We start from the raw sequence: 71,961 nt of genomic DNA, 5'->3' as shown, positions 1-71,961 counted from the left end.
CAGTCATAAAATCACTGTTCAAGTTACAGTCCTTTAACATTTGCATTAAATTCTGACCTGCATTTTAAAAGCAGCTTCAGCAAAATGAGGCATGAGCCACAGAGCAACCACCAATTTAACTGCAGTTTGCTTGTAGTTCCAGTAGATGGGCTCTGATTATTGAACACTCATACATCACTGAGGCAGCAAGCTCAATGCAGCAATCTAGTAAAGCTGTGATCTCTACTAGATCTATTTGATACTTTGATGCCTCTTTCCCCCAAACCCAGATCCAGAGCTACTGCTCAGAAAGTTGAAGACTGAATGAAAAGGATCAAACACTGTTCAAAGTGCTTGACAGTTTATCCTGCCATACAGTCACAAGAATATATCTATAACTAAGCAGCCATAAATAGAGCTATAAGCTATTCTAAAAAAACTGATTTTTTCAGGAAGAGAAAATGACACTTTATCTCAAGCCAGGTTCAACTCTAACCTTTTACTAAATCAATCCTACTCACATCTCACATGGTTTTCACATGTGAGGAACAGTCATCTGCTGCTTCATCAACACAAGCTTGATAATGTCAGATACAAAAAAAGGGGTGGAGCTCTGGTTCTTTCACACAACAGATCCACTTAAACCTGAGAAGAAACTTCTTCTCAGTGAGGGTGACGGAACACTGGAACAGGCTGCCCAGGGAGGTTGTGGAATCTCCTTCTTTGGAGACATTCAAAACCCGCCTGGACACGTTCCTGTGTAACCTTATCTAGGTGTTCCTGCTCCGGCAGGGGGATTGGACTAGATGATCTTTTGAGGTCCCTTCCAATCTCTAACATACTGTGATACTGTGATACTGTGATAGACAGAGAAAGCCAAGGGCAGAGGATACTGTGGATGCCAAAACCTACATGAATCTGGTCAAAGATGTTCAGTAAGCTAGAACAGCCATTAAACTGAGGATGACTTAACAGATACACCATAGAATCACAGAATAGTTATGGTCAGAAAGGACCTTAAGATCATCTAGTTCCAACCCCCCTGCCATGGGCTGGGACACCTCACACTAAACCATGTCACCTAAGGGTCTGCCCAACCTGGCCTTGAACACCACCAGGGATGGAGCATGCGCAACCTCCCTGGACAACCCATTCCAGTGCCTCACCACCCTCACAGTAAAGAGCTTCCTTCTTATATCCAATCTAAACTTCCCCTGTTTAAGTTTTAAACTGTTACCCCTTGTCCTATCGCTGCAGCACTTAATGAAGAGTCCCTCCCCAGCATCCTTGTAGGCCCCCTTCAGATACTGGAAGGCTGCTATGAGGTCTCCATGCAGCCTTCTCTTCTCCAGGCTGAACATCCCCAACTTCCCAGTAGCTGTTGCAGTGCTGTGTTTCAGCTTTAGTCTGAGAACAATGCTGGTAACACAGAGATTTTTTAGTTGTTGCTCAGTAGTACTTACCCTGTATCAAGGACTTTTTAGTCTCTCATGCCCTGCTAGTGAGAAGAGGCAGAAAAAGCTGGAAGGAAGAGAGACAGGACACCAGACCCACACTAGCCAAAGGGGTATTCCATACCACAGCACATCACGCCCAGTATACAAACTGGGGGGGAGTCACCCAGAAGGGCAAACCACTGCTCAGGTAGGGCTGTGCATCAGTCACCAGGTAGGGAGTAATGGCATTGTGCATCACTGCTGTTTATTGTTTTGGTTTTGTTTGTGGGGTTTTCCCTTTTCAGTTTTATATACTTTGCCCTTGTTATTTCTTTTATCATTATTATTAGTAGTGTTAATAGTAGTGATTTTGTATTATGCTTTAGTTATTGTACTGTTCTTTTCTCAACCCATGAGGTTTACGTTCTTTCAATTCTCCTTTCCATCCTGCCCGGGAAGGGGGGGAAGGAGGAGTGAACAAACAGCTACATGGTGCTGAGTTACCATCTGCGGGTTAAACCACAACAGCTGCCTTTTTACCCTTCAAGTTTTTAACCATTTTAGTAGTAACATATTCCATGCAGCTGAGAAGTTTAGTCTTTTGCCATTGATTTGCTCTTCTTCAGGAATACAGCCAGCAGTGTTAAATGATCTGCCCTATTGCACCACATAGTCACCTTAAATAAACAGCAGATAGATAATGCATGTTGTCTTAGTGCTGGGGCATTTTGAAGTCCACAGCAATTTGAGCATTCAAGTAAAAAACTAGCGCAATACTTGAACAAAAATGCTTTTTCCAAACTCCACATTAAGACATACTATTATTACTGGGATTTTGTTTGTTTTTTCTTTCAGACCCTATCTGCTACTTCATATCTCAGAGTTTTGAAAGACATCCTGAAATGTGGCATAATCAGAAACTTGAATGTGCCCCTTAGGCACAGTTTGCAAAAGTAAAGTTACAGTGTTGCTTTCCCTTACAGGGGTTTCTCCTTCCCCCAACCCCAGCTCAGTCTTTACTAATGACTGAAAAACAGTAACAAAATGATACTGTTGTTATAAGATAAACCCTTTCCCTAGCATAAGTTTTCACTGTTAACTGAAAAAATATGTCCTTGCTAGTACGTCAAAGGAGAATATTGTTCTTTCAAGTTTTAACTAACTCCTGCATTTACGAAACAATAATAGCTACTAATCTGCAATACTGAGTAGTAGAAAGCAAGCCATTTCTCACTTTAGTTGGTAAATACACAGGAAAAGGATACACTGAGAAAAGCTGTCATTACTTGAAACTGAAATCTGTCTCCACAAAGTAATTCTTGTAGGAATACATCAAGATTCTATAAAAAAGGTGTGTGTGTGAATAATCCATGCAACTTGCTATAGGTGTAAGACTTCGTAACCATTGTGCAGCAACATTAGGCTTCAAATGCATTTCAAGAACAGCTGAAAGCTGGGGCTTAAACCACATAAAACAGTAGGTACCAGAGTGCCCAGAAGAAAAGCAAATTTTATCTTCAATAGCTCCAGAAACTCAGAAGACAGGAAAAGGCACAGATCACAAGTCTCTGTCTTAGTCAAACATCTCCTAGCAAGCATTAGTTTCCACTAGAAGTAACATTTATTCAAACAGCTGGCCTAGAATCACTAGGACATAACAGCAATATATACCTACAAAAACATATGAAACAATAAGCAGCAATAAGACAAGCCACACAGGCAGCATCAGGACTCAAGGTGGAAGCACTGCCGTCTGCAGGAGTACTACCTCTGCTAAAGGCACACAAGATACCCCTCATCACTGGAGAGCCACTGCCAGTTTGTAAGATCCAACACTTTTACAGGCTTCTTATAAGTTACTGCAATGATTGACAAAGAGTGAGTTTTGATTTATCTGTAGAAAAGTGCAAAATGTATACTGTATTAATATCCATCAAAAAGCACAGTGCCTGCTGAAAAGCAGAGCAATTCAATGATGTTCTGATTCACTATACTGAGAGGTCCCTTATGCTTAGCCTTATGAAGAGTTCCAGTTTCAAAACGCCAAGTGCTCACATACGTTGTACATTGAGATCAGCTCATTAATTCAGGTTAATATATGGATAAACGAACTGTTTAACCATTTTAAAAATAGCTTGTTTCTACAATGTCAGTAGTAAAAACTAACTAGGCAACTTAACTGAATCACTGGAACAGACTGCAGATATAGCCAAGAACACTTTTTTCTATCTTATTTGTGAAAACAAAGCCTATGAACTTCTGAAAGGTCAAAGCAGTGTTGTGTCTGCAAGAAAGTGAAAAACAAATGGAACTGCAAAGACAATCAAATGCTATATTGAGTAACATAAGATGAGAGTTCCTTCATCTCCACCTGCCTGCATGACTCATGACCAACAGACATGCAAATTGCAATAAATTATGCCATTTTCTATGAAAAAGCACAGTAAATGCTGCTATGTTCTTCTCAGTAACATTAAACAGCAATATGTAGAACCAAAGAATAGTAACTACAGAATACAGCAGTAACAGACTTAAGACAAGTCTGTATTAATAGTACTCTGGAGCCACACAAGGCTTGTTTGAAAATGTAACTCCATCATTTCTCCTGCAGTCCAGACAACAGGACAGTACTCCAACCACCAGCCAAGTACTCCAGTACTCTGCTGTTGTATTTTTTCCAACAAGCACATAAAGTTCAAAATTACTTTATTAACTTTGTGCTACACCACACTGAGTCCTTAGGCCACATCAGAGACTGCACTGCAACAGCTGCGGAGTACCAAACATGGACTACCTTGAACATTAAAAAGCTGATGTTTAGAACAACCCTCCACCTCACACCCACCCCCAGAAAAAATCTGTGCTTAAAAGTCTTAAGCGAGGTGCTCCAGAGAAGAGATCAAACAGTGACCATGTAATAAAATATAAATTTACCTCTAATCCCATTCAGGTTTTATTCTTAATTTCATATTTTAACCAAGTTCTGCACAAGGCATCCTACTGGCAAAATACAGTTTAGGCAACACCTTTTGTCCACATCCTTGCCCAGATCATGAACTGTCACGTTGCTCATTCCCTACCTCAGCACACCACTAAGCAGCAGCTAGCAAGAGCCCCTGCCTCTCACAGACTCCACACCACAAAAGAGCTTCAGATAGATCCTCCTTTAGCTGCCGAATTACTCTACTCTCTCACACCGACAGCACTCAAAACCTTGCAGTAGCTTGTGAAGGGTAAGAGTGGAAACTAAGAAATAGGACTGCAAACATTAGGCACACTGTGAGTAAGGGCTGAGAATAAGAAAGGCATGAGGTTTCCATCAGCTCTGCTCTTGACAGACACTAACATGAGCTAGGAGTCTGTACTGGTACAACAGAAATAAGGAAAACCACAAAGGTTAATAAATTCCACATGCTCTAGATACAAGAAGCCAGTCAGACAACACATCTTCCACTGCTTCAGACACACAGTATCTTTTTCCCTTGATTACCATAAGACTGCTATAAAACAGCAAGCATATCACAGAATATGAGGTATCAGTAAAACATCAGTGTTTCACCCATACTTTGCTAAGAGAAGACCTGCTGCACAGAAAGTAAAAGGGGCTAGAGCACCTCCCATACAAAGACAGACTAAGAAAGTTGGGCTTTTCAGAAGAGAAGACTGTGTGGAGACCTCACAGCAACCTTCCAGTATCTGAAGGGGGCTTACAAGGATGCTGGAGAGAGACTCTTTATCAGCAACTGCAGCGATAAGACAACAGGTAACAGGTTCAAACTTCAACAGCGGAAGTTCAGGTTAGATATAACGAATAAGTTCTTAACTGTGAGAGTGGTGAGGCACTGGAACAGGCTGCCCAGACAAGCTGTGGCTGCCACATCCCTAAGAGGGTTCGAGGCTGGGCTGCAGGAGGCTTTGAGCAACCTGGTCTAATGTGAAGCATCCCTGCCCATAGGAGGTTGGAACTGGATGATCTTAAGGTCCTTTCCAACCCATACCTTTTTGTGATTTTATGATCCCACAGCCTCAGCTGTTTGGGCAGACTACAGTACAACATTGTCACCAGGTGTTTGCTCAAGACTCTACACTAGAGCAGAGTACTCAATAACCAAGCAACTGACATCAGAGAGTCCCTCCTAGCTTTGCACTGACCATGCATATACATTGCACACACTGAATTATGACCAGTGTTACTAGAACTATTACACATGTTAACAACAGGTTCTCTTTTAAAGAAAACTGGAGGATTTTACAAGCATATGATTATCCTAATCAGCGAAAAGTACCGGAGCTCTGAAGCCAAGAAAGCTAAGAAGTGTTCAGAAATTGTGGGGCTGAATTCCACAGTTTGTTTAGCTAAAACTCTGCAAGCACTCCTGGGTAAATGACAGAAGCAAACACCTGAAATCATGAAGATTATTCCACAAAGGAAAAAAAAAAAAAATCAAGTATTTCTCTTCCACATGTGCAACTGAATTTGCACTTAAGACTGGGCATTTAAGAACTCATGTCTTTTTGTAAGGATACCACATTCATTGCTGTTTTTACCTGTACCTATAATTGTCATTTACCTATATGGCATTTTTACCTACATTTCAGAAAATTAGGTCTAGAAAATGCATACTAAGTCATACTAAGGTACAGCTTCATTTTTAAGTAGCCTGTTGACAGCTGCTACATCCGTCTTGCATTAGTAGAAAGGCTGTGCTTTTTAAGTGCCTAAACAGGGGCAGCTTAATAGTTAGACTTCATACCATTTTACCTTCCCTTACATTTAAAAGTTAAGCTAAAATTACTTCCTAATTACACATGCTTAGTATTAACAGTAAAATGTTACCTGCTGCTTTTAAATATGCAAAAGCCCTTAAACTATACAGTTATCTAGAGCAGCCAGTAGCAATTCAGTTATGATGCACTGAGAACAGGATCTCCCACCTACTGTATGAATATAATTAGCTCATGTGGTAACTTTTTACCTTGTGTTTACATACATCTCCATTAGTCAAAAGAATTGTGAGCAGTAGCAGTCAATTTTTCTCCTTCTTGGTAGCTGGTACAGCACTGTGTTCTGACTTTCAGCCTGGGAACAGTGCTGATAACACTGATGTTTTTAGTTGTTGTTAAGTAATGTTTACCCTGACCAAGGACTTTCTGAGCCTCATGGTCTGCCAGGGAGGAAGGGAAGCTGGGAGGAAGCAGAGACAGGACACCTGACCAAACTAGCCAAAGAGGTATTCCATACCACAGCATGTCATGCCCAGGATATAACAGAGTTACCTGGAAGAGCTAGTGGACTGCAGGGTTGGAGGAGGTATCGGTCAGTGCTTGGTCAAAGCAGGGTGGGGCAAGTTATCGGTCGGCAGGTGATGAGGGGTCGTATTCTCTTCCCTTGTTATTTCCTTTATCGTTATTATCATCGGTGGCAGCAGCAGTGATCTGTGTTATACCTTAGTTACTAAACTGTTCTTATCTCAACCCATGGGAGTTGAATTCTTTTCGATTCTCCTCTCCTTCCCTCTGGGAGTAGGGGGAGGGCAAGAAGGGGGGGAGTGAGTGAACAAGCTGTCTGGCTGGGGTTAAACCATGACAAGCATACAAGACTTAACAGACTTCAGAATCTCTGAGCACAACGACTCATTCTAGAGAGATTCTTTGGTTAGGAAGCAAAGGTAAGTGACATTCATGCCCCTGCATCTCAGATGCTGCTCTCCTCAAGAGGATTCTCACATAAAGAGACTCTTGCTCAGCACCCTTTAAAATCTTCATTAGCATCAAGGTTTAATTTCTCTACCATCAGTAGAAGAATGGAACAGCAATCAGCTATTTTAAGTCTTGCTGAGAACACTTTCAGTGTTTTTCCATTAGCTGAGCAAGTTAACTTCACTTACTAATGTTACCTTAACAGCAGGTTGTGCCCATGAACTGCATACTCAGGTATGGCCAGCAGGAACCTTCTGCAGTTCAGCTCTCTACCCTAACTACTTCACAATTAAACTTAAGTAAAAATCAGTATGTGACACAAACTTCATTGACAGTACAGTACAAGGAATTACTTTAACAAATTCCACACAGTAGAAAAAAGCATTACTGAAACTACTAGAACAGCCTTTTTAGAAACAGGACTTCAGACTCCACCCATAAAATCAGTAGGTAAACTCCAGGGTGCCTCCCTTCCCTCCACTACACTTTCCACAGGCAGGGAGGTCCTCAAATTCAACTCATCTCAACCCTAAAGTACACAGACAGCTTCAACAAGCTGCAGCACTGCTATAATGAAGTCTTTCATGTACTCCAGTGTTGCAGATGTGACTGGAAATATAATATTAAACAGTAGGGTGGAAGGTAATTTCGTCCAAAAATCACAGAATGCTCTGACAAGTATTTGGGTCAAGATGGCAGTAGCCAACAAATGGCACTGGTGACCCAGTATATAGCAGGCATCTTTAAGTCTTAAAATTTCCTAGTGGATCACATCAGTGGGGTAGGGTCTGGAACTCCTGATACTACCTGCTAATATTGACAGATAGGTTAGAATTTCTTTTTCAAGGCCAGGTTGGATGGGGCTTTGGGCATTCTTTACTGCTGAGAAATGGTTCACCTATGTGTTTATTTCACTCACCAGTGAAGATACTACCAGATTTCTTAAGTGTTCCTACACTGAAGCCATCTTACCTGCCTGGCAAAGAGCTCTCAGTTCCAGCATGTCATAAATGAAGTCAAAGGCAGACCTATGCTTTCCCCCTTAACAATTTTCATTTGCAGTTTAGCCTTTATGAAAGTGCATTTCAGCTTTCACTGAAAAGTTCAGGGGAAAGTAGAGGTATTACCAGGTACCCAATACTTACGAGATTTCACTTAACCAATAATTACTGTTTTAACACAAATTAAACCAATATAATTATGCAATTTAAAAAAATCCTACTTTACAGAAACTTAGCAATGATCCCTGTTCTGATTTGTAGAAATTAAAAATTTGCTTTTCAAGAACTCCCTGTAGAAAACCTGAAAATGAGTAAGAACAAGACTGGAACTAGAGCATTCTCTCTCCAGCATCCACAAAACACTAGGTAATCTTTCTCCAAACTACCTAAATCAGGAGTAACAATGTAATTATAAGGTCAGATGCTACATTTCTCATTTATACTAAAACCTTTTGGCTAAAGGCTGAGGCAGTGTTTTGCTGACAGCTGAATATATGCCTCAAAGCTGAGGAGCTGCTCTCTAATAAAGCAGAAACACCAATTCGATCTCCACTCCAACACTGGTTGTCCTCTTCCACTAAGAGCATAATTACAAGTCAGGATTTTTCTTAGGCACCATTTTATGCTATACAGAACACATCACATCTTCAAACAAGAGTTCTTACATTGTCTTGCTTCATTTTAGTCCCAAGCAAGGAGTCTTTAGACACTAAGCAGGAGCAATGTGAGCTTCTAGCATGTAAAACATCAAAACTATCACATATATATGCAGGCAATTTCCACATCCATGATTAAGAACTTGAGGCTCACTTCTGTATATCTGCAGCAGCCTTTTAACTGGAAGAAGCACGCAATCCTTTATATAAGGAATGCTAAACATATTAACTCAGATCTGCAAGACAGATAAATGCTTTGAATATCCATCCCAGTAACTGATGAAGCACCAGTTACCTCTTAGCTGTCTCCTGACCTTCTGTTCCCAGAGTGCAAAGTAAAAGACCTTTTGTTTCAAACCGCAGAGGTCATTACCTAAAGAGAAGGCAGACTTCTTTTCTGTATCAACCAGCCTGCTGAAGACAGCAAGATGTGGCATCAGCAGAGTCTAGTTTCCCTGGTGCCCCAAAGCACATTCAGTACTGTTCTCATTCAGTGAAAGAGCACAGATTACTGAGACAATAAGTTTGGTAGAGCCCAAAGGAGCAAAATCAGTGCTTTCAGTGGCCAAGAATACCATGGTGAAACACAGTATTCACAGATTTAACCATTCCAGTACCTAACAGCTTAAAAGCAAGCCACCTGCTATAGGAAAAAGTGCTGGTCATTCAGATTGAAAGGGGAGGCAAAGCAGCCTTCCTTTGTAAGCACAGAAGTCAGCCAGAGACTATTCAATAAGGAGGCCAAAGGAACAGTGTTGGGCTTTAAGCAGCCCCTTTGCTTGACTCATTTTGTGCCCCTAAATGGTCTCTACCTCTGGGAGAGTAAGTTGTCACAATCCCTAACTGAAATGAGGAACTGCCATGAAGCATGGCCTAGTGCATTCATCAAAACAAAGGTATATATTTTGGCCACCATCTTTGGCAAGTCTTACTCTTCAGGCAGAATGCCCTTGTTTTGGGGGAATTCACTTTCAAATTGACAAATTGTGAGTACAACCGTCAGTAGAAAATATCAAGACTTTAAAGAAAAATCCCATTCTTGCAGTCTCAGAAGTACAGCATCACCTTTCTAGGTCCCAGTATGGGCATCTACCTTTCTCTTTAGTTTCTACTTTGTAAGGTATCTGAAGTCAAGCATAACTAACTGATACTATACAGGGCTGAACTGCAGGAAGAAATAGGGATGAGAATCTACCTTGTGACTGGGGACAAACAAGTGCAGCCTGACAACAAAACTGTTATAGAGGACAGTAGCCAAGACCTATCATCAGGAGTGACCAATGATAGAGGAGCAGATAAATAAATCATCAGGACTAGAGAAGAAAGCATGTGCTGCATGTCAAAGACAGGTCCTAGGGTGGGTACCAGAGCTGCCTGAAGGATTTTAGGCTTTGTCTCTCACTACTAATGTATGCAGCTGGGAAAAACACATTCCTCCAGCATACCTCAAGCTATCAACAAACACATCAAGTATAGTAGGGCTTGAAGCAACACAACCTGTGTCCTTTCCACTTCCCACTGCTGCTGTTTGGGGAACACCAAGTCACAAAGTTTATTCAGTGTAAGCAAAATGCCCATGTTCTGACACTACTTTTTGGTAATAGGAAATACTGACCCCTAAACCCTTAAACCAAAGCATAGAACATGCAGCCTCAAAGAGATGTATTCTCAACACAAAGCTAACCAGCACATTCAGGTGTTGCAATCAAGAGCACAAGTTAAAATTGTGTTCTTGAAAGCTGGATATTTGAAGACTCGGGGCAGGGGGGAAGCCAGGAAATCAAGTACTGAAGTCAGCATTTCTGAACAAACCCAATAATACATTGACACGACTGGTACATCAACGTTTTTTGAGAAGGCTTGGAGTTGAAAAATAGAGATGAGAAATTGAAATTTGCCAGTCATCCTTTTATTCTTGTTCTAAAGTGCTGGCATCCATCTGGTAGTTCTTTCAAGAGTAAAAAACTGGTCTAACACAGTCAACCTGTACACACCAGCTATTGCTGAAATAAAGTACTAACACATCATAATGCAGTTCATACTTACACTATATTGATTCAATTATTCATCCTCAAGAAAGTGGCTGAAGTGCTGCAACACAAAAGCAGCTTCACCTACGAAGTAAGGTGGTCTGCCCTCTTCACAGGGTACAAGTTTACCCACATCTGTGCAAAAGGGAGTTTTGCATCAACTAGGACTAAGGAAATCATTACTCCAAATCTTTTCTTCAAAGACTCTAAAGCTCATAAGATTTAAATACCTTGTTAGCATTTACAGTACTCAAACAAACCTGATTAACTGCAAACACTTAATTTTGGGGTGCAGAGTCTAGATAATGAGCCTAAGCTCCTTCTTACTAGCAACACAAGCATTAATTTCTTCTGCCTTTATTCCACGATTTAAGTGCAAAACACCATTTGACAGCTCACAGCTTAGAAAATGAAGATACAGAAAATTCCAAAATGAACATACCTGTTATTTTGTCCCTAACAAGCTTGCAGGATTCTATCTCACCAATGCTGCCAAAGAGGCTCTTCAGTTCTTCTTGTGTCATGTTTTGTGGAAGGTAGTTGACTATTAAATTGGTCTTGCTGTCTTCTGCATTCCCAGAATCAACTGGTGATGAGCAGTTGTTTATGGTGGTTGAACCATGGGTTGTGTTATTGCAAGTTGGTCCATTAGACAGTTGTGTTTCCATGGTAGCAATTACCTGCTGAAAAACAGAAAACAAGAACCATCAAAATTCATATTTCACCATCTATTAGGAAAGTTCAGACAAGAATCTGCAGTACCTGTCACTAGGCAAGGCCATATTCTGCCTCTATAATGCAAAAGGCTCTACTAATACAGAAAGATTTTTAACTAAGGCAAAGCAATACCTCAAAAAGCTTACAGGCAAATAAAGTTGCCACAAAAGTTTCCAGGATTTCTCTTAATGAAGTCAGGAGTCAAAGCTTAGCTTTCATCAACCTGCATTCCCTACATTTAGAGGCATCATAGCCTTTCTAGTTACCAAGCAGAACTGGTCTGTTGCAAGGGTAAACATTTCTATTAACTTACAACTAATAAATGAAGTTATATGAAATACAGCTTTTAAAGTTAGTTATTTTGGTTATTTTCTCGAAGAGGTGGGTGTTAACTGTATCCTGAGCCTATTTCTCATAAGCAATAGCAGAATGCAAAAGCAGAAAAATTAGCCATCGAAAGAGACTGAGAGATATATGGATGTGCTGGGATAGAAAAACTCCTCCTTGGCAACCTCTAGGTCAACCTTCTGTCACCAAAGATTGTAATTAGGTTTCTAAATGCTTTTGGTTAAACTGAAAGTCCCTGGTTCTCACTTCTTCCCTCCCCCTACACCCTGAAAAAAGTTAAAAATTTGATACTTTAACTTGATCTACTTTTATACATCAAAATAAGAGAGTGATCACCACTCCAGGAACTATCATGTTTCACCCCAAAATAACTGACTGTAAGATTGGCAGATACAGCAACAATCACTTGGAGAACTGTTAGGATTTGCCCACAATCTACCACTGCCATCTCAGTCAGTCACTGAATGGTAACAGTTGATAATTACATGGATTTTTAACTGCAGACTAATACCCAGGCCTTGGTCAGCCTACCTACCCTGTCTGAGACCAACCACGTAAGACAACATCCAACAGGAAATTTTATAAATTAATTTTCCGGTAATAAACACTTCAACACAGAAGCAAGACTCAGCAAGAAGTTCACTAAAAATATCCAGCAGTCACTGAAATTAAACCTCATTCTGAAAGTTCTATGAGGACTTCTCACATAAAGCCTACTGTAATATCACAGTTTAATGTCAGGGACCTCTGGAGCTTATCTATGTGTCCTGTTCAAAGCAGCACACCCTGATTAGGTCAACTGTACTCAAGGAACATAAATTTAAATTTCCTAAAAATATATGAGAAGCTAAATTGACTGTCTTTAAACTACAATTCAGACATTTATGGAAATACACTTATATGTTTTACATACAGAAGTATTTTCCAAGATGCTACTTCAGCACAAGAAAGGGAAGATGCATCTATTAAGAACACTTAATATAAAAATCTGATCTAGTTTTCCTGAGTAGCTAGGAACTGGAACAACAGTTCCTTTGTGACAAACTCCAAGGGGTAACCTGCTTCTGGCACTGATAAAACAAGTCTGCTAAGAAGATGAGAAAGTAGATGATCCTAATTAAGAAAATTACTTTTCAAAACACTAGTATATCTGGCAGAGCTAGTAGCTACAAATGCTGTGCTCTGACTGAGGCTCTCTAGAATTGCTTCTCACGCCCTCTCACTCTCACTCAAATTTGAAGTGTTTATTGATCAAAATTAGCAGGATTTAGCAAGGACAACAATCCTCACTTAACTGCACATTTGTTTTAGTGTTCAGGTGGCAAGAATGAGATCCTATGCCAATATTCAAGTGAACAGGTGCAGTAGCCTGAGTGTGCTGAAATTACAGCATTTCTCAGCTATAGAGCCATCTGCTCTGAACAAACTGACACTAATATGTTTTACAAATAATGCATATTCCATTGATAAGTTGAATACAACCATTCATAAAACACAAAGCACACAGCAGTTACTAAATATTTTCTACCCAGAAAAATAGTTTGAGATAAATTTACAGTTTTCAAACAATTTCTTAAAGCAAGATTTGTAAATATACTTTTAAAATAGTAATCACAAATAACAGTATACAGGGTTTTTTTACATTATTGCTATTTAGTATTCAGACCATACCAAAACCATTTTAGTACAATACTACTCTTAATCATCCACCGAGTGATTTGAGTTCGTACTGAAATCTAATTGACATTAGAAAAAAGGCAAGTCACTGCAGTGTAAGTTCTACAGGAGATCACTATATTATATATGAAGTTATCATGATATACCAGTGTGCTCCAGGCTCTCACAGATTAGGGACGCAACCTACAGCCTATAATGAAGCGTAGAACAAGAGTTAACATTCCAAATGGAAGATTAAGAAGTTTGGTATGGCCTCAGCACTATTAACATGTTAAAAAGTATCCTGCAGAATTTAAGAAAAGACCCACAGACCCCGGTCCAAGGCTCTGCTGCCCACGAACCACTTCTAAGCAGAGAAGCCACATCACACAGTCTGACTGCCATGTTAGTTTGGAGTTGCCGTCTGCAATATGGACACAAAAAGTACCATATGTTAGATTAGCAAGATAATGCAACAAATCAGTTTGTACAAATTTACAGTAATTGCATTTATATTCCCAGCACGTCCATGCAGTGTGGCTTAATTGGATTTGAGGCAATTCCAATCTAATCTTTCCAAATTAAGTTCTAAAGTAATTTTTCTTACATAAGGAGCTTATTTTTAAGATTAAAAAGACACTGCAGTCTAGTTACCCCTGCATCTACCCTGGAAACTACCTCCAGAACCACACCATGCCTAAAAGAAACTACACCACAAAATTTTTTAAATCTTTAAGACTGAGGGGAAACAAAAGAAATAAAACCAACCCAAAAAACCCAACACAATGAGTCCATTAGCACATAAAATGACCATGCAGCATTGAAAAACTCCCCTTACATGCCTTTCCCAGCCCACAAGAAAAATACATATACAGTGCATATACTCTGCTAAAGAATCCCACCTGTTCTTAAAATTCTAGGTTTTAAAAAATTTAAATTCTTGCACAGACAGTATTCCACAATTTCCTTGCAATAAGTGTTTAAGAGTACCATTGGACATACAAGTGACAGTAGACGATTTCTCAAAAATGGAGGAACTGAAGCAAAATATGAAAGAAATAGCTCTTAATTTGTCCCCAAGCACACTGTCTGCTTTTAAATAAAATATCATTGCAAACCCACTTGGATTTAAACTGAATAGTGCTAGGAGGATACTACAAAAGCTAATGAGACATTTACAGATAATTACAAATATTCCAGATGCTAAATATAAGCACAATGGCACAAATGGGGAGACTCCTGACTGTGGTCACAGCTTCACACCCCTGTAAATACAAGAGATGCTTCTCCCCTCTGGTTAGCAGATGAGGCAAGTCTAAACGTAATAGAAATCACAAGGACTCAGATTTTAGAAGGCTACTGCATCTAGTTTTTATAACATATGCTTCAAAACAACTTCGCCTGTTTTAAACTAGTGCAAATTAGTCTTCATTTCAGTTTGCTACCACAGTAAATACAGCCGGCTGACTTCATGTCTGGTCTTCATTTCTAACTTAGATTGATAAAGCCCCTTAACCATTTCATTAGGAAAAATACTGAGACTTCTGTATCATCTGCTAACTTGAAAGCCATTCTCTCTGGTCTCAACCCAAAAAACAATAGTAACATTTTCACTTCTAAACTATACACTCCCAACTATATACAGGCAAGTATGCGTGAACTGTTTATTCTATGAAGACAAACTGAAAGCCTCAACTGACTACATTCAAGTCCAGACAAGCTTTAATGAGACTGCATTAAAGTAGCAGTTTACAAAATTCTCTGCCCCTCAGAGATAGTAGTTACCTGTGTCAGAGAGCACCTTTTGTGGTAAAACAACCTATGAACATCGACATCCAGGAGTTGCATCTGACTACTACAGCTCTGGAGGTTTACAGTATTAGCCAATTTCCAGGCTTCCCAAGTTTCCTTTGTACCTGCTCACATGACTGGATTCAGCAGCTTGGACAGAATAAATTTCCCCAACATAATCATTCCCACAATTTGGTCACATGGCTGGTCCTTTGCTAGCCCCACCACAATCTATCCTGCCTGCCCACTGAACTCCAATGCATCAAAATTATTCTCAGAATTAAATCTTGAGCAATAGACTTCTCCTGAGAAAAGCAGCAATCAGGAAGGCAGAGAACAAGATGTTATCACCAATTCTCTTTTTACACTGAAACATAACTTCAGTTAATGTTCTAGTTCTATAAAGCCCAAGACAGAGCGCAACATTTCTAAAACACAATGGCTAGTTACTAGTAGTCCCACCTGAGCAGTTTTAGATCCACTTATCTCCTCCACTTAAGTGGAATAATTTCTTGCTCATCCTAAGAGCGATCTTTTGGGTTTGAAGATATAGCATGAGTGCAGGAGACAGACATTTTTGTTTTGATCAACACAGGCAATGCCAACTGCTAAATGGAATGAATAGCTATGAGGTGGAATGCACTAGAAGTGCAGTTTAAGATCCTTATTTTTAGATGTCTTTCCAGAGGCCACTCAAAGTACACATTACACCTGAAGGACTGCAGGAAGTAAAGAATATATCAGTATCAAGGCAAAGAACCTGAACCACAGCCACTAAGACCATTCACTCTAAAATAATCACATCTTCCAATTCTCCCTAATCCGCCAAGTATTCACCTGGTTTTCATGACCACTACTGTTTGCCACACAGAAAACACTGGGAAAGGCTGCCTAAGTATCAAGTTCTTTCCTAACTCCAAATCCTAAGAAAATTGTCCATACCATTTGGCAACTTAAATATTTTTTGCAGCAAAGCAAAAAAAATGCAGAATGAGGACAGCTAGCTAGGGTTAAAACACCTGAGCCAGACCTCAATTGCTTACAATGCTTCCCTCACACCTCTGCCACCATTACCTTCCATGCTTTTCAATATCTCTGCTTCAGAATCCTCCTAAAATCACCTACTATTAATTGACACAGTAAAATAAGTACAGTACTGTTGATATAAACGAGTTGTGACTTGGCCAAGTACTGTTAACCACAAAAGAAGCATACCTTTTACACATTATCATCTCATAACCAGAAGCAGAAGAATGTGCCAGAAGCATTATTTCAAAAGTTAGTGGTTACAAAGCTTTTACATTTGTATGTGTTATACAGAAGTCATTCTATTGCATAAAAGCACAGAAAAGCAGCTAGTCCTTCTCCTCCCCTATATATCATTTAGCTGTACAATGCCACAGCCACTTCCACAAATCAGGAAGCCAGGAAAGCAGCAAGTTACCTGCAGAACAGGGATATCCGAGTCTAATGCACCATAAAATAAACCAAGCTTACTGCTGCGTGAACAGGCTCACTCTGATTACTGCAGCCATCTTCAGTCTTCTGACTCATTAGCCACACCTTTCCATTTCTCATTTCTTATCAAGCCAAATTTCCTATATTGCTGCATGAAAGACTCTTTTAACAAAGATGGATATTGCCCACACCAAGTTACCCTGATCCACATGACACTGGATGACCTGCCTTTGAAAAAGCCTAAACCCAGCCAAAGCTCAGACACGTCCTCATAGAAGTATGCACAAACCCCTTTGCCATATGAACCAGTATTCTCAAAAAAGCCAAACCCCATATTTAAAGTGATATGCAAGCAACAATTTTGAATAGCTTCTACTCAGCACAGACTGATCAGCTCAGTGTTGGCCAGCAGCACTCTCATAGTTCACCTCTTAGCTAGAGAGAGCATCACTAACATCTCTGCACTGAACATCCCTGCTGTAGAAAGATTCTCATTTGACCCAGAACTGCTCCTAGGAATTTCCAGACTTCTGACAGCCACTGCTCTCAAGAGAGTGGTTCATGCAGAGATGCATTCTTTTAGCTCCAAGAGGGATCTGAAGACTACTCAAAATCTAAATACGGAGCCTGTCTGCCTCTAGGTTGATCCCCACCAGGAAAACAAGTTCAGACAGATCACTATTCATTCTGTGAATAGGTCAATTTACATAGAGGAAGAGAAAACTAAATTCTTTCCTCTCAAGAGAACTGATAACACATAGCCAGTCCTTCAGAATAAGTATGCATTTGGCTCTACTACTACTCAAGGAAAAAATCTGCCCATGCAGTAGGCAACAATGCTAGGCATCTTGCTGCTATCCCAAATACCTACAGCCTAAAGAGGAGGACATCGAAGTACTGCCAAAGCAGCATTATAACTGTGAAACAGTGCAAAAGACTGAAAATTCACCTTGAATTCACACTCACAATAGCAGTGAAATTATGAAAGTGTGATTAAGATATTCCAGCTTGGTTTTAAGTGATTAAGATATTCCCGCTTGGTTTTAAGTCACATGAAATAGCACATACTCCAGAGCAGTAACCTCTTAAGAGAGCAGACAACAAAGCAGAATCTGATCCTGACATCTTCCACCTACCCTACCCGGTCCTTCTGATACAATTCTAGCTTTTTAGGTCAGACATAGCGAGTCAAAGCTACCCCCCCAAACAACAATAAAAAAAAATAAAAAAAAATCTTTCAACCATGCTATGAAAACAAGGTCTTTCTTTATCAGAGTTGAGTTTGTTTCTTTGTAAGATTTGAACTATGGAACCCTACCATGTCTCAACTCTGCCCAATAAATGTATTTTATAGGTAAAAGAGGTAGATTGATCAGAGTAATCCAGGCCAACAGGCACCTCAGGAGGTCTCCAGTCTGACTGCCCAGAGCAGGCTCAGCCATATTGTCAAGCCAGGTTCCTCAGGGCTTTACCCTGTGTGGGCTGGAAACCCTCAAAGTACAGAGACAGCACCACCCCCCTTTGACCTCAGGCCCTCTGCCCAGCTGTTCTGGGGGCAGGGGGAAGCTTTCTCTTATTTCCAGCCTCTCTGACCCTGCCCAGTTTGCTGCCTGGAAGGGCCCAGGGCCTTCTGCCCTAGTCCTGCTGGCACTGCTGTCAGGTCCCTGCCTACCCACACTGCTCCTGCCTAAATTGCACTGGGTCCCTGACAGCCCTTTGTTCCACTGGTCCTGGTCCCTCTGGACAACAGCTCTGCTTTTGAGAACATCAGCTACACCCCTTGTCTACAAGCTTGATGAGGGTCAACTTCCTCCCTTTTCCCAAGTCACTTGGAATAGTGACCACAACAGGTGGCATGTAGACCTCCACTTGTAATAAGCCTCCAGGAAGAACATAAAGTTTTAACCACCAGATTTCAAGCTCCAAAATCCTACCCGTTTTCCAGCTATCTAGTTGTACACCATACTAAATCTTCATATGCCAAAGTTGTTACAAAGATTCTGTGGCAAGCCTAACACCTAAGGCATTAGGCTCAACTCAACATGAATGACACCTGTTGATCATCTGATTCACAGACTTACTAATTTCAAAGATACTCTGTTGCACTACAATTTATCACTTTTTGTTTTAATTGGCACAGAAATTCTTCAAAGATGACTCGCATAATGGTCTACTGAGAGACTACCATGAGGCTCCTTACTGCACTCACTTCCAGTAGCAGCAAAACAGGCTTTTCTGCAGTCATCAGGAACCTTCCTGATCTGCCAAAAATTAGACAGTGGCCTCATCATGACAGTATGACCTGTTGCCAGGTCAGGCACCCATACAGAAATGCATCCAGCAGCTACCCTGCCAGGAGATCTAAAATACACACAGCAACCATCTCTTTCTGCAAGCACAACTTGGAGTACATGAGAAAATACAAAGCCTTTCACTAATAACACCCTGGATGCACATTTCTGGGCCACTTTAAAGCCAGGTTATTTCTTGTCAATTAGGTGATGAGTTTGGAGAAGCCACATCTCTCAGGCACATAAGCATAAGAGCAGACACACCTTAATTCAGACACCTTTTAACACAGCACATCCATCTTCAGCACTGCATGTTGTTCTGCTTAGCCAAGGAAGTACAGCAACTAGTACACTGTTTTCCAGAGATTCCCTACCCTCTGCCACAGGCTAAGCCACTGACTGGTGAGTGGGCTTATAAGACACCTCCCCCAGCCCCCAACAGAACATCGGGAGAAAACAGTATGAGACAGTTCATGAGTGAAGACAAGGAAATCACTTCCCAGTGAGTGTCATGAGCAAAATACACCCAACTTGAGTAAAAATGATGTAATTCAATGCCAATTACAATGGATTTAGCTAGTGGGAAACAAACAAAAAAAAAAATAGAATACCTTCCCCCCACCTCTAACCTCATGTTCCCTGGCTCAACTTCTATCCTACTACTTCACTCCCAACAATCTGCCTCCCCCCACCCCCGTGGAGAAAGGAGGATGGAGGTGTACAGACATGCTTTTCCCCCTGCTCCACCAAGGGCACCCCACAGCCATCACCTCCTTCAGGAAACATCCACCTGCTATGGCATGGGGTCATCCACTGGCTCCCATGCATGTATCTTCTCCAGCACCGTTCTCTCCATGGGCGGCAGGAGAAGTCCTCCACTACTGCAGTCACCTCCCCCGGCTGCTGGGCCATGTCTGCCCCAGGCGAGAGCTGCTGCCTTCTCCGGCCTCAGTACTTGCAAGACTGCTTCATCTCTTCTTTTTCCCCACATTCTTCTCCACCTGTGTATCATGTAATCTCTTCTTAAGCTGGTCTTCATGGAGGCACCACAGACTCCACTGACAGGATAAGCTAGGCCCTGCAGCTGCTGCAGCTCTGGCTGGCACCAGCAGTGACTGGTATGGGCCTACTCCCAGACAGCTCACATCCAACAGAGCCATGCAGCAAGCTACCGCCCTGCTGGGGTAAAGCTAGGGAATTAGCTCTTGCCAAAGTCCAGACACTGATCAGAACTACCCAACTCAGAAGTTCCTATGTGGAGAAAGAAGAGGGAGCCTGCTCCAAGTCTTACTCAGAATCATAGAATGGTTAGGGTTGGAAAGGACCTTAAGATCATCCAGTTCCAACCCCCCTGCCATGGTCAGGGACACCTCACACTAAACCATATCACCCAAGGCTCTGTCCAACCTGACCCTGAACACTGCCAGGGATGGAGCATTCACAACTTCCTTGGGCAACCCATTCCACTGCCTCACTTCTTCCTTATATCTAATCTAAACATCCTCTGTTTAAATTTGAACCTGTTACCCTTGTCCTATCACTGCAGTCCCTAATAAAGAGTCCATCCCCAGCATCCCTATAGGCCCCCTTCAGGTACTGGAAGGCTGCTATGAGGTCTCCACGCAGCCTTCTCTTCTCCAGGCTGAACAGCCCCAACTTTCTCAGCCTGTCTTCATACAGGAGGCACTCCAGCCCCCTGATCATCCTCATGGCCCTCCTCTGGACTTGTTCCAACAGTTCAATGTCCTTTTTATTTTGAGGACACCAGACACATTTCATGTGCCCTTGGTTGCTGCTTTCCTGGCAAAATCCAGGGAATTCAGGAGAACCACAGCAATTCATGAGAAGTATTAAGAGTGCAGAGAGAGTTCCTATTTCTCAGCCAGCACAGATCTGTACAAGTAGTAGCAGATCTATTTTCCTAGGGTAAAGCATCTGCTCTCGATGCCTACCACCATGTGAAGTCCTCCATTAACATGCAGCAGGAGAAACTACTGAGCAAAGCTCATTTTTCCCATTCTACTTTAGTTCCAAACTTCAAACTCCTCATACAAACTTCAGACCCCTCATACAAACATGTTATTTTGCCCTCATCCCCTTCAGGAAGTGAGATTCATCACCCAGGTACAGCATTTTCTCCCCCTTGTGTCTTCAACCTAAGACAAGCCCAGCAAGCATCCTCCCATGGCCTTATTACTGCTCCTTCAGTCTCTTTCCAAAACCACCACGGCAGGTCCCTGGGGCGCCTGCATCTGCCTCTGCTCCTTTCCAGACACTGGCTTCACCAAACAATCTCTGTGGCAACTAACACCAGCTTGTTAAAAGGAATACACATCCAAGCTCATCTGACCCAAACTCACCCCTCAAGCTTCAGATGAGGGACTTGTTTTAATGGAGTGGGGAAAGAGATAGGGGAAGAGATAAACTACTTTTAAAGAAATACTTTTTAAGAGATAAATTACTTTTAAAGAAATACTTTTAAAGAGATAAACTGCTTTTGAAAGCCCCCCACAGAGCAATATGCCAAGAAACAGCCCGCTTCATAAACTATCTGTGCAGGGACCTGGACATAGACATCTTTCTGCTATGGGAACAGTGTCTCCCATCTAGCTTTGTGCGTCAACCAAAACATCCATTTTGAACAGCTAGCAACAGTTAGAAAAGTTTAGCCTCTCAGCTAAGGGTACCTGGAACACAGCAGCTACCTGTGGAAAATTACTGCTGAGGGAACACATTTCTTGACCCCATAGCCAAAAACATAGTCTGTCTCTCTTTTTGGCTCAAGAAGGTATGGAAAATAGCTTTCTGAATTAGACAGTATAGTGCATAACTTGCCTCTTCAAACTTCAGAGCTACAAAAAAAGAAAAAAGGATTAAATAAAAAACCTTCAACAACTACCCATCAATCTGTAAGTCAAAGCAGAGCAGAACCTCTGTAATGAGACTGTTAAATAACATTAAGCCTTCAAACAAATCTTTTTAAATATTTAATGTGAGAGCATGATGATGCCACCTAAACTTGGATCTGGGTACTGTCAGTGACTTAAGACTGCAGTGTTGTAAGTATGCAAGTTAAGTCCAACTTCCTCAGGTCAGGAAAGCAAAACACAGAACTGACACCAGAAGGGTAAGCACATCTGGAAACAAAGGATTCATGAACTATACCCACTGTCTACTGAGTTTTCAAACAGAATTACAAGGTATACCTTAACAGATGTCCCAAGAGCCTGATCAGCTTTACAAGTTCTCAGATTTGGGTCACAGCCACTGCTCAAACTATTCATCTTGCACTCGAACATGAAATGCATCTTCACCTCTTTACTACATTCACAGTACTTCAAATACTTGCATTTCAAGAAATTTATGCTCCTATTTCCACTTAATCCTTTTGTACAACTTCTGTATTTTTCCACTAAGGATTAAATAACACTTCGGTCTATACACTACATACAACAAACAGCTACCATCTGCATTCAAGTGTTCAAAGCTGGCCAGATAGTATTCCATGTTGTCTGCATCACAGAATCATAGAATAGTTAGGGTTGGAAAGGACTTCTTGAGTGCACCATTACATACCCATTTATGTGGGTCAGTGTATGTCCTGTATATGTGGATTGAATTTGACAGGAATTAAGTCAGTTACCTTAATTTGGACTAAATATATCATTAAAATCACATGCCTACAGCTCTTCCCAATAGCCTAACAGCCAGATTTTTCAGATAGAAGTAGCACAGGCTTCTTAGGTCAGGCTAATCACGCAAAGACATATAAATCAGCTTTTAAACAGGCAAGGCAACCCAATTTAAAAAACAGCAGAACAATTACAATTAGATGGTCATTAATTTTCAGTCCTAAAATATTTGAGCACATACTAGCAATAGCCACTAAAATCCCTGATCTTGGGCACTGACATAGAAAGATTACATGAGATTGATATGCATAAGTTAACTGTGCGGTATCAGTTTAAAAAAAAAAAGAAAACAACAACCAAACAAAAAAAACCCAAGAAAAAAAAAAAAAAAAAAAGAAAACCCTGTTCCTACAGATATTATCAACTCATTTTCTGTTCTCATGCACTGCTTCAAACAGAAAACCTGGTGCATTTGATCATTCTATGCAATTCACACAAAAAACATGCAATTTGGTTTATCATTTCACTGGGAATATTGATATCCTTTGTTTCAAGACACCTAAATATGCTTCAAAACAAGTAATCCTTACCTTTCCTGGTTACATATGTGGTATTTGTAAAGATAAAAAAATTAAAAAAAAGCCATATCTACAGGAAAAAAAGCAGTTTGTACTTTTGCCACAGCAGAAGACTGCAGTATTTAGTCCTTTTGTAGCAGCTACTTCTGGAAGACTAGATTATCAAACTGAAGAATTAATAATGAAATCTACATTTCTCCTAATGTTACCCAACTTGGACACAAGTTCCCCCTCATACACTTCACCACAGATTCACAGAATGGTTTGGGTTGGAAGTGACCTTTAAATACCAACTACTTCCAACACCTCTGCCATCAGCAGGGACAACTTCCAGATTAGTGTGTCATCTGTGTTAAACCACTAAATGTAGAAGCAGCCACCATCTTACTATGTTGAGCTGTACACAAAAACTTCTACACATAAAAGTAACCCTATAGCCCAGTTCCAATTTTAGCAAAGAAGAGATCCTTGATCAAAGCTATATCCAGAAAGTGCCTTGTTCTCCATCACGATGGCTAGCTTTATATCCTTCAGCTGCACTCATTCCAAAATATTTCACTGAGAGAACCACTCTCATTATAAAAATAGCCCTTATCAAAACACAATCATGACTCCATTTAATTTTCTTTCAGTTTGCTCAACTGTGACAAAAAAAAAAATAAACCAGCTACTCAGTTGGTTAATGAGGCTGTAATTCTCATTTTGCCTACCAACATCTTAACCATGGATGCAGTCCAAGGCAAGTGCTATTGCTATGCCAAGTTTCACAGCTTAGCTATCTGAATGCAAAAGCAGCTTCTAAAGTCTTCCTCACTTTATGCAGCTCACTTTGTCAGCAGTTTTCTAGACCTCTTAAGAATAGGTGCTCTGGCCAGACTAGCAATAGCAGTTTTAGGTCAGGAACTCAATTTTGGGTTACAGCTCAACATGTAAACACATCAAAATGAAAAAAGTTAAACCCATTAATAAACTTATCTCTTCCCTACTGCATGCATGCAGTACATGGATAGTTTGTTACAAGAAGCATATGGTGTTTTAGTTACAACTTCAGTTGTCCCTCTTTTGGAAACAGAAAGCAGCTTCTAATGCATATTTGGGTAGAAAAGAAGCACAACAGGAAGTCTGATGAGATTTGTAAGCACGCTACTGGAGATAAAAATAATATCCTTAATTACAATGATAATCAGATAGGATATTAAGATTTAAATTTAAAATATTTAAAAGCATTTCTTAAATCAACTGAGATATGCAGGCAATAATATTCTACTCTACATTTGCTGGTTCCAGACTGGAGATGAACAGCAGGTGCAGGAAAATTGAATAAATCCAAAGATCTTGCACTGTATTTAAATTGGGTTGATGCATATGAAATTTAATGTTAACGGTTTAATAAAAACACAGGTTACAGCATTAGTTTTCTCACATTTTAGGAAGATAAACAAAATGAAGGCACCAAAACAAGGGCTCCATTAAAAAATTAGAATGGGAACACAGTGAAGACATGTAAATCACCAGTATTCTTGCGATCCTTAACTGATTTTATCTACATTAAGGTGTATTAACAGTAAGCCACACATGTCATTACACAGAAACGAAACCCTGCAGCTCCCTGCACACAAAGGTTAACTGTTCAGATCTCAGTATATAGGGAGACACATTTCTAAATTCAGGACTCTTAAAACCACACATTTTTCTCCTATAAAACTCAATTTGGATACCACTAATGCTTGGAACATACCCACTATTCCCCTCAATATTGAAGTCTAGGCTAGCATAAAGGGACCCCTTTCAAATGTTCAAGCTTCATGCCATGTAGGTAGTCTCAATATTGGCAAAACCCACTGGAACCACTATCTTATCAATTCAGCCAGGTAGAAACAACAAAGTATACTCCTGTCTTCTGTCCTGCTTCTTTCCTTATTTCACTACAGATCAGCAAATCAATGTAAGAAACAACAGGCGACTAAAGAAAAGCCACAGGGAAGCTGACTCCAACTACACCCTCTGACCATGTTTCTGCTTTCGGGGGAGTAAGGGAGGGGGTGGGAATATGAACAGTATTGAAAAATATTATCAACAGAACAAGAGGCATGCTACTCGTAGAGAAGTTGGATTTACATTACTTTTCCTTTTCCATAGCTAGTTCTCCTCCTCCCAACCTTTATAAAGGGTATAAGGCAATTGTCTACAAATATTTTAATTAAGAAAAAAAAAATTAACTCTGTTCACCCATTCTGCAAAACAAATTATAATTTCATTTCTGTCGTTAAGATTTAAAGTAGAGAAGAACATCAGTATTCCAGCAATCATGCAACTGCAGTTTCATTCCACAAAACCACAAAGGTTAATCACTTAAACCTCAGTAAGTACTTGGCTAAACACACTTGCCCTGAGGAGTCTAAAAGCAAATACAGCTAGCACAAACCTACAGAAAAGCATCAGTATATCAGTGTGATTATTCCAGGACAACTTGAACAGCTTTTCCTAACTCTGTGTAGACTGTTTTACAAAGCATTTTAATGTTTAAGTTTGCCCTATTTTACCAGTAGTCAGGTATGAAGCATTCAAGAAACTACACACACTGTGCATTCTAGCAAATCAGTAACTGGCCAGCATGCAACACTTCCTAAATCAGCCCCACACTCAGCTGAAGACCAGAGTGTCTCTGGAGTCCTTAAGACCACCCTACAATGTCCTGAGCACTTCAGTATTTTCAGGCTTCTGAGCCATTAGGTCAATCATTGCAGGTTTACCGGGATATACTTGGAGTTTTTGCTAAACACAGCAAACCAAAATACTCATTCTTTGAACATCTTACAGCCTCATCCAGTCTAAGCATCTCTCTGTAGTTTCTGGTCAGAAGCAGCACCATTTAGTCACCAGCAACTACAGGACAAAATGAAGGAATGGAGAATCAGTATCACAAATGTTTTATGAAGTGAAGCCTCAGAACACCTGTAATGGTTATCATTTTAATCCTAGGCTGGTACGCTCACAGGAGTTAAGCATTGCTAAGACATTTAAACACCTAACACTCATCCTGACTTTCCATTGTGAAACTGTAGCTTTTTCCAAACCTGCATCATGTCCAGTCTTATTATGACTATCAAAACAAATGAAAATCCCTGTTGTTCAAGTACTGGAGTGCCACAAGGAAAAATGGCTCAAACAGAGTAGAAAACAGGGTGACACTAGTTTAAGCTCCACCTGGAAAGTTCCAGCTTGCTCCAAATTTACATATTTCAAATGTATGCAAGTAATGCCTTCCCATTGCAATTTCTGTCATTATATAATTACTATTCCTAAAACTCCAGATATTTTGCCAGTGAAGTCAGATTTCAATTGTGAACTATTTAAAAAACTTGATGGGGGTTTAGAATTTTTAAACAAGTTTCTGAGAAAGCATGCTTAATGTTTGTAACTATTTCATTTAGTTTTAAAGCTGAAAACTTCACCCCCTACAAAAACACTTGACTACTAAAGCTAAGGTCATCCTTCCATGGTGTGCTTTCTGCAGGACTGTATACCAAAAAGTCTGTGTGAAAGAGCAAGCACTTCCAAACACAAGGAAGATGAACAATTAGCTGTTCTAACCACAGCTGTTAACAAATTCAGTATGATATTTAGCTGCTCAGCAGCAAAATATTAGATGCTTCGAGTCCCTACAAATCAACAGCAATGCCTACTGGGCAAAAGCAGCTTGCCTGTTATTGACAGCTTCCCCGGGCATCGGTGGGAATCAATCAGGGAGCCTCTCTCCATGTTGCTTTGCCACCAGAAATTCACGATGACTTATTAATTCAACAACAAGGATTAGGCAACAAAGCATCTTGATCTGGCCCACTGGTTGTAGCAGCTAAAAGCTACAGGTTCTGTTATACCAGCTTCCCTAGAACTAATCCTTCTGAGTAAGTCAAATTAGGTAGATTTACACAGACAACAGATCAAAACATGTAGTGGCTTCCTTCAGAATTGGAACTATAGATGACAACCTAAAACATTTATCAGATAATCCTGCTGGATAGTACTGTAATTTTTCAATTGATTGGGGGGCTGTCAATCAGGAAAATAAAGCTCTCTGCATAAAGGCAACACACTCTTACTTTTTGTCTTAGCCACAGCTGGTAATATCCACTGCCCTCTTTAGAAACTACCATCTATCAGGAAAGCATTACAGCAAAAGCAAAGATAGCTTTAAAGCAAGACTGAAACGTAAATTCATCACAAACTGAGTTTATCCATTAGCTAACAACCGGTTTTATCACTATGAACATCAGTGGCAATGAATACAATCAAAAGCCATTACATAGTAAGACAAAGTTTTACCTATAAAAGCAGCATTTTAACATCACTTTTATTCAGAAAAGGCTTGCGCATGCATCCTTGTACTATTTTTACCTGCAAAGTCCACCTCTGCAATGGCACTGACTTATTTTAAGAAGCACAGGAAAGCTAAAGTATTCCTTGGGCTTTTGGAAGACTAGGTCACGTGTCATCTATTTTTTACTCAGTCCCCAAATAAAGCAAGATTAGCTTCGTCCCCCCAAAATTCTAGCTTACCATTACAGCAGCTTTAGTAGACTTCAGCCTGGACTACCACTATAGCTTGAATATTACCATCCACAAACCTGGTAAATAATCTGAAAGCCTTTTTGCATTTTTTTTTTTTTTTTTAAAGCAGATACTGCAGATCTAGCAGCTGTTTAAAACAATTTCAAATCCCTACACATGGATTACCCAACCCACTCTGAAGTGCGGTAAGTTCACCATTTTTGAAGAGACAATAAATCAACCAATGACAACAAAACCCACCCTCATAAAAGGATCCTCCCCCTCACTGAAAAACAGCGTTGAAAACAAACCCAGAGAGAAGAATCAAAACTGATGTTTACATTAGTATGGGAAAGCCACAGTAAATTTACATGCAAAATGTTGCATTAGTATGATTTAAGCAAATAACAGGAAGGGATTTATGTGAATGTGAACATACTGAAGAGGTACCCATTTCAAAGCCTAAAGCAGTTAAAATCTCTATAGGGAAGATCAATCAATCCACCAGATTAAAAACTTTAAAACATAAAAAAAATATAATTTTATAATTTTATATTATACTTTAATAATAAAAACATAATAAAAATAATAAAAAGCATAAAAAATTAAGACAGCTATTGCTGAGCAGAAATAATGAGCTTAGGTACACCCATAAGACATTCAGAAGGAGCACTGAAGATGTGCTTTGTCAGATTTCTTATATGTCATAAAAATTCTTAGGAGTTTCAAGGTCACTTGTATGTATCTGTAGTTGCAACGTTCTCAACAGATCACAGCAGAAATTTCAAGTATCTGCATTTCCCTCTGATTAAGTAATATCCCAATTTAAACAGTACACAGAATTACAATTCTGTAGTTGCAAACAAACTGATTAACACATAACAGCTATAAAACAGTGCCCTGTGTTCAGCTGTAAGAGGTTTTTATCTCCTTCCCAGTAGCTGGTGAAGTGCTGTGTTTTGCCTTTACTCCATGAACAACACTGGTAACATAAAGATGGTTTAGTTGTTGCTCAGTAACACCCAATCAAGGACTTTTCAGTCTCATGCTCTGCCAATGAGGAGGGGCATGGGAAGCCAGGAGGAAGCAGAGACAGGACACCTGACCCAAACTAGCCTGAGGGGTATTCCATACCACAGCACATCATACCCAGTATATAAACTGGGAGGGGAGTTACCTGGAAAGGTAGGTCACTGCTCTGGTCGGCCTGGGTATCAGTCTGAAGGTGGTGAGCAATCATACCATGCATCACTGGTGTTTAAAAACTCTTCAGTTTTATATTCTCTCCCCTTGTTACTATTATCAGTAATAGTTTTATGTTATCCTTTAATTACAGAACTTTATTATCTTAAACCATGTGGTTTACATTCTTTTGATTCTCCTCCCCATCCCATCTGGAATGGTGGGAAAAAGATGCTAAGGAAAGGGCTGCATCGTGCTGAGTTACTGACTGGAGTTAAACCACAACAAACAGACTCAGAATCCTCTCAAAGCTATCACCCCCAGTAGGTTTCAGAAGAGGCAGGGAAAAGAAGGAGGCACTGAATATAACCTCAAGATTCACAATCCACAGGATTAACAGGAAAAATGTAAAATCAGAGATCTAACTAATACCCCAGTGCCCACTTTCTAAACAGAACAGGTTCCCACTTACTTAATATTTTTTTGGACTATCTCAGTTTAATTTAAAACTGGCCTTCAAGGAAGAGATAAATAAAGTCAAATAGCATGTTTTGGTTTGTTGGTTTTTTTTTTTTTTTTGTGTGTGTGTGAGGGTTTTTTTTATTTTTTTGGTTTTTTTTTTTTTTTAAAGCACCTAACTGGGAACCCTTTACCTTTCATGAAAATACAAGTTATAGAATTCTCAAGTCAGGCATTGCTACTTTATCAAATATCAAATGTAAGAAAACCAGACACTGAAGTCTTACATGGCTACTAAACCACATTACCAAAGTTGTCTTCAAAACTCTACAAATGTAGCAACACAATTTGTTCTTATAAACTTCAATTAAATCAACTACAGTAAGACAACGTTATTTGTTTGGCATTGTTTTGGGTGGCTTGGTTGTTTTTTTTTGTTGTTGTTGTAGGCTCTTTTTTTCCCCCCTAAATATCAGTTTTAATGTTCTAACAAGTCACACCTGTATTTAATTGGCTGAGCAAGGGGGATTTAGGGCTGTGATAGGAATACTGAGCCATCTCACTGCTCTGGCTAGCTATCTTACGATCAGCACTATAAAGATGAAACAAAGCCACCTCACTCCCCGCGCCAGCAAAGCAAGAACGAGAACACTTCATTTTTTCCCGTGGCAGGTCAAACTGAAAAGGCGGGCAATGCACATAACCAAGGGAAAACCTTCTGCAAAGAGCAGAGGTGACAGGGTGATGCCTCAGTCTGATCCAGGGCGGCCGTGAAGTCCTGCCTCTTAACCAAAAAGCAACCCCCTCCAAGCGGAATGAAATACATGACAAAAGAGCCATGCACGCCGCCGAGCCCCGGTACCTCCGCATCTCCCCTCGGCCCCTGAGGCTGGACGGGAACGGGACTCGCTCCACCGGGAGAAGAGCTGCCCCGGCCGCGCTTCCCCGGAGCCCCGGCCATACTCCGCCGGGGGTCTCTGCACCGTCCCCGCCTCCCGCCGCCGCACAGGTGCACCGGAGCTGCGGCTGCAGCACCCCTCGCAGCCCCGCTGCAGTAAGCGGCAGCCTCCTCCCGCTCCCAGCCGCTGTCCCGGGTCCCACCATACGGCACGGAGCAGGCAGACAGCGGCAGATGCACCACTGTGGACACGGACAGCCCAATCAGCACAAGGTCAGATCTGAACAAGGAGGGAGAGGTACGGCGTTCGCCGATAACGGGAGCTGCGCTCAAGTGTCAGGGCCGCGTTGGAGAAATAGGTGGGGGAGAGAAATTCCTTCAGAGGAATGTTGCAGACAAAACAAAGCGTTTATAAATGTTTTGTCGGGAGATGAGATGCAACTAGCCCTATAGGATAAACAGGGGGGAAGAGTTCAGGAAATCTGAAGGGGGCGAACCAAAAAAGGGATGAAACCCATCCAGCAGGAGAAAGAAGGAAGAGCCGGCTGCGAAAATTAAGCATTCAACAACCAACCAAAAAAACCAAACCGAAACAGAAGCCCACTCTATGGACCGCCGCCCTTTTGCCGGCACCGCACCGACAGCTCCCCACGAACGCCGGCTCGCTTCCCAGCCCTTCACCCGCCCAGACCCGGGACCGACACTGTCCATGAGCACTACCGCCGAGGACGGCTCCTGCAGAAAGTCCCACGGAGCGTGGCTGCCGTCCGACGGAGTCTGGGGTTGGAAAAATGAGTCCCGCTGCCCCGAGGGTGGCTGCGCAATAACCGACGGCCACTTCACCGCTGGCTCCGGTGACACCGGTGCCGCTGGCCCAAAACCCCGTGGCTGCCCTGCCGCAAGCAGCGGGCGTGGGGCGGCGGCAGGCTATAAAGGGCCCCACAGCCCGCCCCCGCGCCCAGCGCCTGAGTGACGCCGCCGGCGGCCACTCAATAAGCCCCGCGCCCGCCCTCCTCCCCCCCGGCCCGGCGAGGCCCCACTCCCGCCGCGGCGGAACGGCCGGACGGGCCTCGCCTCTCCTCGCCCCGCCCCGCCCCGCCCCTCTCCGCTCCGCTCCGCCCCGCCCGGCTGCCGGGCACCTGCGGACGGCAGGCGCAGGGCGAGAACAGCAGCCGGTTGCGCTCAGCAGGACTGGCGGGAACATGCCTTCCCGTTCGTGTCCAGGCGCCGGGTCCCCGGTGGGGTGAGAGGGCCCCCACCGTTGTTCGCCTCTCCCCGAAGGTCCTGCGCTGCCTCGTTTTCTAAAGGTCCGGACGCAGCCCCCAAGCCGCCCGTCCGATGGGTCGCAGCGCAGCGAACGCTCCGCACCCCATTGCGGCCAGCCTTGCTGGCCGAAAGCAGCACTAGCTGCTTCGACAGCACTGTCCCATTCCCTGCCGGAGTCTGCCGGCTTGGGGACACCCTCGAGCCTGTGAAAGCAAGGCTGCGAGCGCCGCGGCAGACCCCCGAGGCTCCGCTCTTTCGAGCGCGCCACTGCTCGTCCCCAGCAAGTGCCCGAGGGATGTCACTGGGAGAGGGGAGTCCCGTTACCGGGGCGCTCACGGTTTGGCGTGTACTGTCCTTCGCCTTTCTGCCGCTGCAACGCGCTGGGAGTAGTCAAAATTAAACGTCTCAGCACCGGCATCAGCACCGGTCCTTGGAAACGAGCTAACGGAACACGTCCGACGGCCAGTCTGCCCTGCGTACAGCTCTCACGTTAATTATTCTCATGCGTGAAATAGGTGGGTACGGGGCAACGTGCTGGGCATAAATTAAACAACAATAGCAGTGGTCGGGGCCGGTGCCTGCCGGGAGCACACGCTGCAGCGCAGGTGTTTACCATCACCGCGGGGATAGAGGGCGAGAGAACGGAGACGCGCCCGAGGACGGGACGCGCCCTGTCCGTGACTTCGCGTGGAGTCCCGCTCGGATGCCCGCGGCCGCTCCCGGATGCAAACTTTCCCACTCACACCGGGGACCGTTCCCCGCCGCCCCGGTAGGACCACGGACAGAGATTGGTGCCGCTGCCGCACAAACCCCGGCCGTGCGCCGCCGCGCTGCACCGCGCAGCACCCCGAACAAAGGGACACGCTCCCCAACGCCCCGCAGCGGGTTGATCAAAGCCACTACAAGACAGGTCCCCCACCCCGGCGGTAATAACTTGTTCTAGGGCGAGCTCCTCGCTCTCCGCACCCGCTGACACTACGCGCCACCTCCCCGGCCCCGGAGGAAGCGCGGAGTGCCGCTCGGATAATGCTATTAGGCGCGGAGGGGCTTATCCCGGCTGATCCGCAAACGCCAGCTGATCTCCTCAAGGCGATACACCGCCCTTCGCCCGCCCCGCCCCTCGGGGTGCTCCTGCACCAGGACGGGCGCTGCGGTCCCCGAGTTCCGCGGCGGGGCCAAGCCTGGGGTTAGATAAGGGAAAAGGGGACGCGCACCTTTGTGACTGGGGTCCCTGTCCCCACGCCCCAAATGCTGCCAAGCGCTCACCCCAAGGCGCGGCGGACACCAGGCTCCTAACTCAGAGCGTTGGCACGAAGGGTGCTAAACACCGACCGAACACCGGCCATCTACTCGGCATGCACCTCGGGCGTTAGCGCGGACCCTGCCGCACACGCACAAGCACGGGAAGAACTGAGTCACAACTTACCTTCCTCTCCTCGGCTTAAATAAACAAAAAGTAACGGTGCAGTTTCCCCGATAAAGAGGGCTAAGAGACGCGTGGACAGCTCTCTCAAGGCAACGCGCGAGAGCTAAACTGGGGACAGTTCTAAAAGGAAGGGTAAAAAAAAGAACAGCAACAACAACAAAAAAAAATCCTCTTTCCCCCCTCCCCCAATAGTCCAATACAGGGAAAAAATCAAAAGAAAAAATTATTTAAAATTAAAAAAAAAAAAAAAACACGCGGGAGGACCCAGAGAGAGAGAGAGGGTGACAGAAGTGCCCCGCTCTCGGAACCCAGCCGAACAAAAAGAGAGGAGGGAGGGAGAAAGCCTGGAACAAAGAGAAAAGGGATGAAGGCGATTTTAAAGACGGTCTCTCTCTCCCTCTCTCTCTCTCTCGCTCGCTCCCTGCTTGCCGATCCCTTCCTAGCGGCTCGCCGCTGGAGTCAGCTGCTGCATGGCGGGGAGCGCGCGAGGCCGCGGGGGGGAGGACGCGCTGTGGAGGAGCGGTGCCGAGCGGTGCCGTGCCGTGCCGTGCCGTGCCGGGAGGCGGACCGCCCCGCAGATTTATAGCAGCCCCGCCGCCCGGCTGCCTGCTTGCAGCCGCGCCGCGCCCGGGTGCGCCCGTTTGCGTGCCGCACGCTGCCGCGGCCCCGGGCTGCGCGTGCAGGGGGGGAGGGGGTGGTGAGGGGGAAGGGGGTGTGTCCGTGGGTGGCTACGCACAGCTCCCCACCAGCACTCCCCCGCCCGCCGGCCGTCCGCCCCGCGCCTACCCCGGCGACCCGCGCGGCAGCGGCTCAGCACCCCGGCGCAACACAAGCTGCTGGCGGTACCGCGCGTCCCCATTGGCCCGGCTGCCGCCCGCCCGCCCCGCCCACGGCGAGGCAACGGTCGCTCATTGGCCGGGAGAGCCGCCACTCTGGCAAGGCCGCATGGCGCCGCGCTGCAGGCTGCGTTGCGGCGCGCCGGGCCGCTTCCACGGGTGGGCCTCGGTGTGTCGCGGGGGGGAATGGGGGTGTCCGGCGGGCGGGCCCTGGCGGCGGCGGCATTTGTCGGCACGGAACGGCGCGGCGGCGCGCGCGTATCTGCTACCCGCGGGACGCTGCTCCGGCGGCGCGGGCAACTGCGCGGGGCGGCGGCGCGTGTCGTCCCGGGCGGCCACGTGGGAGCGGGGCTGTGCGTCGCGGGCCGGTGCGTAGCGGGCCGGGTGTTGATGGATCCGCACGGGGACCGCAGCCCGCTCCGCTGCTGCCTTTCGTCTGCGTTCTGATCCCCATGCCGCGCCGGTTCGGCGTGCCGGGGGGGGCGCGCGCGAGGTTCACATGGCTGCCCAGGGACGGGTCCCCGGATTCGCCCTTGTGGGAGTGGGCGGCTTAATGAGCGGAGTTTCTTGGGACATACATCCTGGGTGGAAAGAAGGAACGGAGGAAGGAAAAGAAGGGGAGGGAAGGAGAGAGTAAAGAAGAAAGGAAAAGAGCTGTTACTCATTATGCAGTCAGTTCCTATGGCTTGCTCAGATAAGTTCGCAGAGAAAATTGTTGTATCAGAGAAAAAAAATCGTGGTACTCAGAGACAAGCTTTAATTCCTTATACTGCTTGACCTTCACTCTGCTTGATCATTATTTCTCTCCAGAATCCAAAGTGCTTTCTAGACATGGCTTTTCTCTTGTGTCTTTCCTAACACGGAACACGAAAGCGTGTATTGCGGGTTTCTAAGAGGAAGGTGCTTACACCCTGCAGAAAGGCAATTTATTCAGGTAATTCTGGCATTTGCAGGTGACAAGGTGCAGAAATAGAGGCATGAGATAGAGACATAAACTGCTGCTTCTTCAAAGTGTCCTTGTGTTTTTATAAATTATTAATACCATGAAAGAGAAAACATGCTTGTTTATGTATTGTCTTTTTCTTACAATTCCCCTATTGTACCACTGTGACAATAACTGAGTGTTATACTGGGCCTGATTTCACATTTTTTATTATATTTTTATTATAATTTAATTAGTTATGTGCCGAATGTGCCTGATGTTTTTCTAGAACACATAGTCTTTAGCTGATTGTTTACAATCTATCACAAAGTTTTGAATCAGTAGCACTCTGAAAAAGGGAATAACTCCATGGTGGAACAAGTGCCAAACTGTCGGCTCTAGGGACTGAATAAAGAACAGGGTGGGTGGCTACACCCTCAGAGCTGCTTATGCACAAGTACTAAATGAAGAGCTGTCTGCACACAGTGTCTGTGGAACTGCACGTGCAAATTGAGCTTTCGGCACTGTCTGCTGGTATTCAAGAAGGCCCTCTGAGTTTACACTGTTGTTCAGCTTATGTCTGATCCTCATGCTATTTTAATTATGGCAACTTATACCCTTTGATACAGCAAAACTGCTTTTGAAAGTTTCCTGATGATACCACAATTAGCAATGAACTTGCTCGTGTTCTTCATGCTGTGAGTCAATATGTCAACAAGATTTTCATGCATCTTAAAAAGAATTAAAAAACAAAACAAAAGAACAATTGCTTGTTTTATTTGTTCTGGGTTAGAGCAGAGAACAAGTATAAAACATCTGTAAAAACTTTGTACTGTCACCACCTTTGGAAATCCTAGATTTAATTGATGATTACTTTCTTGTCTTGTCCAGTCCGTGCTGAATGTGTTTAAGCAAACAGCAGCGTTCCTTAGCAGAAATCAGTGATGTATGAGAAGAGAAAGAAAAAAAATAAGTAAAACACTCACTGAAATCTGTAAACAGTTCAGTGCATTGACACTCTCACATGTCCTGTCGTCGTCCGTCCCGTCCCCCCCCCCCCCCAAACCTTAAAATCGTATGACTACACAACTGATTTTAGACCTAAAGAAACTTGGCTTAAAGGAAGCCAGAATGTGTGCTATTATAAACCAGAAGTGTGCCTGTCTGAGCATTCAGGAAATTAAAGGACTCTGTTCTCAGCATGTTCCCTGTCAGATCTGATACTCAGGATTCCAAGTTCATCTCCTCATCTGCTCCCCCCCCAAAAGAAACAATTCCCTAGCTGTAATTAGTGGCCAGGTCTTAGCAACAAAAGCCAAACTTTATGCATATTCGAGGCTTATTATCTCTACCAGTAATGCCCTCACAGCTGTCACGTTTGTCAGTACATGGTGCTAAAGTCAAACTAGGCAGAAAATAGCTGTTTAAGTGAATTGTACTGTCATCAGCTCTTCTCATCTCTGGTGCGTTTTCAAAGGCCCTTGATGCCAGCAATGGAAATTGAAAGCTCACTTCTTCCCTCTACCAAGAAAAGCACAGTTTTTCTGTGAAGTTCCCCTTTGCTTAGGCCATATGTCTGGAACGAAGTCTGTACAATTAGCCGTAGCTGGCTGCCTGGGTATCGCCTTAAGCTAAAACGTGTATGGCTTATTAAATAGTGGCTGGACACGGGAAAGCTATCAGAGGGAACTGCAGGCTTTCTGAACTTTCTGACCAGGACCTGGAGGTCAGGGAACCACAGCGAAAGATTGCAACATGCTGCCAGAAAGACGTTTAACAACTAGGGGGGTAGGTGATGTGCGCGAAAATGAAAAGTATGAAGAAAGCAGAAGTAGAAACGATCAAAGAAAGCGCCGCACCGCCGGAAGCGTGGGCCAGTAGCTAACCTGCCTCAGCACCACGGACAGCGACGCGCCTACCCCCGACGGCGCGGTCCACCCGGGCCCATTCCGGCCCGGCCCGGCCTGGCCCCTCCCGCGGCTGCCGGCGGCTGGTCGCAGCGGCGGGGCCGGGGCTGAGAGCCGGGGATGGCCCCTGGCCAGCAGGCTGCGGGCACTGCAGCGACCGAGAGCATCTGGAGAAATAGCTATTCTCTCCCTCCTTCTCCCCGGGGAAGAAAGACGGTAAGGAATGTGATGTCTCGTTGGACTTGGCTCTCTCGAAGGCACTTCAGGCAAATGGCTCCTGCCTAGTGGTGCTCATACAGAATACTGTTCTCACACAGGTATGTGTCTGTGCAAGTGTGTGTGTGTGTGTGTGTTACTGTCCTCCGGGGGACTCCATGGGTTATCTTTACAGTGCAAGCTTATGCTTGTTCCCCTTACTTCAATAAATAAAGACAGTAACAGGCATGAAGGCTTCATATCAAGTCATATCAAAACAGACAGTTCTGGTATATAACATACTTGCATGAACTCTCTACTTCACTATCTGAATGTGATTGTTTTACCTCCTTCTCCAAGCCTCTCCATGGTCGTAAGAGATACTGTGTAAAACTACAGTAGTATGAGCATTGCAACTGAGGCTGCTGCATTCTTCTCTATTCTATTATGCAGCAATGTCTGAATATTAATAAAAACTGTTTTTCAAAAAGAGGTTAGCATTTGGATGAGAAAAGAAAAGGGGAGTGTTTCACTTTTTTCCAGTTGAATCTAAAAAACATCTTAAAACCCTGTTCCACGCTGGGAACTGCTCAGATTTTCTACAGACAACTGTGGAGCCTTAATCCAGATGAATATAACACCTGACAGAAGCTGTCTATTTATTCATGTTATTGTATCTTTGCTTGTTTCTTACTGTGACCAGGCAAAGGTAGATTTCTGCTGCACCACAGCTTAGGTAGCTTCTTTTTTTGATGATTTGTATCCAGTGGTGTGTAATGCACGTTTAATTGTAAAATACTAAGATTGTTTCACCTGCCAGTCTATTGCTGCCATCAACCTCTATTGTGCATGGATCAAACAGTTGCAGAGCAGAGGATGTGACAGCATCAGGGCACAATGACAAAGCTGTAGTTTGCACTGAAATAAGACCAAGGCCCAGAGAGACACTGCAGCTAGAGAAACAGCTGTCTTATCAGCACATTGCAGAGATGGAGATAGCTGGAGAGGTCCTCAACATATAATGACTTGAATAGGTTTGCAGTGTGCCAGACTTCACACATGATAAGACCAGCCCAGTGTAGACAGCAGCAGAGATCCAGCTCTATTCTATCTGTGCTGTAAATTAAGAAATTGAAATTCAGGTGGCAAAGCCAGCATGTTGCTGATAATCCAGTGAAGTAAAACTGTCATTAGGATGTGTTCAGTGGAGAAATAGGTGTCTCTTACTTGATGCTGCTTTAACAAAAACGTCTTAACATCCCTATACTAAATCATTCTCCTAGCAGTACCTGAACTGGGTGGGAGTTCCTTGTCTGTTTCACTGCTGTGACATGTCTTTGCGGTCCAGAACAACCTGTCCATTTGGCTGTTCAGTTCTTTTTGAGCAAAAAAACACTTTCACTTTAAAACTGTAGTAGCTTATATACAATTCCCTATTTCATCTGCAGGAGAAGGAACTGCACTGTGATTTTTTAATCAACAGTCAAGCTCACATTAAATCACAAAAGCTTAATTCTGTAACAGACAATAGAAGCATGTGTTTGTGAGCACAGCTTAATAAAAATTACCAATGTGAAAAGGATCTATAATGATCTTTGAAATTATTCACTTGACAAAACGTAAGCCACAGTACACACCAAGACATTTTACAGGAGCAGAAAATCCTGTTTCAAACTCTTTTTTTGATTGACTGATGGCATCAGGTCAGAATACTGTAACTCCACTGTTTTCCAGCAGAAATACTTAGTTTAGGCGTAGTTGAAATTACCTTTGCTCTGGTTGTTTTTTTATTTTTTTTTTCAAGAAAGCTTTGTGGAAAATGCAATTAAAAGGAATGTAGATGGAGCATCTAATCTTAGGTCACAGAGCATTACTTTGTAAAGAAGGGTTGGTTACACTCACTTAACTTTTTGTGATTTATTCCTGAAGAGCCAGATTAACTGCATGGCTTGCAAGCCATTATGTTATCTAATTTGGGCCATTAAGGCTAACTTTCCATCTTCTTTAGATTATAACTTAAGACAAGGTTAACTTTATTTCTTGCCAAAAGACAAGTTGCTAGGTGCTTATGTTAAGAGGAACTTGAAACCTGAACAGACGTGTGTGGCACAGAGTAAGACCACAGGGTGACAGGGAGAGAGCAGAAGGCAGATGTGTGGAAGATCAAACTTGTTCAGAGACTTAGGCGGACTGTATGATTTTAACACATGCAAATTAGTGCCATGGGGCTATTATAAAAGCAGAAAAGCACTTGTTTTTTAAGATGCATTTCTAGTAGTTCACAAGTAGGCAGGTAGTTTAATGAAGGTCACAAATCAAGAGAACTCAACTATACCAATTTGCCCTTGCCCTTTCTAATTTGTGAAGAATATGTAACCAGAGCTTGAAGTGACTGATACTCTTGCCAGTGAAGCACTATATGTGAGGAGAAATAATCTTGTGCAAAAGAGACAATCAAAAACAAAAATATAATCAATATTTTTAATGTTGTTTGTTATCCAAAAAATAACAAGTCCTTGTAAGTTATCCAGTGAATCATCCCAAATTCTGTCAACTCAGTTAGATTAGACTTCCACCATAGCAATATGTTTTTCCAGGAAAGAGAGGTATGGTTATAAACTTACTGTAATTAGTATATCCTCTCATGGTATTAAAGCTATAGAAATATTGACTTAAAAGATGGATTTTCAAAAGCTTGTATTTGTTTTCATTTGCTGAAGGAAAGCACACATTATACAATGATAGCTTTTTTAGTATGCCAGCATATTTTATGCTGACAGCATAGTGGAATAAAATAGTGGCTGTTGCTACTATTATTTTATTGAAAAAGTCCTCATAAATTCCATAGTCTTTGTATAATAGGTAATTAGATAATTTTCAGATAATCAGATCACATGTGTGTGTAGTAAGTAGATTTTTTTTTGACCTTGTAAAGCAATTCTTTAAATACATTCCACGTAATTTTAAGTATCAACTTGCACCCTCTGTTTTATTCAATTAAGATAATACGAATCCAGCTGGCAATTATGATTCAATAGAGGTACACACAGCATTTTGCTCTGACAAGTAAGGGTTGGAGTTTAGAAGGTATACAAAAGTGGTGTATTTTCTTTCTCTTCCAAGTAAAGTTAATCTTCTTTTAACATGCACCTCCTATAATTGCTCAGAGGTGGGGAGTAGACATCTATCTGTACCTGAGAAGGGATATTAAAAATGCATTTTTCTTAGCCCTACAGCAAATACAGTTACATTCTTTTTCATGTGTGCCCCTTCAACTTCATGCAGTTCTTCACACTTTTCTATGTTACGTGTGTTACAATTAATTTATAAGAGTGCTTATTATTTGAAAGCAGCAGAACTAGACTTTGCTGATTACTCCTTGCAATTACTAGCTATGAAGATCAAATCTCACTTCTAAAAAGCACTTCCCTTATCTTACTTATACTGATCAAGATTTTACTTTGAAGGATCAGGCTAAAAATTATCTAAATAACTACTTTTTCTTCTTTTTGTTGTCAAAATTGTTCACTTGTGGGTGATCTAATGGTCTTTCACTGTGGCTGGCCTTTGCTTCTCTTTCAATGCTGGAGGATTTGTTTCTTCTGCTTACACAATTCAGTTTTTCGAATCAGAAATATTATGCATATCTCCATACTGCTTTGATTCTACTGGAGATGAGTCATCAGCAAAATCCAGATCATAAATGATCATGTCACTGCAAATGTCTAAAAGATTACTCAAACTAATAGTAGCATATTGCATTGTAATATTGTTGAGTAAAATAAAATACGTGATAAAATTACAGCAAATGGGTCTGATGATGTCATTAGCATTTACTCATTGCCAAAAGTTCTCATGTGTATCTGATCATTACGTAATATATTTACACAGTGCAGAATGAGTTTAAAGGTGACTTGAGGGAGAATTCTGTATACTTCCTTTTTTAAAAAAAAGAGATTCTGGAAAAGGGAGACTATTCAGTCTTATTTCTGCTTCTCAATTCAAAAGAAGGCTCATAAATTACAGTACTAAGAAACATACATCTGCCAAGAGTAAAGTGTGGAGCAAATACAGTTTTCTTCTACAATCACAGTCCATGGGACAGAGTAGTGTAAGTTGATTTTTAAAAGTTTGCTTCCAACCTGCATTGCGTTGTCATGGGATAAGAAGGTATCATAGTGTTAATCAAATTACTGTAAAAAGTATATACAGAAATGTATCTAGAGAGTGTTTAGTGGTAGTTCATTGCCAAATGAATGGCTGTATCCATTAGGTCCTTATTTGTCTTTTTAGGTCAAGTATTTACATCCATGTTTTGAAATATGGAACACAGTGAATAGTTATGAAAACTGAGGACCGTCAACAAGCAGAATGGTTATAAACATTTGGTGGTTAAATGCTGAATACAAAATTATCTTTTCAGAACAGAGAGACCTACCAGCAATTTAAAGCTCCATACGGGTAAGTAGCAAGTGACTGTGATTTTTAGAAAAGTAAAATCATAATCAAACATGCAAATAAAAATAAAGCAGAGAAATTATATGCTATTATATAGCATATAGCTATAGCAGATATAGATTATATATATTATAGAGACTAATAGATAATATATACATATATTATAGAGAATAATAGCAGTACTTACAGGTTTTAAGATACTACTTCATCGTACTAACGAGTCATGGGAATATGATGTTGCAAGAGAGACTTTACATTGAGATGTATACAAGAGCATGATTTGAAAAGACATATGTGAATACATTTCTTAGTTAACATTTCTGAGCTGAAAAGAGAATGCTGTATCCAGTCTTTCCATGTTTTAAGAAAACTGGAGAGAACCCATAAAAGGGTTTTTAAAAGGTTTAAAGGTTTTAGGAAACACAGCCTATGAATATATTTTAAGAGAGAAATTATACAGAAACAGGAACAGTGATAAAGCATATATGGAATTGCTTTGAGATGTAATCATTACTGGCAGATCACAATCAAATAGTCTTCATGTGCATTGTAAGTTAAAAGAAAAAAAAGGGAAAATTGCTAAATTCACAACACATAAATCTAGATTAACAACTGGAAAATATTTTGTAAGAGTAGTTAAGTACTTAAGCAATTGCTGAGGTTCGAAGTTAGATATATAATTTATTTTTTCTCAGAGAATTAGGACGACTTATTTGATTTCTTAAGACTCCCAAGGGATATGATTCTCTACCTCCAAAACAGCTAGACTTCTAAATAGTACTTTTCCCTTTTTGTCTTTCATAATAAATTGAATGTCTAAGAAGAGGAAAATCAAAACAAACAAAAAAAAATTAAAAAACCCAAACAAACAAAACAGAGAAAGAAACAGATTTGATAGGCTGAGAGAAAAAGCTGTAAAGTACTAAACAAATTCCCTACACATTTTTTTCTCTTTGTCAATAAGCACTGAAACCAAGCAAATATAAGTCTGATGAACAAAGCTATTTGCCTTCTAGCATTTTTCCCAGATGTATTCAAAGACTGATTGGTTTTTTTGATCTCCTGGACCTCTGTCTTCAAAATGCCTTTCAGCATTTGGCTGTTGATTTTCAGTTTGCCTCTTCTTTGGTCCCCTTCAGACATGGGAATCCAGAATTAAGCTAGCTGCAGACAATTTGCATTCTGGAAAATCATGCATCATTTTGTAATTCCCATTTGGGCACTTAAAAATAGGTAATGTAGTAACTTACTAATGAAAACTTTGGGCTAAAATACCACTGTATCAGTAGCCAATAGCGTAAGTGTACATATATACAAAATTCCATGTCTATGAGAAGGAAAATATTCTGCCTTTTACGCATCACTATCAGACATGATCAACAATGCTAGGGATTCATCTGTAATCTATAAAAGTGAAACTACAGTGAGAGATACGCTTTTTATCTTCAAATAACAAAATCCCCAAATATATGTGATTAAGGCCCAGGATTCAATTTTCATTGTTTATAAACAGTCCTAATGATGGGAACTGTTTGTTCACAGTACTTTCTTGATAGTGCAAAACTCCACTAGGTTTTCCTCATGTTTCCACAATCATACTTAGGAAAGATTGCTTAATCGTTTACACAAAATAGAAGATACATTTTGAGATCTAAAGCTTATTTAGATCATGTGATCTCTAGCACAAACAGAAAATGAATCCTAGAATCAGCTAGGTTGGAAAAGACCTTTAAGATCATCAAGTCCAACAATTACCACAGGACTACCAAGGCCACTACTAAACCATATCACTGAGGGCCTCATCTACATGGTTGTTGAACACTTCCAGGGATGATTCCACCACTTTCCTGTTCCAATACCTGACCACCCCTTCAGTGAAGAATTTTATCCTAATATCCAGTCTAAACCTCCCCTGGCACAGCTTGAGGTCATTAGGTTGTTGCTTCTTGTCTTACCACTTGTTATGAAGACACGACAAGAAGTCCTGTCATGTGTTGAGAAGCTCTAAAGTATCTGTCTTGTTACTCAAATTTACTCCCAAACTTGAGACCTTCCTCCCTCAAGTCACCTTTAACTATATAGAGCTCAAGGTTTATTGTTTGGGGTTTTTAATAGGTGTTCATAGGGGAAAAAGAGAATTAACATGAGTGCCTTTTAGATTATGAAAATATATTGCTCCTTCTTGATGTGAGATCCACATTTCCAACGTACATGAAAGAAGATGAAAGAAACAAAAGCAATTAAGCCACAATTATTAAAAACCCTGTAAAAAAGGCTTACATGATCTTTACATCCACAGTCCTTTACCCCTTTTTCCCCACATGGCAGTCCTTGAAATTGACAAGATTTATACTAGATGTATTTATGCTAGCTAGCACTTAATCAGTGCTCCTAGCTGCTACAATGAAACAAAAAGTGAATTTCAGGTTACTTTGCTAATAATTATCTAACGTTTGTTAGCTACAGTTCCTTCTTACTTCTTGTAAAACATCCCTGTAACTGTCAATGAGAATTCAGAACAAGAGTAAAATAATCGAACTGTGAAAGTTACATCCATCTTCTCATTTTATACTACTCAGATGTGTGTCTGTTTGCCTGCAAATGTGGTCTATTAGTTCTCAGCCTTTTTTTATGTGTTCAGAACCCCCTGTCTCTTTAGCATATTCAAACATACCAGTACTTTCTGTTATTTTCCTATTTTGGCTGGGTGGTTCAGGTCTGAAGAGTCTACTTACTATGCAATAACTATGCAAACAAGCATTTTGTGTCATGCATATACATTGTATAACTTGATGTTCAGGCATTTGCTGATCCTGTCGTGTTTTCTGTTTGCAACAACTGCATTTTCATGGAAGATTAAGACAGGGGACAAACTATTTATAGCTTGTACCTGTATAGAGTCACCATAGTTTCAATATAACATACATCTTAATGAGAATCAATATTTAAATGCATACTTCGATTTCCATAGTCTGTTAGCATGCTGCTCCCTTCCACAACATGGAATAAAAAGGCTATAAAGTCACAAGCAAAGGAGTTTCTCGTTACAGCCTGTATACAGCATCACCACCTAGTTTGCCATAACTTGGTGCTAACTTGCGGCAATGCTGCATCACCCAGTGTCTGAAAGGTGTGGGTAGAAAACAAGCAGCAGCTCCGACTGGATAGGCTGTGAGTGTGAGATCATGAAATGTCTTCTCTGAGAAGAGAAAATTGAGCTATTCAAGAGTGGAGAAAGTATTTTAGGTTGTAGGCATTTGAGCTGGAAGAGACTGCTTTATTTACACACAAGAGAGAAATCAGCAAGAAACAGAAACTCCAGGTGTGTTAGGAGCCACATAACAAATTAGAAAGGAAAAAAAAAAAAAAAAAAAAAAAGAAAAGCTGTTACCCTGGTTAAGCTTGAGGCAGGAGAGATTTACACAAGGGAGATAGAGAAATGCAGACTGAATTCAGCATAGGTCTGTTTTATTCCTCAGGTCTAAACTTTTCCCCTGGAACTTCATCCTCAAGCTAATAGAAGAGGGAGAAAGGGCTCATTCCTTCTCATATCTCCAGAGCACATGAGAATAATTGACCAAGTTTAGCTGTTTAGAGACATCTCCTAACATTTCCCATCAGTCCACAGGGCTATGGTTTACCTGGTTTCTGATAATATTGAGACAAGGAGGAATGAGGTTATTTGAAATAACAAGCTGGGATTAGTCTTGATATATAATTGCTGCTTTTCTGGCAATTCCTCCAATCTATTCCCTTCCCCAACTCTGCACTATGAAGTGCTAATTCAGCTGTACCCAAGTATTGTCTTGAATAGTCAAAATGCTTTGGACAGAAAGAAGAAATAATTTTTCCCTAAAAACAAAAGTACAAACCCAGAAAACGTTTGCATAGTCCCAATGAGTGGACAGAATGTTTTCTCCCTTGCTTATAAATTTTGCTGCTGTTGTGGAAAATAACTTTTGTCACTTCTGTTTTGAGTAATTCTTCGGAGAAGTGCTATAGAGCCATAACACTGAGGAAAATCCAACACATACTTTGCTCTCCTTGTTATGGTAATCTTACTGAGATAAATGGATATTTTTATAGTGCGTGAAGTCAGATGTGCACGACACTGCCAAGAGCTTATATTACTTAATACTATATCATTTTGCATGAAGTAAGTTTTGTACTGTATGTCAGAGCTGTTCTCAATTAGAATAGCAATGTATACCAAAAGCACCACCTCCTTCACTTTGCAGTTCCATATAAGAAATAAAAATATTACTGTTGTTTTAGGAACCACTTTAGTAATCATAGGTCAAATGCCTTAATGTAAATTGCAATAAATTTTTTTTTAATTGAGTAGCAGCATTTTCACAAATTATTCTAACATTATGTTATGTGAAACATCTCTTTTTATTCTTACTGTGCTTCCCTTAGGTTTCAGAGGACAGAGTACTTTATGGTCTTATATTGTTTAACTCTTATGCTTGCAATTTTCAGTTAAGCCTTTTATTTTTTCTTGCCTTGGTTTTGTTACTATTATCTATACTAGATTTTAATTCTATGTGGTTTTTTTTTTTCTTTACAATTCATAGAACTCTGCAAGAAAGAACTGAAAATAAAGATGCAATGGTTTTAAAATAAACACTCCTTTTCAATGTATCTATTCAATTTAAATTAATACCTGTAAGTACTGAGGCATTATCTTCACTGATTTCTTTATAGCATCACAGCTGACTTATTAGTGTTTACTGGTTCTGTAAGATTATTTTCTGGTTCTGCAAATTTCAGTACTAAAATAAAAATTCAATCACACCAGAAGAAGACAATGTAGGGTTAAGATCAAGTACCTACCACGAATAAAGCAAAATCTGAAAACTAATAAAAACAAAGCCAAATACCAACTAAAGTTGTTTTCCATTTAAATGAGGTACTCTTAATTATATTTTGTAACTCATTATGAAATATTCTAATTTTGCACAGTTTTCTTTCAATACTTATTTTGCATGTGTTTGCAATACCTTCCATGTTAATTCGGCTTAAGATACTCATTTTGAATGATAATGTAACAAGTAAATAAGCAAGTAATTACGGAAGCTACATAAATACTTCCCCAGCTGTAGAATCTAAGAACACTTTGTGCTAAAAGTATGTAGTGTAGTTAGTTTAAAACAAGGACTATGGAGTACCATTTGGCACTGTGAAAACACATTGTCTACAATGAGTTTGGTCTGAAAGAGAGAGGCAGAATGAACAGTTATGTTGGAAGCTCTTCCTAGTGCAGGAACATATTTTGAGTAGTTACCGGCTTATATGCAATTAAGTTACCTTAGAAAAGGTAATAAATTTACAACCTAGATATAACAGTTTCTTTAACAGAACATTTATAGAAAGAATTAATACAAAGTTTAATATAAATTCATATTAGATGAGAGAGGGTGGAAAGCAAAGCAAAGAAGTAAAACTTTGAGACAGGATTCACAGCTCAGGATTTCTTGACCCCTGTTGCTCTGGGTTGAGCTCTCATTTTTAGGCAGCAGTTACATGATCAATGGCTTCTTGATAATGAAAAGTAGGTGATAGCTCTGATAAACTCTTACATTAGCTGCTTTTATCATCAGTCGCCTATTCTTTACATGCCTTACAGGTAGAACTGATCTCCATGTCTCCATTCTACTTTTCAGCAACTGATTTTATTTTCCTGAATAGCTGCACAAGGAAGGGTGCTGCTGCAGCTTCTGGAATCTTCCTACCCCAATTGGGCAAGGATTGAAAATGCAGCTTGGTTCAGACAAAAATAAGGAACTTTGCTGAAATGAGAGAAACTGAATAATACTGTAGGTTCAGTATCAGGCCCTTGGAGGAATCATAGAATCACAGAATGGTTTGGGTTGTAAAGGACCTGAAGATCATCTAGTTCCAACCCCTTGCCATGGGTAGGGACACCATACACTAAACCATGTCACCCAAAACTTCATCCAACCTGGCCTTGAACACTGCCAGGGACAGAGCATTTACCACTTCCTTGGGCAACCTGTCCCAGTGCCTCACCACCCTCCCAGTAGTTACCCTCCCAGTAACTTCTTCTTTATATCTAACCTGAACTTCTCCTGTTTAAGTTTGAACACATTGCTCCTTGTCCTATCACTACAGTCCCTAATGAAGATTCCCTCCTCAGCATCCCTATAGGCCCCCCTTCAGATAGTGGAAAGCTGCTGTGAGGTCTCCACGCAGCCTTCTCTTCTCCAGGCTGAAAAGCCCCAACCTTTGTCAATAATATTTTCATCTGAATGCAAGGGTTGGGGCAATCCCCAGCACAAATACTGGTTGGAGAGAGACTGGTCCTGAGGAGAAGGACTTCGGGGTGTTGGTCAATGAGAAAATGAACATGATCCAGCTTCAGTGTGCGCTCGCAGCCCAGAAAGCCAACTGTATCCTGGGCTGCGTCAAAAGGAGCATGACCAGCAGGTTGAAGGTGGTGATTCTCCCCCTCTACTTTGCTCTTGTGAGACCCCACCTCCAGTACTGCATTCAGCTCTGGGGCCTCCAACACAAGAGGGCTGTGGAGCTGCTTGAGTGAGTCCAGAAGAGTCACAGTATCACAGTATCACAGTATCACAGTATCACAGTATGTTAGAGATTGGAAGGGACCTCAAAAGATCATCCAGTCCAATCCCCCTGCCAGAGCAGGAACACCTAGATAAGGTTACACAGGAACGTGTCCAGGTGGGTTTTGAATGTCTCCAGAGAAGGAGACTCCACAGCCTCCCTGGGCAGCCTGTTCCAGTGTTCCGTCACCCTCACCGAGAAGAAGTTTCTTCTCAAGTTTAAGTGGAACCTCTTGTGTTCCAGTTTGTACCCATTTCCCCTTGTCCTATCATTGTTTGCCACTGAGAAGAGCCTGGCTCCATACTCGTGACACTCCCCCTTTATATATTTATATACACTAATAAGGTCACCCCTCAGTCTCCTCTTCTCCAAACTATAGAGACCCAGCTCCCTCAGTCTTTCCTCATAAGGGAGATGCTCCACTCCCTTAATCATCTTAGTTGCCCTGCGCTGGACTCTCTCCAGCAGGTCCCTGTCCTTCTTAAATTGAGGGGCCCAGAACTGGACACAATATTCCAGATGGGGTCTCACCAGGGCCGATTAGAGGGACAAAGATGATGAGAGGGCTGGAGCACCTGTCTGGAGACAGGTTGAGAGAGCTGGGCTTGTTCAGCCTGGGGTTGAGGCAGCTCTGGGGAGGTGTGCTAGCAGCCATCTAGGACGTAAAAGGGGCCTACAAGAAAGGTGCAGAGGCTTTAAATTGACAAAGGGTACATTTAAATTAGTCACAGGGAAGACATTTGTCACTAGGAGGATGGTGAAGCACTGGCACAGTTTGCCCAGAGAAGTTGTGGCTGCCCCATCCCAGGCAGTGCTCAGGGACACGTTTGCTGGGGCTTTGAGCAACGTGGTATAGTGGAAGGTACCCTGCCATAGCAGAGTGTTGGAACTAGAAGAACTTTAAGGTCCCTTCCAGTCCTGATTATTCTATAATTTTATAATTCTGAAATGAAAAGCACCTCTGCTATTGCTCAGTCTTAATTCTACTGTAAAACCTTATCAAGGTCTGTGTGTGTCAGGGGCACAATATTTCCTTCCACTGGTAGATCTTCCTTGCTGTGGCTCCTGCATTAACATGGGACACTCTGTCCTATAGGGGACTACCTGGAGGTGAAACTGACTCAAAACTGTTGGTGGGACTGAATACAGCTGCTTGGGAATTGAGCAAGCTCTTTTTCTTGCAGCCTGCTACCTGTGCTGTGAGATTTGCACTGTCTGCCTTTTGGTCTCCATGAGGCGTCAAACATACTGCTGACGCTTACAAGGCCTCATTAATTTACAAGAATGAGTGCCTGGCTCCCAATGCTGTACCAACAAAACCGCAATCAGTGGGTGGTTCAGCACTGTTCTATTTAAAACAGACCTTTTTTCTTTTTCTTTTTTTTTTTTTTTTTTCCCCAGCAGCCTGTAGGCCCTGCAATTTCCCCCCCAGCTTACGCTGCTACAGCCAAAACTCAGTTACATTGTACACAAGCTAGAAAGTCACAAACTGACAGAAGTTTCGCTTCTGTAACTGGTGGAAAGGAGTTTCTGGTGGTTGGCCAAGTTTAACCTCTGCTCTCATATAGGTATTTAAATTTAAGAAATAAAAATCCAAATCCATCCCTTTGTGAACTCCTACTCTTTTCCCGGTTATCTCCTTGGCATAAATGTGTCATGTGGGAAACTAAACCTGTGAAAGATTCTTGCTTTCTTTGGTGAAAGAACCAGGCTTTCAGACAGCTGCTCCAGTCTGTCTTTGAAGAAGAAACTGTTTATGGCATTGCTTTTTTACAGGTCCCCTTGAGTGGTAAGCTGTGATTTATACAAAAATGCTTCACTGATTGCCAGCATAAAGGAAGCAGTGGAGGACAAATGGCAACACATATGGTCAGTCTTCTTCTGGTAAATTGCAGGAACCTCACTTCAGAGAATAGGTAGAAAAAAAAAACTATTTACATTTGTAAGGTAAGAAAAACATTAGGAGACATGTGCAGAAATTTGAACGTGTGAAGTTTTTAACCAGTGTTGTGAACTAAAGAACTGGTTACATATTTCTAGGCCTTGAGAAACCTCTGTGCCTTTTTTACTGCTGTTCATGTGAGTGGTCATGGACTGCCAGATATTGTAGCATCTTGGTACAATTCACAGGGACCTGTTCCTGTCCAACATTGATCTTCACTGCAAAATTCTCCATTTATATTCTTAAAATGGAATTAAGCTTAAATTTGTTACTCAAAAAAATCCCAAAGGCACCTTCTGGTCTGGCTAGCCCAGCTCATTCCAATCATCACTAGGTCAGATACAAAGAGTGAACATATGGTCAAAGCTTGTATCATTTGCCTATTTATTATCTTCTTTAGTATCTAAACTTGTGCCTGCTCTAATCTCCTTTCCTTTTCTCCTATATTTCTGCTTACTCTGATTTCTCATTTCTTGCAGAGAGGTCAAACCAGCAGATGCCTTGCAACAGAGCTGTCAATCTACTTTACATTTTGTCCTCCAGAAGTGGCCCCAACAACGGTAGAAACCACAGTATCTTCTACCATATCTTGCCTCTAGCATTGTATTTCAAACTGATATGAAGGGTCTGGTCTTCCAGTTGGCAAGCCTACTATAGTACTGGCTACATTTTAGTGTTTGAAAAGAAAAAGCCTCCCTCCTTTAACACCTCCTGTTATCTCACTAAAGTGATGTTTAAATAACTGAACTAGCTTCAGTGAACTGTAGTTGCCATTTTCCTGCTTCTTAGTGAGATAAAATGGAGATAATTATGAACTGGATGAGCAGGTTTAATGAAAGCCAGTTTCTTTTGGTATATTCCTGAAGCAGCAATCATCATCTGTTTGGCTTTTGAAGAGCAACAATTACAATCACTTAAAATCCCAAGGGGAACAAAAATAGAATTTAGATTAGCATATAAAATATACAGCTGGATTGGGCAAGCCTATAAAAATCTGGGAAAATCATTCTAATTTGAAAGCTATTCAAAATCACAAGCAAAATGTGTTCAAGAGTATTTTACATGTTTCTTCTTTTCCTTTTCAAAGTAGTAACATAAAAACATTTATAGGATTTTCCTAAAACATGGAAATGAAAACCCAATATCAGGAAAGAGACTAAGTAAAAATAGGCTAAAGGTGTATTTTCAAAATAACAGGTAAACCTAGGCACTGTAACACCATCTTTAACAGGTATTAATCTCCCAAAGCCCTGACATAACTGTATTGCAAAGCCATGTGCTGAAAAATGAACATGTTGCAGAGACAGACAGTTTCAAGTTTCGGCTTTATCAGATAACTGAGCAATGATAATACCGAAAGGAAACTAACAACAGACAACAAAATAAGTCACAAACAAACCCACTATCTGTGTAGCCTAAAAGAATTGAAGCTTTCAGTGACCATTCTAGATTGTTATTAGTAGTTAACAGAAATTCAGAAGTGAGTATAGAAAATTGTTTTCCTTACACGGCAATGTCCACATTTTGAACTGTTACCTAAGAATATGAATTCTGGAAATAAATTTTTGTTTCAATAAACTGTGAACTCAGAGGTGGAATTACTTTCTTTTAAATGCTACTAAACATGCAGCACTTTTAATACCTTTGACTTGAAATACCAAGTCTACTTTTTCTCAGTTAAGGTTAAGTAAGACAGTATGCAGCTGCATAAATGAGATTTAAAAAAAAAAAAAAACAAAACAACAAATCCACAGAAAACCCCAAACCAACCTCTGAAGATGTTTTGTGAACAAGAACATGAGGATTTTGGATTAATTGCTATTTATAATAGCAAAAAAGCTCAAGCATATATTCTCTGTATATTAAATATCTCCTAAGGAGATGCTGTCTCACAAACTCAGGTTTATATATTAGGGTCTGATTTTCATGCTTAAAATTCGTTAGTATAGCATACATTGTTAGAAGATACTACATGCTTCGAGATTTTGATCCCAAAACCAAGCAGGTCTTGAAGGCACAACTGTTATTTTCATGAGGAGACCTCTGAAATAGTAATTTAAAAGATCAGAATTAAAGACTGCAGGACTGAGGTTCTACTACATTGCACACAAAAATATTTAAAGATGGCCTGTGAAATTCCTGAATAAATTTACTTTTCTGTGTTGCTCAGCCCTGTGATGAGCAACTCCAACTGTTTGCCCTTCCCCCTCCCTCCACTGCAATTTTCCACTTTTTTGCTTCCATTATTCAACCCAATTTCAAATAATTTTCATTGTTCATTATACTCAAATAGACACTTGGTTTTATATGTATTACTGTAATTGGGTAAGCATTCCTTCAGAAGACTGAACATCCGGAACACTGTGTTAAGGCCATAATTACACCACACTTGCTCATCCTCTCTCTTGCTTTAAGGTAATGCCAGAGAAGGCCCAGCAGGTCTTTTTGACAGTCTTCCCAAGCCATCTGTTTCATATTCTGCATGATTTGAACACCACAGTATACCATGGGATGTATAAACCCATCAGAACACATTCAGTTTCATGTGGAAAGCAATGGTCACTCATTTTTAAAGAACTGAAGGTGGGTGGGATACTAGTCAGAGAACTTCTTTTGCTCTTGTGTCCTTCTTCCCTCTCCCTCCAGCCAAGGTTTCCTTATTTAAAATTTTAATATATTTATTAATGTATTTATATATATTTACATTTTATATTTCAGTACATATATTAAAAGTTCTACAGCATCTGGAGTTAGTATCTCATCCTGCTTTAATGAACATTTCATAAGCAGTCAGACAAAATGAACTCAATAGGCATCAAAATCTTCATATATCTTGGAAGAACTGAAAACTCGAGTGACTGGTAAACACTGGATAAAACTAAGTACCCTGTGTTCCCTGGGCCTCAGTGCTCACCCCTGTCACTCTGTTTATAAATCATCACTTTTGCAGTTTGTCTGAATGGTCAGTAGAGCTACAGGAACAAGGAAGTGTGAAATTGTGCCTAGTGGGAGTAACCAGACCATGCTGACCTCAGAAACTAAGATTCAACATACTAAAAATAGTCACTAATGCTTCATTCACATTAAATTGTGTTATTAGGAAAAAAATAATGTTTGAAATTGGAGTAGTCACTGAATAGTTACTTACATAGTCATTGAAGCCTTATTCGTATTAAATTGTGCTACTGGGAGCGAAAATTATGTTTGAAATTGGAATATTTGCAGGTTTGTCCCTATGCTAAGGCTGTATGTGGCCACACCTCCTGATGTTGTCAATGACGTTAAGTATTTTTAGGCTTTATACTTAAGAAGAGTTCTCAGAAACGTGCCAGTTTTGCACTTCTGTGGCCATAGATAATTGTACATATTTCATTTCTGGAAGAGGAGTAAGTCTTAGCTCCCAGACTGAACAAAAGCATCAGGTAAACAGGTGGAGTCATCTCCTCATTACCCTGAGGAAAGCATAGAGACCAACATCACAGTGCTACCAAAGGACGGAACAATACCTTGTGCATTTCACAGAAACAATCCATCTCATAATAAAAACTACTTACTGTCCTCTCAGTAGAGTAATACAGTTATATTAACTCTGATTTTTCTACCTGTCATTTCTAACAAATACAGATCTATTTCTGCTAAGGTAGACTAGCCTGACATTTTGGTCACCACATCACTGAACACCACCCACGGTAAGCAGCACGACTTGTGAAGCCGACTTCCAAGAAAAACACAACTCTGATGAATGACACTGTCTGCTGCATATACGGTTTGTTTTCAGCACAGATTCTTTTTCAAAGAAACTTACGTACATTTTCTTCTAGTGCCAGAGGACTGTGAATGTCTGAAATATGAAGCACTGATCTCAATACCCCCGGTACATAAAAAAAGCAAAAGTCTGTTTCAAGCACAGGTTTTTTAAAGACTTAGTGACTTAAAAGAACATCTCCTTAAGGGTATAATTAAATACGTTTTGCACTTCTGTGATGATTGTAAGAAATATAATTCCAAGGGCCAGGCAAAATTACAAATGCTTAGTTCTCTATAATGAGTATGAGGCATGTGTATCTATGCAAGTATACCTGCAAATACCCTTTTATAAATACAGAATAGAAGCAGATTCAGGATACTAGCAGTATTGTTGGGATTATCGAGAATATATGCATTTCTGTACAGCATTTCTAAAATTTTGTTGACTTTACAGTCATACAGAATTATTTGCAGGATTTGGGTCAACAGTTTTCCTTACATGCATTACCATAAATTAAAGTTGAGGAAGTTAACTGGCTTTAATAATTCTCCCAAAAGACCCAGATAGCTTCTAGACAAAGCAGTGTGATTTTTTTTTAATTTTTTATTTTTGTGCATGTAAAATCTTAGAAGGTTAAAGACTTAAGTGTGAAATTAACTAAGCTTAAAATTTGCAAGGTGCTGCAGTGACTTTCTGAATTAAACTGAGATTATTTCTTACATGTTTCTTACACTCCTGACTAACAGATATCTGCATTATTTGAAAATGGAAGCCCTGCAACAACTGCAATCTTGTTTTCCATGACTTCAAATTTGTTCTGTAAAAATGGCATTTAGAACTTTGATTCCCAAAATTTCAAACTCTTTTCTGAAAATGAGAATCATTACTGAAAATTAGTAGTTGAACCAGTAAGTAGTTGAACCAGTAATCATGTTTTGATTACATGCAAGTCTGCAAAACATAAACCTGAAAGGTACCACAAATCAAGATGTTATAATTGTGTCTAAAATACAAAACTATTGCTGTAATTAGGTATTGTTCTCCTAACAGAATGAATACCCCATGCCTTCCATGCATTTTTGGCACTTGATACCAGCCACTCACAGGGAATTCCACAGCTTTTAGGTGTTTTTATAAGGCAATAATTTCAAAGCATCATTTAGAAACTCATGAAGAAGCAGAATAGGGTGCCTTGGAAGCTTCAGACAATCACTTTTTCTTTATATTTTCAAGAAAATTTTTCCCATTTGATATAGTTCTGGTACTTCTGCTGTTGCCCTTCAATTTGAATTCTCATTTTTTCACATGAAGGCTGGACTTTGAAGAAAAAAGTGTGATAATCCACATGGATAGAAAGAATTTAAACTCATTTCCTACTCTTCTACTGTGAGCTGTTTACATGGGTTTCCCACCCTGCACCTTGTAGTTTCACACAGAAGTCTCTGTGTATATTCTGCTCATAATCACTGCTCTAATTTTCAGTAAAACTTCCATCAGAATGTCCATTCACGTATTTTTCAGGATCTGGAATGCACAATATGCTTGCATGAACTTGTTCTGTTCACAGAGGAACAGAAAGCTTTTCTGCACCCCAAAATCTTGTTTTCTTTTTCTTTTTTTTTTTTTTTTTTTTTGGCTGTCTAAGTTTTTTATTAACAGTTTGAGCTAAATTTGATCTGCTGCATTCCTAGCATTTTACCTTTTTTTTTTTTTTTTTTTTTTTTTATGTCCAGTGTCAGTAATGCATAATCTGAGATATCCCCCAATCAGATACAGGTGAGGGGAAGCAACAGGACTCCTGTGCTGCACAAGATACCATGAAAGGGGTGTGTAACTGGTGGGTGATTGCTGCCACAAAGGCTTAGGGTGTATGTTTGAGAAGTGATGAGAAAACAGAATAATGGGTGCAGGTAAATCTATCTACCCATGATGTTAAGGTGTTTGTGTAGCATATCTGCAAGAAAAGTGACTTCCTTCTAGTTATGGGAGTTTCCTGACAAATTCAGCATCTTCTGCTCTCGATGCTCACCACTTTCCAACTGCACAGTGCTTAAAATATAATAAAAATGAACGTGAGTCATTAGTGAAAGAGACTTCAAAATTATAAATACTTTTACTACTTACATTCCGTGTGGTTGCTATGAAAAGAAAGTATCAATACATGTGGTAGATGCAGTTTCCTTGGAGAAACAGGCTGACATGAAAAGAAAAAAGCTACATAAATATGTGTACAGTTTACTACTTGCAGTCTATTAGAATAGTTCAGCTAACTGCAGCCAGCGTAAGGTCAAACTGTTGAAGTTACTGTCCTAACAAATACTAAACTGAATATAGTCATGTACTTATATTTCACACATTACTGACCTTACTGGTGGAAGAACAGTATTTTTGAAAAGAAGACAGCTTGAGGCAAGCTAGTGCTATAATACCTGCATGTTCATCTACCTGAATTTGTGGGAAATATTAACCTAAACATTACTGCCTCTGGACAGACAATATTAACCCCTGCCCCAAACAAACAAAACCCCAGTAACTTGTTTGTTGAAGATGAAATTATCTTAGGAAAAAACATGGAAACTGTCTGTGCCTACAGCTAGAATTATAAATAGCTTCTTCTCACTCATTGCAGACCTCGGTTTTTATTTTATTTCCCCCCCATTTATGCATTTTAGAATACACATAAGTTCGAGTCACTCTGAATAACAGGCAACAGCCTAAAAGTGTTATCAGAACAATGACTAAATTTACCAGTGCTAACAATTACCTGTATTGCTGTAAGTAATGATAAACAATACTGACTTATAGCTACTTTCTGAATAAATTATTCTAATACCCACAAAAAGTCAGTGAAAGTTAATTGTTACTGTCTACCATATGGCATAAAATCTAACCTATTGCTAAATGTTGCAATGGGAGAAGTTATATTAGGTAGTCATGAAGTGAGAAAACTTCCTTATTTCTTCTTTACCTGGCTCAAGCAGATACAAGTATCTGTAAGTAAAATCAAACAAATATGATAAATAAAACCGAAAATAGAAAATAAAAAGAAAAAATATAATATACAATATGAAAATTAAAAAAATAAATGAAATACATAAAATAAATAAAATAAAACAGGAAATCACACTGCCCAGCTGTTTTTGTGAACTAGTGCTCCTAAGGAGCTAGCAGGAGTTCTTTGCTTTACAACAAAGCAAAGGGTTCAGGTTGCAAAGGTGATGCTTTTCAAGCCCACCCCGCCGCGGCGCCGCTCCTCAGGGGACAGGCGGCCGGTGTGAACGAAGGTCTCCCGCAGAGGCTCTCGCCCCGCCGAGCCGCGGGTGGGGGAGGCCGGAGAGATTCCCGACGTGCCCGCGGAAGACTGGGATGGAGCCCTCCCGCTGCTTCAGGGTCGGCATTGTCCAGCCACCATCCGCACTCGCGGAACTCGCCCGCTGCCGCCTCCTCTCCCCGCGGCCCATCCCGTCCCGGTTCCTCGGCTGCCGCAAGGCGCTGCCCTGCTCGTTCCTGGGGTGGACGGGAGGTTTGCATTATGTGCGAGGATATTCTCCCGCCTGCCCCCACCGACAGTGCTGGCTGCCTTTTTTTTTTTTTTTTTTGTTGTTGGTTACCCCCGTTGCAGAAATTACAAGAATTAGAAAAAAATAAAATAAAAAAAAATAAAAATACACTTACCGTTCTGACCTCATAGCGCTTTGTCATGGGCTTAGGAGAAAAAAAAAAAAAAACAAAAAAAAAAAAACACAAACAACAAAACCCAAAACCCACACGTATTTATACTTTTTCGAAACAGTTGTGTTAGGACCAAAGAGACGAGGAGGTGGGAGGCGGGCCGGAGAATTGCTGGCACTGTAAAATACACGTAGACACCACGGCACAAAAGGAGTGCAAGCTAAAGAGCCCCGACAAAAACTCCAGACCCAGCTCCCCCCGCCACTCCAGACCACTTTGCAAGGAAAGAACAGGAAGGGCGTGGGTAGAGGGGAGGGATTCATGCTCCGGGCAGACTGCAGGGAACGCCCGCACGCCTTAAGAGCTAAAAAACCCAGGAAGCGAAAACCCCGCTGGCGTGCGGACTGCCCCGCACTTCCCCTCAAAGCTGGGGTGCTGGTGGCGGAGCCCCTAGTGCTGTCAGGGCCCCCCGTCCCCACCAATCACTCCCGCCGCTGTGGGTCAGCCTGCCCTGCAGCCCCAGTCCCTGCCCCCGGCTATCCGGGGCTCGCTGTTCGTGTCGGAGCATCTCCGGCAGTTTAAAGCTCCTCTCGAGATATTTCCCGCCTTGTCCTCGTTTTCCCCCATGCAATAGATTTGGTGCAACTTCATCACGAGCAGCACTCCTTTTCACCGGGACTATACAGCCGGTAAATGTATATAATCACCTTCCTGGCACCCTAGCCTTTGCCTAAAGCTGTTCCTCTGCCTCAGCCCCTGCAGCTGGAGGTGGGGAGGTGTAACACCAGCAGAGAATCTGTCCAAAATACTTCTCCTGGAAGATACTGCTTGTGCGTGTAGTGGAGAAGGGGGGGTCGTGTTGTCAAATGCTTTGTGGTGTATTTGTGGTCAACATGCACGTCCATGCCTAAACAGTCATGTTTGCAAAATATCCTGCTCTGACACCCCACACTGTTCCTTCTTTCCTTCCCAGAGAGTGTCATCCCGCTTTGTTAACAACCAGCCTGTTAGCCCATATGCTATGGTGGTATGCATATCCGTAGCCATAGGCACCTTTGGCTGGAAAATACTGGGCTGCCACCCTCTCTGCCTTCCCTGCACTTCAGCAACTCATGCCACTGCCTCCTCCTCCTTCATTCAGCCACTTCCCTTAATGCCCCTGGCCTGTCCACTGAAGGCCTGAGGTACTTTTAAATAGCCAGTCACTGTCCCAGCACAGGGAAGCACTTCATTCCTTTGCTTCATCGTTGGGTTTGGATGAATCAAATCAAAAGGAGATGAAAGTCTTGAAAATCCTTTATTTACCCTAGCTCATGTTCTCTTTTATTGTTTTCTGACCTATGATAAGCACCACAAAAAAATTAACATTGCTGAGATGATAGTATCTACCAAAGGGTATTAAAGGACAGTCTGTATATATTAGCTGCCTTTCTCTATGCCTAAGATGGAGAGCAGAATACAAAAACAAAACAAAACAAAACAAAACAAACAAAAAAAAAAAAAACCAAACCTCAAGTATTTTATTTCCAAAACCGATATATGCAGAATAAATACATGAAAAAATAGTATTATTTTCATTCTTAAAAATATATACAACTGTATATGACTGTATGACAACCTTGTCTAAGAACCTGGGTTTTGGACCCAAATTTTGCCAGAGAATCTGGGAGATAAGAGTTGAGTTTGATGTTTTCCCAGTATGTCATTATGCTGACGTTTACAGGAACCTGGATCTGTGGAATGAAGAGGTCAAAACTGAAGTTTAGAGAAAGGCTCATTCTGCCCATAGGTCACACAGAAATGTCTCTCTGCTCCTGCATCAAGGCTCATTTTGAGATGCAGTACACAATGACAAGGGGTGGTAGCTTGACATTAAATATTAGAAGAAGCAAAGCCATTTGGTAGTTACAAAGTTGTGTTAAGTGTTTGCACAGAGATGTGGGAAAGGAGAAAGTAGTTCATGATGGAAGAAATTGTAAGAGTAAGAAAAAAATGAGTTTCAGTTGAGCACTACTTGCGTCTTGGTTTTCTTATTTAGAAAGTATTTGCTCTAAAAGACTGCCTAGGCAAGAGTGCAGTAGTACTTGCAAGCACAACTGATACTTTGAGGCCGTGTCCTTCTTTGCCTATTTCATAAGGTTGTTAATCCTTGAACAATTGAAGTCAAGGGAAAGATTACTAAACCTTGCACTGTGTGTAGAATTGAATATAGCTTCTTTTGTCCATTCTTAAATTCTTCTATGTATTTCTATCCCACTTTCTATGTTTACCCAGTTACAAAGTACTGAAGACATTTGGCAAATTCATTAATTTCCTCAATACTGTCTGGAATTCATGGAGATCAAGATGATCATATCTTTGAAAAAAAGAGTTCTTCACACTTTTGATATTTATGTACTTCCAAAAATGTAAGGAATGAGAAAAAAAAAAACAAAAACAAAAAACCACAGAGGTGATTAATGCAGAACATTAGAGTAGTTGGTAAAGATTTGCCTTAGGTTGGCCTACATATGTAATGAGAAATGTATTTGAGAGTAAAACTTGATCAGACAACATATCACCATGTTGATTACCATGGATCACTTAACTTTCTGAGTGAGAGCTTTTTGTTCTTCTTACTGAAGGTTGCTTTTGCTTGTCTAGTCTTCTGGTGGGTTTTATGCTTGTTTGCAGGTAGATGGATCTGAGTGAAGTGTGGATATAAGTTTTCAGCTCTTGAGTCATTACAATGTCTGATTGACTTTCCAAAGCCAAAATTCTTCCAATACAACTGCACCTCCTGTTTGGATATCTGTCTTCACTGTTTCAGCATATTTTATGCTCTCACAGTCTGTGTTTTTAGGTCAATGTTATTTATGTAACATACGACAAACAAAGAACAATTAGTTTCTCATTAGCTGCTAGGCAAATGTCATGTCCTCAGATTTTAATCAGCCCATGCAAATATTATCAGAATATATTTGCTACATATCCTGTAGGCTAATATTTTTCATTTCAATTCATGTACATGAACTTATTTTTAGCTCTAACTTGCTCAGTATCTATTAGTTCCATAAATAGTCAAATATTTTATTAATAGTATTATAAAAAAATATAAGCATCATTGTTTAGTATGGATTTGGGTGAAAATGTCTTCATTCTGGACTCTGGAAAGAGAATATTAATAAATTATGAATGTTTGGCCTTGGCTTTCTGTCAAGATAAGATGGCTTGAGCTTTCTGCTCTGTACAGCTCTTGGCACCTGAGATGACTTTAGTCTATCATGCTCAGTGTAGCTGAACTGCCTCCTCAAGTTATAGTCACATAAGAATGGGAGTCTCCTGACTGGAAAGATAGGAGTTGGTTTGTTTCCTTTTTTCTTTCATTTTGGGATTCTGTATAAGCAGTTTCAGATTTTCTCTTCTGCCCTGAGCCTGGACATATTTAGGTACCATAAAAAAAAAAAAATAATAATCAGGGTCTGGATAAAGTGTGTAAAGTTTATTGATTAGTAGAGTGATGTCTTCTTGTTCAAAACAGAGAAGTACTAAAACTTTAGCAACAGGAGATAGATTGTGCCTTCAAACAGTACTACAGAAAGCCTACAGAAAGCCACAAAACCATTGCATTGTGGTATCTTTCTGTCACTAGCTAATGGTGCATCAGCATTATCAGTTGTTGTCATGATATACTAAATCAGTTTAGTGATACAGATGCAATACCACTTAGTTTCCACTCTTTCTCCTCCAAGCCCAGTTGCTAATGGCAGTGAGAGATTCACCCCGCTTCATGTCCTTGTGATGGTTAGAGAGAAGCCGTATTTCTTCTCAGCATTCCCAGCAAAGGTATTTGATTTCATTCTGTTCTGTGGTGTTACAACTGCTACTGTTGTGCATCTCTGCTCCTTCAAAGCTAGTTATCCAAGGAAGTGTAAGAGAAAAAAAGTATGCCAGTGACTCCTTTACAGATGGTTGTACCTGTTTTCACTTGGGAGCCCCTGTTAACTTTCAATTTGTCCTCCCACCTGCTCCTTCTCAGCCATCCTTGCAGGTTTTGCCTTCAGTTACAAAATAAAAAGAACCACACTAAATGTAAAAACATGGGAACCAACATGAAAATGTAGTTTAAAAACCAACAGAGTATAATCTCAAAAGGAAATTCTCACTCAGAAAGTGAATAGACAGACGAGAGTTATGATGACAGAACATTTAGCTGACGGCTGATAAAATGCCTGCACATCCAAATTGTGTACAATTTGAAGAGCTGCATTATTTATCGATTGTAACAATTAAGAAGTATGTGAATTATAACACTACATTGGAAAAATAACTTCGCCTTTATTTCTCCCCAACTTCCACTCTCCATCCATTAAATAAAAGACCTTATGGGGATGTTTCTCATCTTAAGGATGTGGTTCATTCAATTTTATCTAGTTGCATGGCAAAGAGTTTTTTTCTCTCTTTCAGGAGTTGATTAAAGCAGGCTTGTCATGAGGACTACAGTTAAAATATGTGCACCAATGCAGGTACAGTCATCACCAGGAGTGTGCTTGCTGGATGAAATTTAGCCTGTTTTTCACATAAACTTAATGTGTTATCTTAAGGGGAATGTGTGCTTCCCTTCTACATTTTTTTTTTCTACAATATAAACTTAGAAACATTGACGCAAAAAGGATTTTTGGAAGACAAGTCCTTGCCTTTGGGCAAAGAAAGATCTAAAGACAGGTAAGTAGACTGACATGTTTGTTTTATTTTGGTAACACAGTTAAAGTGATTTGTTTCTAAAGTAAAACTATTTTTTATTTTCAAAGTGCCCTTCACTCAAACGTCTGATATATAATTTAATTCTGCATCTTCTTTGTCTTGTGAGGTGTTTTTTTATCATACATTTTGTCAATGGGTAAACCAAGTCAGAATCATTGAGAAATTCTATTTACATTGTCACCAAAATTCTGAAAACCAGAAAATTTGAAAAATATTTTCAGGGGATTTACCTATATACTTGAAAAATATTATGCAACACCTTTGTAGCTGTACTTCATTTTAAGCAGAAATCCCATCACTAATTCAAATAGATATTGGACATACTTAAAATCTTCAGGAATATGCACAGAAAATAAAGAAAAAGAAGGAAACAAAACATATGCAGAACTCAGTATTGGTACAGTTGTTAATTTTGCCAGTGAACTGTGTGACAAAGGTAAGTACCAGGCCACATGTGCATAGCTGCACATATACAAACCTTTCTATCTCATACATGTTTTATTACTATGTGTAGAAGTCTTTGATGCAGCATCAGGAAAAATTACCACTAGAATTAAGGGCTCCTACTATTCTTGGCTCCTACTATTTAGAAAGCACTGCTTTTCAATTACATGTATTTCAAATTTCTATGATCTGTTAGTGATTTGACTCAATTGGTGATTTGTTCTGACAGGGAGAACTTTGCTTAAGTCAGGCTTTTGAACATACTTTACAGTGATTGACCAGGCGTTTGAGGAGGGTGTAACTAAGAAGGATGTAAACAGATCTTAGCGGCATACATAGTTAATTTGCTGTGCAGGATGTTTTCATGTTACAGTAGGCATCCAGACAGTCAAAAGTGCCTGTAGTACTCTTTTGGTAATATGTCACATGAAAATATGTCTCAATATCCCTTCAGCTTTAGGTTCACTGTATTGTGATATAAGATGGTTGGCGTCGGGAAGAGCTCAGTGAACCTGTGGCCTCACAATCTGTTGAACTCATGGCTTCACAATCTGTTGGTGAAATCCTGGCTGACTGTCATGAGGCCAAGATTTCACTTTGCGTTTTAGACCACAGTAAACTTGGCTTGTGAGTGCATGAAGCGCATCACACGGTGAAGCAGGACTTTAAAGCCAAGCAACAGTATTGTGAGTAATCTGGTGAATGGTTACACAGTGTGAAGGCTCAATAACAAGAGCTATTCTTACCTCAGACCCTAAGTCTGTGATTATATTTAATTAAAAAATCATATTTACAGGTAAAGCAAAAAAAAAAGGGAAAATATTTTTTTTCTCTACAGACTACAAGAGTCGCTTCCTAAGCCTGAATGCTTAACAGAACTCAGAGAGCACTCTTCACAGCAGGTTGGAAAAGTAGCTTAATTATCTGGAAGACAATGAGCTTGCCATGTGTACAAAGGAGGTCCCAGTCACTAACTTGCTGTGGTTTTGTGTTAACATAAATAAATACTGTACTTCCTCTAGACCAAGTTGTTCTTTTCCACCCCAGATCAATGGCCTAAGGATGCTTCAGCATAGTTTGGAATTCCTGAAATAAAGAAAGAGCTGAGTCTCTTCAGCTTGGAGAAGAGGAGACTGAGGGGTGACCTCATCAGTGTTTACAAATATGTAACGGGTGGGTGTCAGAATGATGGAGCTAGGCTTTTTTAAGTGATATCCAGAGATAGGACAAGGGGCAATGAGTGTAAACTGGAGCATAGAAGGTTCCACGTTAACATCAGGAAGAACTTCTTTACTGTGAGAGTGACAGAGCACTGGAACAGGTTGCCCAGGGTGGTTGTGGAGTCTCCCACATTGGAGATATTCAAGGCCCTCCTGGACAAGTTCCTGTGCGATGTACTCTAGGTTACCCTGCTCTTGCAGGGGGGTTGGACCAGATGATCTTTTGAGGTCCCTTCCAACCCTTGGGATTCTGTGGATTCTGTGGATTCTTCTTCTTGCTTATAACTAACAGATTTTATTTTTTTTTTAATTAATGAATAATCTGAGTGATTTAGGCTGGGAAAGTGTAATGGAATTGGTAATGCAGTTACAAAATGCAATTAAATTTCCATTTAAAAGCCACAAAACTTTTGTGAGACTTTATTGTGAGCACCTAACTTCAGGATGAGCAGTAAAATGTTTTCACTACCATTCTGCTTGGATTTAGAATAATTTTTTTTCCAGCTAATATTGGTGTCTTATAATCACATTCCCCAAGCTGTTTCTGTCATTTTAAGGTCCACAGGTATCTGACTGAAATCAGCGTTTACTCAGAGATAGCTGTTTGAATTGCTGTCAGTTCTAAATGTCTCCCACTACAGATATGTGAAAGATCTTAAAAATGAAAGAAAGATGCAAAAACTGTACTGATGGAAAAGATTCTATTTTTATTTAAGATTTATAGAAAAAAAACCACATCCAAATTTCTCTGAACTAAAAATCAACTGATAAACTTCATATCACTTAGTTTAAAACAAAGCAAAAGACAACCACCTTTCTTTATCTAGTGATTATTTGGGTTTATGTGCTTATTTACTATACCCTAATGTAGCCTTGCATAGTTAAGTTATCGCCTATACGAACATGCAGGATGTGCGGTCTGTCGAAAGCTTTCAGGTTGTTCAAAACATCCCACCAAACGTGGCAGTGACAATAGAACTACTGTTGAAATGGAAACAATAGATCATTATCACAGGATTTAAGTACTAAATATTGTTCCAGGAATAATGAGAAGTGAGAGGAAAGAAGAGATAAAAGCAGTAACTATGAAATAATAGCTAATTTCAGTGGTGCAGGTCATATGCATATTTGCTGCCAAGGGTTTAGTAGTGAGACAGCTTCTGTGAGAAGCTGCTAGAAGCTTCCCCCATGTCAAATGGAGCCAATGCCAGCTGGCTCCAAGGTAGACCTGCTGCTGGCTGAAGACTGGGTCATCAGAGACAGTGGGAGTGCCTTGGGGATAACAGAGTTAAAAAGGGGGAAAAGCCTTCTGTGGAATTGGAATCAGAGAGAGGAGCGAAAATCTGTGAGAACAACAGCCCTGCAGACACCAAGGTCAGTGAAGAGGCCTTAGCGTAGTTTCCAGGAGAATCTGCTCTATGATTTTGCTGGGCACGGAGGCCAAAGTCCGCTAGTGTGAAGGCAAGGGTAGTGAGCTTGGTGTGTACCCTCCTCGCTCCCCTAAGGAACCCAAATTCCACCATTTCATGGTCACTGAAGCCAAGGCTGCCCTTTAGCTTCACATTCCCCACCAGTGCATAGGCCCTTTTCTTGTCGGTTCCTCTATTGCTTGGAAAAAGAAGTTATTATCAATGCATTCCAGGAGCCAATAATATTGCTTGTGCCCTGATGTGTTGTCCTTCCAACAGCTAGCAGAGAGATTGAAGTCTCCCATAAGGATAAGGACTTGTGAACATGAGACTGCTCCTGTCTGTCTATACAGGGCCTTATCTGCTTGGTCTTTCTGGTCAGGAAGCCTGTAACAGACCCCCACTGTAATGTGCCCCGTTCCTGCCCTCCCTTTAATCCTGACTAGGTAATATCTGTTCTCCCTGATACACGTATTTCATAATTTATCACTGCAACTCCTGACCATTTGAGGAAAATGTAAGGTGTTCCACTTTCTAACTTCAATTAAAATCAAATTAAGCTGTTGCTGGCAATTTTAAGATCCCAGTACTGAAGGTGTGAGCCTCCACATGTTTAAGGAATATAAACGTGTGTGCAAACCAGAAACTGAGAACTTTGGGTTTTATGGACATGCTCCAACCAAGTATTTTGCAAGAGCTAGATAATATAACAGACACTGTTTATAAATGTCTAGACAGGAAATTAATTGTTAGAAAAGTGGACCCAAAATGCAGTAAAGACAGTTTTTCAGGACTGAGAAAATGTTATTTCTTTGCACCTTTTTTTTTTTTCTTTTTACATCATTCTACAGTGCCCATTAGGTTTACTGAAATCAAAATTTAAGATTAGAATAATATGCAAATAATACAGGAATAATTTTATTACATTCTCTACTGACCTTGATTCTTCTGAGCAAAATACCTCATTGCCATTACAACTTATCAGGAAGTGTGTACTGGAGTGCTGCTTCCATTTCTGCTGAGTAATCCAAATCTGTTCTTCTGCCCCATTTTGTCAAGGGGAAAGTAAATGGATCATGCTAGGGATTAGCTAGTCACACCATCCCTGGTTTGTATCTGTCACTGCAGAATCTCAGTCTAAACAGTGTTCAGTTCTTGAAAACCTGAATATCGGAATATTTCTTAAGTTTGAACACAAAGGATAATAGAAGTGCATTTTGGCAGGAAAGCTGAGTGTGTGTATATATATATATTTAGCTGAGAAAAAAATTATATGTATATAAAGACATACAGACTCAGCTAAAAGAAAAAAAACAAAAACAGGAAATAAAAAAAAATTGAAAAAATATTTCAGAAGGAAGCACACTAAGTGTTGTCACTCAGTGGTAGAACATTTTAATGGCTTTAGCATACATTAAGTGTCAGAGTGCTACCAGTCAGTGTTTTCATGACCTTCTGCTTCATCTGAACATATGCTCTGCTTTCCCAGATCAGTTCATAGGGTTAATTGTGTATGTAATGATATAATGTCACACTGACAAAATGGTATTTGATATATTCTTTCGCTGTATGTTTGGAATGGAGAGAATAAAAAAAATTTTTTTTTTTTTTTGAGTTCAAAATAAACAGCCATTAACAATATGGAAAATTATTTCAGAATTTAATATCTAAAGAATGGAAGGTTGCAGGTTGAATTTCGGAATTGTTGTATTCTCATAATCCTCCTAGTTCTCCAGCTCTGTTAAGAAATCTTCTAATGAAACAAAATAGGATCAAACGCGTAAGTTCTGTATCAGTAAGTAGGACATTACAAAATTGCTTTTGCTGCTCAGTGTGGAATACTCAGGCATAGGACAAGTTGTGTAATGGGTCACCTTTTCAAATTTTTTTCACCTGTTCCTCAGCAGAGCCCCAGTTCTTGCACATGTTTGAAATATACGACAGAGAACAGAGTTCAGTTTGAGGGGGTGGTTTTGGTGTGCTGCTCATCTTTCTTTCATGACTGTGAAGAGGTTCTTGATAATTGTTCTTAATTATAATCCTGCATCCTAGTCCTACACAGATTCCTGCTTATTTAAGATTATTTTTCTTTTTAATTGCAGGCATTTTAAAAATGGTAATCAAATAATTTATGTCAGAACATCCTGGTCAAGAGAAAAAATAAAAGTGTGGGGGTTTGTGGTTTTTCCCTGTGATACAGCATGAATTCTTTCAGTAAATATTTATTTCTCATGTGTCTTTAGCTTTAGCTGTTTATTTTTGTACCTTCTCCTTCACTGGAATTGAGGTAGTACAATGGTCCTAGTCCACTTCCTTTTCAATAAAGTTACACTGGGTTACAAAAAAACCTGAACTGATCCCATTTAATTCCGTTATGTAGTCTGAAGATGAAACATTGTTACTCATCTTAAGAAATTATGTTTCCCTCTTCAGGTTTGAGCAAGTATGCTGTGGATAACTGTTGCATTTTGATTTCTATAGCAGTATTTATCTCCCTGGGGCAACAAAGCTTAACTCAGCCTTAAACAAAGGGTCCAACATAAATTTAAATTTTATCCCTGTGGCTGCGCAAAATCTGCCAGTGCAGAGATGTGATTACAGCTCAGTGGTTTGCTTTATCTTATGTCATTCAATGCTGCAGAGCAGGCAGTGCACACAATGTGAGGAATGAATCAGCTGCTGCTTTTGCTGACTTGGTTGAGGATAGCAATTTCTAGTAAAATTCTTCTGCAAGGCCTTGGTCATAATTCACCACAGGCTAGGAAGTTAAGAACATAGAGAGTTAAAGAGCAGTGTAGATACCCTCTGTATTTACCTGTGTTGCTTGTACACTTTAGTAGATTTATGACTGCTCTTAAATGAAATAGCTTAATCCACTGAAACTATTCAGAGCTCCTCCTGTAATGAACTGATGTGAAGAGCTCAAAGTGGCTTGATGAAGCACTATATCTGTGTTTACAAACAGCTTAATCAAGAAGAGTCATGCCTTCTGAAATTCCAATGTCTCCACTCCTGATACTGTGTCCGTATTAACCATAGTGACCAATCTGGCAGTAGCTTCAAATGCTTCTGGGTTTTTGGAGAGCATCCTAAGGTGCACATATAAAATGATGAGTTTATAATATCTCTGAAAGGTACAGGGCTTGTGGAAGAAGCAGCCCTCTGAACAGTAACACAGATATCTGAAACGGACTTTATGTTTCTTAGTCTTTCAGTTTGCTCTGCATTCTGTTTGGTTTTTTGCATGAGGATACATGCCATGTTCTATCAAAAGTCAGTTAGCAAACTGCAGCATCTGCAAGTTGGCAGATCCCAACCTGTTTGCACTACTCCTATTCTGCCCACTGTTTTTGTTTTGGCTCGTACATTGTTGCTGGCATCCAAACTACTGGTGGTAATTCAAAACAGCTACTAACAAGCATATTTATTTAAATGTGTCTGAATTTACATTGTGCCATAGAGTTGGTGAGCAGCCTCTCTGTCAATTCAAAACCCTGTGCTTATTTGAAAATTATTGTAGAAATGTTCCTGTTAGAGACAGACAAATTTTTTCTACCACTTTCTACATACCACTCATTGTTGTCTTAGTTACAGCTTTTGTAACTTTGTACATTGGTACCCACCTGCTCGTATCATGCGGTTGAGACTGCAGGGCTCACAGCATTAAGAAAATGGCAGTGGCCCTCACCCTCACCTTTCTCTAACAAAATCCTGTGATGGAAACAGACCAGCTTTCTCAAAGATGCTGAGAATCAGTGGCTGCCCCACATGTCAGAGGCTGCTCTACTCCATCACTTTCACCTCTTGTTGGCTCCAGTCCTTCCCTGTGCTCACACTCTGCATCAGGGCCTGATTTTCCAATGCATTGAAGGTTATCTGGTTTACTCTGCCTCAGAGTCAAGCTGTCAGCTTTTTCTGTGTAAAAGAGATTGTTTATCACTTGAAAAAAAAAAAATTAAAAAATTCTGTGGTGGTTGCTGTTTAAGACTCTGGCATAGGAAATCTTACAAATTTGCTCTCCTGACATAGATTTCCAAAGTAGTCTATTCATTTGTTGTTCTACAAGCACTTATTTCTTAGGAGTTTATTAAATAAATGTAAACCACAGGAATTCAATTTTATTTCAATGTAGTCTTTTCCATTTAGAAAAAAAATATCCATGGAAACTCCTGCTGCCTGAAAAAGAGGGCAATCTTTCACAAGTGCATAAAGAATATTTAGCAACACTGTTTTGTAAAGGAGGGAGATGATCTCTCATATGTTAAGTAAGAGCTAAAGGGCAACTTCTCTATTACTATTTTTAATGATAATCAAAGTCAGCAGGAGTTTCTGATGAGAGGATGAAATATTAAAATGTAAATTATTTGTCCCCAAACATATCGCATCAGCCTGGGTAATAATTATAGTTAGAGATGGTTGCTGAATGAATGTGATAAAATAATAATAATAAAAGGGCCCTTTCATTCAGTCAGTTGCTTTCTGGTATGGATTTTTACTCTTCTGGCAGCTGAGACCCTCAGCATAAGATTTAGCAGATTCTGAATGAAAAGCAATGAAAAACAATCCCATGACAGTACCCTGAACATCGACTTATCCTTGGGTAGGTCAGAACAGAGCAGAATCCTGATCAGTATCAGGACTTCCACATTCTGGAGTTTTGGGGTGTTTTCTGATTTTATGACCTTAGTGGCTCATCACTGAACAGGAAAACCTCATATTTTTTTCCCAGACCACCTGTATATTGCTTTTCTTAAATCAAGTTCCATGGATAGCTCTGTAGCTTTGATATTTGGCTGTGTTGTCATCGTACATACACCATGTCAGTACAATAATGTGAGTGAAGAATATTCATTTATGATTTTAAAAAAGCAAAAAATACATATTTCACTTTAAAGAAAAATCTCAAACTTGAAATTCTGCATTTGTCTCCGCATCTTGTAGTACACCCTGAAGAACAGCCAGTCTAAAGGCCTGTGAGTTTACCATTTTTCTCTCTGGTTGCTTCCAAAATTTCTGATTGCTGCCAGTCTCTCAGGCTGGTTGCTATGGGGTCAGGCCTCTATGATTTCTAATAGAATTTGTTAAATTGGGATGATCTCAGCAAACATTTTTATTTCTGAAAACTGTAAGTAACTGCAAAAAAAAAGTGGTCAGAACTGATCTTTATTTCTGTGGGTGATGGATTTGTAAAGACAGAAAGACAGATTCTTCATGTTTCATTTGCTTTCCACTTCATTCTATACATCAAAGCCTAGGCTTTAATTGAATATACATAATAACACCCAAATACAGCAACACCAAGCCCTAATACAGTCTGGGTGGAGAACGGATCGAGGGCAGCCCTGGGGAGAAGGGCTTGGGGGTGATGGTTGATGAGGTGCAACATGAGCTAGCAGTGTGTGCTTGCAGCCCAGAAAGCCAACCTTATCCTGGGCTGCATCAACCAGCAGACTGAGGGAGGTGACTCTACCCCTCTGCTCTCATAAGACCCCACCTTCAGTATTGCATTCAGCTCTGGTGTGCCCAACATAAGAGTCACACGGACACGTTGGAGCGAGTCCAGAGGAGGCCACAAAGATGCTCCAAAAGTTGGAGCACTTCTCTTATGAAGAACAGGCTGAGAGTTGGACTTGTGCAGACTAGAACAGAGCAGGCTCTGGGAAGATCTTAGAGCAGCTTCCAGTACCTAAAGGAGGCCTATCTAAAGGGGGCAGGTAGTGACAGGATAAGGAGCAATGGCTTTAAGCTGACAGAGGGAAGATTTAGATTAGACATTAGGAAAAAATTCTTCACAAGGAGGGTGCTGAGACACTGGAATAGGTTGCCCAGAGAAGTTATGGCTTCTGCATGTCTGGAAGTGTTCAAGGCCAGGTTGGATGGGGCCTTCAGCAAACTGGTGTCCCTGCTCATGGCAGGGGTTTTGAAACCAGATGATCTTTGAAGTCTCTTCCAACCCAAACCATTCCATGATTGTATGATTTTAAAAACCCAAGTGCCTTATAATGATCCCCAAACAGCACCTGATACTTCTGTTAGAGATGCACATGATGGAACGTGTATGGATGGAATGGAAACATTTGTTTCATCTTTTTAGTTTAGTAGATTTCTTACCAGTTTTACATGGAAAATGAGCCCCGTTGAAGAATTTTCCTATACTCGGTTATCAGAGACCTGGGCTGAGAAGTACAGCAATTGTGTTCATCACAATAGTCAATAGAAAGCAGTTCACAAGAACATCGAAGAATCACCTACAGACACCTTTGGAGCAAAAAGGTTCAAACTGTTTTCCTCAGGAATGTTTATTTATCATCTGCTGGTACCTTGACATAGGACAACTGCACTGAGCATGAAAACTTTGTTTTAGAGGACCCATTCTATTCTGTGCACCTTATGTAGCTACTGGTTCCTATTTGTAGACTTCTATCTATAATGGTAGTCTACAAATGGCACAGAGTTACAAGAAATTCAAAGTGAAGAAAAATATAAACTTTTAATTATGGTTTATTCAATGTCTTGCTATAAAAAGGCACACTTGCAAGTGTAGGTTACATGAGTTATACATAACATTTCTGATTGCATTTTATTCAAACAGCTCTTAAATAATACTGCTTAAAAGCAGATGATAAAGATAAACAGCATATATAAAATATATAACATAAAATATAAAAATTATATATAAGAAATATAATATATATATAATAAATATTATATATATATATCTCTTGTGTTTATTTGAATCTCATTGTGTAAATTAGACTTTTCGCTTGTAACAGATGGGAATCTAGCTGAGAATTGATTCCCTCTCTTGACTGAGAGACA

At 40.8% G+C, this 71,961-nt stretch overlaps 1 protein-coding gene across 1 annotated transcript; it reads right to left on the bottom strand.

Annotated features, from left to right (window-relative positions):
• Positions 1–11,244: 11,244 nt before the first annotated feature.
• On the bottom strand, positions 11,245–57,362 carry LOC133216342 (ELAV-like protein 2; the record flags this gene model as incomplete). The annotated part of the gene is made up of 3 exons (XM_061360977.1): positions 57,330–57,362; positions 13,857–13,947; positions 11,245–11,485 (listed from the first exon to the last, which is right to left on the bottom strand). Coding segments are annotated over exons 1-3 (346 nt in total), but the record flags the coding sequence as incomplete, so codon positions are not given.
• Between the last annotated feature and the right edge of the window lie 14,599 nt (positions 57,363–71,961).

This window comes from Neopsephotus bourkii, unplaced genomic scaffold (genome assembly GCF_033783945.1).
Source record: "Neopsephotus bourkii isolate Nb327-2 ecotype Australia unplaced genomic scaffold, CSIRO-AGI_Nbou_v1 NB_1037, whole genome shotgun sequence".
NCBI classification, from domain to species: Eukaryota; Metazoa; Chordata; class Aves; order Psittaciformes; family Psittacidae; genus Neopsephotus; species Neopsephotus bourkii.
Note: the sequence above shows the minus strand (reverse complement) of the source record. Positions and strands in the feature narration are given on the sequence as shown.